The 72,089-nt window shown below is 40.1% G+C and overlaps 1 protein-coding gene and 1 pseudogene across 1 annotated transcript; one reads left to right on the forward strand and one right to left on the reverse strand.

Moving 5' to 3' along the window:
• Positions 1 to 360: 360 nt before the first annotated feature.
• Nlrp2 (NLR family pyrin domain containing 2) lies at positions 361 to 39,565 on the reverse strand. The gene is made up of 11 exons (NM_001426910.1): positions 39,245 to 39,565; positions 37,306 to 37,350; positions 35,123 to 35,182; positions 26,539 to 28,141; positions 23,853 to 24,023; positions 21,841 to 22,005; positions 18,797 to 18,967; positions 13,621 to 13,791; positions 12,233 to 12,403; positions 2,351 to 2,521; positions 361 to 713 (listed from the first exon to the last, which is right to left on the reverse strand). Exons 1-11 carry the CDS (start codon positions 39,522 to 39,524, stop codon positions 575 to 577), a joined length of 3,147 nt encoding a protein of 1,048 aa, NP_001413839.1. The 5' UTR covers positions 39,525 to 39,565; the 3' UTR covers positions 361 to 574.
• Positions 39,566 to 66,692: 27,127 nt separating this feature from the next.
• The window catches only part of Fgd4-ps1 (FYVE, RhoGEF and PH domain containing 4, pseudogene 1), a 7,851-nt pseudogene continuing 2,454 nt past the window's right edge, over positions 66,693 to 72,089 (forward strand).

The raw sequence follows: 72,089 nt of genomic DNA on the forward strand, positions 1-72,089 counted from the left end.
ATGATAATAAGGATGCTGAGAGACACTCAGACCAGATTGGTCACAGCTGCCTGGCAGAGGCTCTCCAATCTGTACAACTGCCTGCAATTGTGCAGCTTGCCCCAGGTTGTCAGTTTTCTTAAGCCATTACCCTTGCTGGGATGGGCTTTGATGACAAGGCTGCATTTGAGTCATTGCTGCTTCTGAAGGAAAGCCTAACAAAAATCTCTGGTTTACCAAGTTGGATTTTCATGGTATCCATACTTTGGTCTGTAATTGGTGCCCAATCTGGGAATGTGTAGTTAGTATCCGCTCAGGAATAGTGTTGCATGTTACCCTAAGATTTTCTTTCAGTTTTGTGGGAATCCATTAGTAAAACAGTTCATGAATGCTTTCACTTTTATTTCTCAACATACCAGTGATACAAATGTTTCCCACTTACCATTGCTTAGTGATACATGTGAGTTTTATACATAGACTTGAGTGGAATGAAGGATAACAGCATTTAGCCGAGATACCAATAGATCAGAGAGGGTGCCCAGTGAGCCTTCACCCACATCTTCAAGGCCCCTTACTCTTTTGGAGGGTAATGGCCTCAAAAAATGAAATGAGGGAAAGAATGACTCTTTTTCTTAGGATCCACTTGGTCACTGGTAATGCTCAATTGTGGATGGCTCTCCTTCATTTCTTGGATCAGCTTCTGGATACTGGGGTTAGCTTCATCAAATTTCAACCTAGGTTGCAACCAGAGGAGAAAAATGGTTTCTTGATGTTTTGAGCAAACTTAAAGTTCCCACATGCCTTGAAAGTTATCACTTTAATATTACACTGCAAGGTAGAATTGGAGAGTGATATTTTAAATCTTACTTTGTTATATGCATGTGTGTCCATGCATATATTGGTGAAATACACTCCTGCACCTGAATATATAGAAGCTAGAGATTGTCACGGGGGCATCTCTCAACTGATTCTTTACCAAAATGCCCCTCCCCACCTTTTTTTATATTAGTGTTTTGCATGTATGTATGTATGTACACCACATTCATGCCTCATGCCTGGTTCCTGTGGGAGTTCAGAGGAGGGCACTGAATCCCTGGAGCTGGAGTTACAGATGGATGTGAGCCACTTTACAGGTGCTGAAGACAAACCTGGGCCCTCTGCAAAAGCAACAAGTGCTTTTAACCTCCGAGCCATCTGCTTATTCCCAACCATCTTAGTTTTTGAAAAAGGCAGGGTCTCTCACTGACACCCAGGAACTTATCATTTTGATTAAACTGACTAGCCAGTAAGCTGTCAGAATCTTTCCGACTCCTTCTCTAAGTAGTGGAGTTATAGACCTGTATGGCCATGCCTATGTGGGTACTAATGATTCAAACTAAGGTCATGTTAGCACGGCAAGAATTTTACTAACTTCCCAGCCCCAGTATATTGGGTCTCATCTTCGAACTCATTATATAGCTATTGATGGTCTTGGATTTCTGATCTTCCCCACCTCCACCTTTTTTTAAAAATTATTTATTCACTTAATATCCCAATATCAGCCCCACCTCTCCTGGTCCCTGCTCAAAAAACTCCTCCCCGTAACCCCTCTCCTCCTCTGAGAATAGGGAGGCCTGGATATCCTCGTCTCCTGGCACATCAAGTCGCTCAGGACTAGGCTATCCTCTCTCATTGAGCCCAGACAATGTGGATTACAAACTCATACCTTCATTCATTTATGTGTGCTCTAAGGTTCTCATGTACTAGTAGTAGGTACTTCATTAAGTCGTCTATCTTCCCCAGCCACATTTTTATTTGTGATATTTTGAGATAGTATCTCATGCTATAATCAAGGAATGCCTGAGGCTCACCATGTAAGCCCATGTATGGCATTCTTATCTTAACTTCCCAAGGTCCAGAGAACAGGCCTGAGCTATCACACCAGGCTCCCAAATTTCTGAGGCACCATGTTAGACTTGAAGTTTGTTTTCCCTAATAGACAAGTGTCTAACAATTGTGGCTTCTTGGTCTGCCATGCATTTACTCTATGACTCTGTTTACCCACAAGTGCAGCAGAAGGGGTAAGAAGAAGGTTAATATTGTTTGGCAACCACTAGATGTGTTAATACATATCTTTAATCCCAGCATTCAATAGGAAGAGGCAGGCAGATTTCTGAGGTTAGTTTGGTCTACAAAGTGAGTTCCAGGGCTATATAGAGAAGCCCTCTTGAAAAATTAAAATATTATTTGCTGACTGAATGCCCATGGATGAAGCTGATTGCCAGTGAGTGATGTCAATAGTGAACCATTCTGGAGCATTGCATGTCGTCACTACCATCACCAAAACCTTCATGTACGAAACACTATGAAATAGGAAATAGTAGGATCGTACCTGAGTGTTTGGAGGGGACAAATTTGGAGTTTCAAGGATTCACAGAATATCTTTACTGCATCAGTTCCCATGACGTTCTGAGACAGGTCTAGAGTGTTCAGGCTCTTGTTGCTTCTGAGAATCTCAGAGAAGTCTTTGCAGTTCGTTGGAATGATGGAGCATCCACACAGCCTTGCAGACCAAACACAAAACTTAACTCAGTAAGTCTTATCCAGTACTAGATCCTGTATACTCTAATACTCCCCTTCTAGGTAAGTTGTGGTTGCTTGTAAAATAGGGGCATGAGAGTTATGGGGGTTACCAACAAGTTTCTGCTTGGATTTGAATTGTTACAAAGGAGGCAATGTGGTACTGTAAACAGGGTTGAAAGTTTTCTAACAGGGAACTGGATGTCATTTCACTAGATGGTTATACTGTCAAACTGAGAAATATTTGTTTATAACTACAATCTGTGTTGTTTTCAAGTTTAGTCAGAGAAACGTCTTTTTACAGTTAAGTATTGTTAATGAAGACTCTTATAACTGGTTACAATGCTAAGAATAAATGATAAAGTGCACAACCATAGAAGGTCATCTTCATCAACCTCTCTCCTTTCAAGGCTCAGGAAAACATCTTATAAGAGGGGATAGATAGACTAAGAGCTGATGTGAAACACTATTATATGGGTATGGCATGACTGATGTACACATGAACTCACAGCAAATGTAGTTACTTGCATGAGTCCTGTACAAATCAAGCCAGGCAAAATTTCAGCATAGATGAGAGAGGGGCTCTAGAGGCACTACTCCTTACCGACGAGCTATTGTCAGTTGACCGAGGGAGAGTCACTTTGGAGATGAAGACATGGTAGGTTGTCAATGTTTCCACACCTATGTGTATATGATCAGTATTCACTGGACTAAGTGGACTGATTGATACTAATAATAACAATAATAAAAGAACATGAAATTGGGAGGAAGATGTACTAGGCAGTCCCAGGAAAGACTTGGGGGTAGTGAAGGGATGGATTAAAACACATGGTGTACATTTATGAGAATCTTATAGCTTAAGAAGTAGATAATTAATTCAACCAATGCCATGGGTATCATCCTGTATGAAAGGCATATCATTACTCAACTAAGGGCTCAACAATGAGCAAGAGAAGTTTCTTCCCTCAGGGAAAACAAAAAACAGTGTACTGTGTAGTATATGGCATGTACAAGTAAAGAATATAAAAGGAAAGGAGTATCTGGGGGTGCCAGATATAGGGCTGAGAGAATGAAGAGAAGAATGGTAGATCTCTCCAGATAAGGAAAGAGCTCACACAAAGGCCTGATATTGGCTTACAGGTATTGTGTGTAATAATATCAAGCTGAGCAGGCTACACATATGTGATGCATACAATCACAGCATCCATATAAGACTGGGCATGGTGGCGTATGCCAGTGGTCTCTGCATTTGGGAGGACCAGGAGTCAAAAGTCACCTTCTGCTACATAGAGAATTTGAAACTAGCTTGGGATACAAGGAAAAAAGTTGATAACATTATGGGTAGTTGTGGTGAGATGAATTGGTCAATAAAGGTTAAGCCTGATGACCTCAACTTTATCCTTGGGACTCATGTGGTTGAAGGAGAGAACACACTCATGTTTTGGAATGCTCTAACTCTCCTTTCTCCACTAAATAACTAAATATAGTAAAAATTTAAATAAATTTGAGAAGAAAACCCACAGGCAAAACAAAGAGGTCAGAATACAGGCCTGTGTGAGGTCAACACATGCACCTAGATGTTGCTATGTTTGAATAGTTACAGGTGCAAATTCTATATAACTGGAAGATTACAAGATTTCAGAATAGACTGGGCTTTGAAAGAAGAATGGATAGAAGATAACAAAATGAGGAAATAATCTGCTTAGAAGGACAGCTTATATTGAATTTTTTGGTAGGGGAGAAAGATCCATTCCATTTTGAACAAAGATGTCAATTAACTCTAGGGAAACAGGAAAATTAATATGTTCAAAACAGGATAAAGTCTTTCATCTGGGATTGCCAAGTGTGCAGGAGGCAGAGAGGAGAGGCTGCTGAAGTGATCAAGGAAGGTGCACATACAAGGACATGTATACAGGGTCACATATGTGGAATACCAAGCTCATCTCCTGACGTGGCTAAGTTTAGTCCATGCTGTTGAGTGAAATCCATGTGGCAAGCATTGAACTCATGGCTTGGCAGGTGTTTGAGTAATAATATACAGTTTTTATCATGACAGTTATGTTTGCAGCAGATATACCTCATCCTGTTTCCTAGAAGGTACAAATGAGATGCTACACAGAGATATTAGGGCTGACTGATGTTGTGTAGCAATTTCTTTCAAGATAAAACATCCTGTCTTGAAGAAAAGCTCATTAAGACACAGGATGTTAAACATAAGTGAAACAATGGGATACTTGAGGCAGTGGTTCTCAATTTCTGGGTTGAGTCCCATTGGAGGGAGTCAAATGATGCTTTTTCAGGTTTTGCCTAAAACCACTGGAAAATACAGATAATTACATCATGATTTATAGCAATAGGAAAATTACTACTATGCAGTAGCAATGAAAATAATTTTATGGTTGGGGGTCACCACATGAGTTACTAAAGGTCCAGAACATCAGGAAGATTGAGAACAACCTCTCTAAGCGGGGGAGGGGGGCTGAATAATTTTATTCCAAATGGAAGTTCCTTTTCTTTCTTTTTTGGTATTGTCTAGCTTTCTTATTTATTCATAGGTAATACAAACTTTTCTTGCAAACTGTGACATGGTACGATGTCATCCTTAAATGGAATGAAGAACACATCTTTTTCTGGATTTTGGACATTTGAAATATCCAGAAGGCATGTAGTAAAGATATTTTTTCCATAGGATGCTATGGGTTTTTTTTCATTAGATATATTTCTTTACTTACATTTCAAATGTTATTCCCTTTCCTGGTTTCCTGTCCATAAGCTCCCATCATCTCCCCCTCCCCCATACGAGTATTCCTCCCATCCATTCCCCTTACTGATCCCCTCATATTCACCTGCACTGGGGGTCCAACCTTGGCAGGACCAAGGGCTTCCCCGAAGGGAAGTTTCTTAAACTCAGAAGTAAAGCCCCAATAGCTTTAGTAACTTCCCAAAACTGATAGATACATTACCCTCACTATGTATATATAAGCAGTAAGGACTTCTAGAGAAACCTTTAGACTAGCTGAGCTGCCTGAAAGAGACATTCTCCAATATGTTGTTTCACCTACAAGTTCGCAGTGTGCTTTAGGTTTTCAGTTTTCTTGAGCCATTTCCCATTCTGGGGTGGGCTTTTGGTGGCGTGACTATCTTTGAGTCATTTCTTCTTCTGTAAACAACACCCCCCCCAAAAAGAACAACCCCACGCCCATCTTACTATGTAGCCAAGTCTGGCAGTGAACCCTCAATCCTCCTACCTCATCCTCCTGAGTGATGGGGTTTCACCATTACTCCCAGTTTAAAATTTCTTGTCACCCTATTCCCTAAAGATACTGGTATCTGGATTGTACTCCAGGGATTTTGTTTTGATTATCCAGTGGCATTTCCTGTGTGCTGAAATTTTAAAAGCTACAAGCATTTCTATTACAAAATAGAAAAATAGATACCAAACACTGCAAATATACCATACTAATATATGTTACAAACACAAGATAACACATTTTATTTTAAAATATTTAATTGACAAGCTAGATTACATAGTAATACCTACCTGTAAACCTAGCTTGCAGTAAACTGGACTAGAAGGTTGAAAATTTTAGGGTACCCAGAACTATGTAGTAAAACCTGCTTCAAAATATTTGATGAAGTTTATATGCAGGGTATACAACATGATAATTTGATGCCTCTTGTGCATCAATGACCACAAAGAAATAATTTGGTTATCACTATACTTTGTTAGAGCTCCCAAATTTATTGTTTTATACTATTATATAGAATTGTATATATTATAATATAATATTAAAATTTCTCAATATTTACTTTTCCACCCTCAGTCCTTGGAAGTCTTACTCTCTGCTTCTGTAATCTGGTTTTTTAAGTTATTCTGGCATTCATTGAAGATCTATTGATACTAGTTCAAGTAACAACCAAAGTACCACCAACAGATTTGGTAGGTTAAGGAAAGTGTGATAAATATTTACAATTGAGTATTACTCAGCCATAAGAAGATGAGGAACCCTGGCATTTATGACAATGTGAGTGAACAAGGAGGACATTTGTTGAATGACAATCATATGACTGCACTTCTTCTTTTGTTTAAACTGCAAAGCTCTATTTCCCTTTAATCATAGGAATTAAAACAATATTTATCACCATATAATTTGATATTACTTCCGATAAGTACAATATTTATTAAACATGTCTTCAGTTTTGTTAAATAGTGTGCAACAAATTACAATATTCTGCAGCCACAAATTATATGCAGAGTAAGAAGAAACTATTAATCCGATAGTGTAATCTTTCATTTATATCTCTACCAAGAAGAACTAGCAAATCAGATCTTACATATAATGTCTCACTAAACTTTATGCATGGAAACTGACAGACACTGGTTGTGCTGTTTGATACAAAATGGCTGAACTTCACCTTCAGAAGACTAAACCCAACATCTATTTTTTTTTTCGGAGGTGGGGACCGAACCCAGGGCCTTGCGCTTGCTAGGCAAGCGCTCTACCACTGAGCTAAATCCCCAACTAAACCCAACATCTAAACATGCCAATATAAACATCAAAACAAAATATATTCTAACAAACCACGGGAAACGATCTGGAATCAGCAAGGATTACACACATTATTTTATAAACCAGCACACAAAGTTTTAAAACAGTTCTGAAAATGAAGTTAGCTGTCTTGAGTCAAGGGAATAAAAATAAAAGTCAGTATTGACCATTTACAATCTCTGACCTTGTGAAAACGGTAAGAATCTGTTGTAGCGCAGCTACATACAGTACAATTCAGGCAGATTTTTTTTTTATTAACTTGAGTATTTCTTATATATATTTCCAGTGTTATTCCCTTTCCCGGTTTCCAGGAAAACATCCCCCTCCCCCTCCCCTTCTTTATGGGTATTCCCCTCCCCATCCTCCCCCTCTTGCCGCCCTCCCCCCAACAATCTAGTTCACTGAGGGTTCAGTCTTAGCAGGACCCAGGGCTTCCCCTTCCACTGGTGCTCTTACTAGGATATTCATTGCTACCTATGAGGTCAGAGTCCAGGGTCAGTCCATGTATAGTCTTTAGGTAGTGGCTTAGTCCCTGGAAGCTCTGGTTTCTTGGCATTGTTGTACATATGGGGTCTCGAGCACATTCAAGCTCTTCCAGTTCTTTCTCTGATTCCTTCAACGGGGGTCCTATTCTTAATTCAGTGGTTTGCTGCTGGCATACGCCTCTGTGTTTGCTGTATTCTGGCTGTGTCTCTCGGGAGAGATCTGCATCCGGCTCCTGTTGGCCTGCACTTCTTTGCTTCATCCATCTTGTCTAATTGGATGGCTGTATATGCATGGGCCACATGTGGGGCAGGCTCTGAATGGGTGTTCCTTCTGTGTCTGTTTTAATCTTTGCCTCTTTATTCCCTGCCAAGGGTATTCTTGTTCCCCTTTTAAAGACGGAGTGAAGCATTCACATTTTGCTCATCCGTCTTGAGTTTCATTTGTTCTAGGCATCTAGGGTAATTCAAGCATTGGGGCTAATAGCCACTTATCAATGAGTGCATACCATGTGTGTTTTTCTGTGATTGGGTAACCTCACTCAGGATGATATTTTCCAGTTCCGACCATTTGCCTACGAATTTCATAAAGTCATTGTTTTTGATAGCTGAGTAATATTCCATTGTGTAGATGTACCACATTTTCAGTATCCATTCCTCTGTTGAAGGGCATCTGGGTTCTTTCCAGCTTCTGGCTATTATAAATAAGGCTGCGATGAACATAGTGGAGCACGTGTCTTTTTTATATGTTGGGGCATCTTTTGGGTATATGCCCAAGAGAGGTATAGCTGGATCCTCAGGCAGTTCAATGTCCAATTTTCTAAGGAACCTCCAGACTGATTTCCAGAATGGTTGTACCAGTCTACAATCCCACCAACAATGGAGGAGTGTTCCTCTTTCTCCGCATCCTCGCCAGCATTTGCTGTCACCTGAGCTTTTGATCTTAGCCATTCTCACTGGTGTGAGGTGAAATCTCAGGGTTGTTTTGATTTGCATTTCCCTTATGACTAAAGATGTTGAACATTTCTTTAGGTGTTTCTGAGCCATTCGGCATTCCTCAGCTGTGAATTCTTTGTTTATCTCTGAACCCCATTTTTTAATAGGGTTATTTGTCTCCCTGTGGTCTAACTTCTTGAGTTCTTTGTATATTTTGGATATAAGGCCTCTATCTGTTGTAGGATTGGTAAAGATCTTTTCCCAATCTGTTGGTTGCCGTTTTGTCCTAACAACAGAGTCCTTTGCCTTACGAAGCTTTGCAGTTTTATGAGATCCCATTTGTCGATTCTTGATCTTAGAGCATAAGCCATTGGTGTTTTGTTCAGGAAATTTTTTCCAGTGCCCATGTGTTCCAGATGCTTCCGTAGTTTTTCTTCTATTAGTTTGAGTGTATCTGGTTTGATGTGGAGGTCCTTGATCCACTTGGACTTAAGCTTTGTACAGGGTGATAAGCATGGATCGATCTGCATTCTTCTACATGTTGACCTCCAGTTGAACCAGCACCATTTGCTGAAAATGCTATCTTTTTTTCATTTGATGGTTTTTGGCTCCTTTGTCAAAAATCAAGTGACCATAGGTGTGTGGGTCTTCAATCTGTTCCCTTGGTCTATCTGTCTGTCTCTGTACCAATACCATGCAGTTTTTATCACTATTGCTTTGTAATACTGCTTGAGTTCAGGGATAGTGATTCCCCCTGAAGTCCTTTTATTGTTGAGGATAGTTTTAGCTATCCTGGGTTTTTTGTTATTCCAGATGTTCTGTCTAACTCTTTGAAGAATTGGATTGGTATTTTGATGGGGATTGCATTGAATCTGTAGATCACTTTTGGTAAAATGGCCATTTTTACTATATTAATCCTGCCAATCCATGAGCATGGGAGATCTTTCCATCTTCTGAGGTCTTCTTCAATTTCTTTCTTCAGAGTCTTGAAGTTCTTGTTGTACAAATCTTTTACTTGCTTGGTTAAAGTCACACCGAGGTACTTTATATTATTTGGATCTATTATGAAGGGTGTCGTTTCCCTAATTTCTTTCTCGGCTTGTTTCTCTTTTGTATAGAGGAAGGCTACTGATTTATTTGAGTTAATTTTATACCCAGCCACTTTGCTGAAGTTGTTTATCAGCTTTAGTAGTTCTCTGGTGGAACTTTTGGGATCACTTAAATATACTATCATATCATCTGCAAACAGTGATATTTTGACTTCTTCTTTTCCGATCTGTATTCCCTTGACCTCCTTTTGTTGTCTGATTGCTCTGGCTAGAACTTCAAGAACTATATTGAATAAGTAGGGAGAGAGTGGGCAGCCTTGTCTAGTCCCTGATTTTAGTGGGATTGCTTCAAGTTTCTCTCCATTTAGTTTAATGTTAGCAACTGGTTTGCTGTATATGGCTTTTACTATGTTCAGGTATGGGCCTTGAATTCCTATTCTTTCCAGGACTTTTATCATGAAGGGGTGTTGAATTTTGTCAAATGCTTTCTCAGCATCTAATGTAATGATCATGTGGTTTTGTTCTTTCATTTGTTTACATAATGGATCACGTTGATGGTTTTCCGTATATTAAACCATCCCTGCATGCCTGGGATGAAGCCTACTTGGTCATGGTGGATGATTGTTTTGATGTGCTCTTCGATTCGGTTTGCCAGAATTTTATTGAGTATTTTTGCGTCGATATTCATAAGGGAAATTGGTGTGAAGTTCTCTTTCTTTGTTGGGTCTTTGTGTGGTTTAGGTATAAGAGTAATTGTGGCTTCATAGAAGGAATTCGGTAGTGCTCCATCTGTTTCAATTTTGTGGAACAGTTTGGATAATATTGGTACGAGGTCTTCTATGAAGGTCTGATAGAATTCTGCACTAAACCTGTCTGGACCTGGGCTCTTTTTGGTTGGGAGACCTTTAATGACTGCTTCTATTTCCTTAGGAGTTATGGGGTTGTTTATCTGGTTTATCTGTTCCTGATTTAACTTCGGTACCTGGTATCTGTCTAGGAAATTGTCCATTTCCTGCAGATTTTCAAGTTTTGTTGAATATAGGCTTTTATAGTAAGATCTGATGATTTTTTGAATTTCCTCTGAATCTGTAGTTATGTCTCCCTTTTCCTCTTGGGCCAGGGATGTGGGCAGGGGTCAGCAGTGTTGGTGGTCTCTTCCGCTCTGCAGCCTCAGGAGTGCCCACCTGACCAGGCGGTGAGGTCTCTCTCTCACGGGGTTTAGGAGCAGAGAGCTGCTGTGGGCCGGGATCCGCTGGTGTGGGACTTCCGGTAAACACAGGAAGTGCCCGGTCCTAGAGGAATTTTGCCTCTGTGTGTCATGAGTTCACCAGGCAGTTTTCTTGCAGCAGAAAAGTTGGTCTTACCTGTGGTCCCGAGCCTCAAGTTTGCTCATGGGGTGCTGCCTAAGACCTCTCCGCGGCGGCAGCAACTGGGAAGATCTGCGCCGCTCTTTCCGGGATGACTGCACTTCTATTCAGAGTATTATCCATCATGAGTCTTGCACAATTGAGGGCTGTCATTAAGAGTATTTGATTGATGCTCCTAACTTGTCTGGGATTTGTAGGACAGAATCAAGTAGACTCCATTGACCTTACTGAAGCTATAGGTACAATATCCAACTCTCATCTCTATAATTCTTGGAAGTTGGGCAGCAGTGGGTGCTTCTGCTTGGCCTGATGAATCTCATATTGAAATTTTTTTCAGAGGAGGTATTTGTATATCCTGTTTCTGTAACTGTATTATGTGTTCATATGTGAATGTACATATGTGCCACTGTGTTGGTACTGTTTTCAACATTTTTCATCTCATATTTTAAAATGTTTCTCTATGAAGCTGGGATTTGTAATTTGACTTGAAATTACTCTTTGAGTCCCAGAGATGCCCCAGTCCCTGCTTTCCCAGTGCTGACATTGTAGGCATATACTATCACACTTGATTTTTTATACTTTATGTTGATGCTGGAATATGACCCTCAGTCTAACTGACTGCACAGCAAGCAATCATATCCACTAGCTAACCTTTTTTAAAAGAACAACTTTAGGGGTTGGGGATTTAGCTCAGTGGTAGAGCGCTTGACTAGAAAGTGCAAGGCCCTGGGTTTGGTCCTCAGCTCCGAAAGAAAGAAAGAAAGAAAGAAAGAAAGAAAGAAAGAAAGGGAGAAAGAAAGAAAGGAAGAAGCAAAGAAACAAAGAAAGAACGAACAATTTTATATACATGGTTGTGTAGCCAATGAGGTAAAAGAAGGGAGTGGATTCTCTGGAGCTGGTGGTTACAGCCAATTTGGAGCCACTTGATGCGAACTTGGGAACAAAATTAATATTCTTTGTGAGCAACAAAGAGACCTTAACTTTTGAGCATTATCTCTATAGCCCCCTGCCTGGTGATTTAAAAGAAGATTCAACTTGGTACTAGAGAGGTAGATCAATGGGTAAGCCCTTGCAGTCAAGCCTGCCAGCCTGGGTTTGAACTTTAGATCTCATGTGTTGGGAAGAGAGAATCAATTCCTTCATGTTGTCCTACTGACCTCTATGTACCAGCTGAAGATGCAAATACTAGAAAAATATGATACAATACTCAACTGACTTGACTCAAGATCTCCCTACTGCTCCTGAAGGCATTTGCTACACTTGAAAGCTTCTTTGAGGTACAGATTGCAGTTCAAAAAGGTACAACTCACCACAAACTTTTCAAGTTACTCCTGGGGCTCTTCAAAGCCTCACACAAAAACTTTGCACCTGTGGTTCCAATGCGATTTAGCCCCAGATCCAAGTGCTTCAGGCTTGGTGCTTGTCCGAGCATCTTTGAGAGATAGTGGCAACCATTGCTGGTGATGTTACAGGACCACAGACTGGAAAATCACATGCAGAGGGATGAAAACCAGAAACAAATAAACACCTTAGTCCATTTTGGGATGATGCACCCAAACGACAACCTTCAACCTCAACCCATTGGTATTAGTCAAACCTTAAACACATCTACAAATAATATTACATGGCATCAACAGTATATATATATATATTGCATATATATATATATATATATATATATATATATGCAATAACGATTTGTGGGAAGAGGCCATAAATTTGAATGCAAATGGGGAAGGATATATGGTAAAGTTTGGAGGGAAGAAATGGAAGGGAAAATATTGTAATTACATTTTAATCTCAAAAAATTATGCTAAAATTAAAATGGATCCTACAGATTCCACATAAAAACCGGGGTCATATCGAGCTTACTGATCCCACCTCTATCCAACCATGTATACTTTTTGTTGCATAGTGCTAAAAACAAACTTGAAGAAGATGTTAGGCTGGCATAGCACTTGGGAGTCTGAAATAGGAGAATTGATTTGAATATAAAGCCAGCCTGGGCAAGGAGATTCTGTCTTACAGAAAAGACAGGAAGAATGTAAGATGGAGAGGAGTGCTGTGAAATAGTGTCTTCTGGACAGGACATGAATGCAGCACACATGAAGTCACAGTAACCTTGGTTATCTCCAGAAGACCAAGTCAGACAAAAATACTATAATATGGGGGAGGGTTTCCGAGGACCTTCTCCTCTCACTACTAAAAACTATTAATAGTCAATGGCTGCTGGAGGAGGTAGGGTCGCTATTCTTTGGGAGGTGCCTACTGGTAGGTTGTGCTTCCCTCAAATGGATGATCCCACACCTGAATTTGTGTTAGCAGTACTAGTTGGACTCAATGGTTCATACTTTACGAAAATTTAAAAGAAGTAAAAGAAGTCCAGGAATGGTGGCACATCCTTATAATCCACATACTTGGTAGGAGAAGGAGAATTCAAAGTCTTGTATACAGTGAATTCTAGGCCAGCCTGGGATACATAAGACACCACCCTTGACCAAAACCAAAACCAAAACCAAAAAGGAAGTCAGATCTGAAAACCAGATCTTCCTCCCAATTCCCTATAGAATATTAACACCACAAATTCTATAATGGTGGAAATAACTGAAGCTAGGGCTTTACTTAAGCTACATGGAACCATTACCACCCAGCGCCCCACCCCCCACAGCTCCAATGTCTGCAGGCAGAGAAGACTTACACCAGGGTCTGTAGTTTGCATTTGGGGAAGCTTAAGCTTTCACATAGTTTTTTCACTCCATTATCTCCAAGTTCATTCTTGGCCAGGCTAAGGTGTGTTAGAGTCTGGCTGACCATCAGAACAGAAGAGAGGTCCTTGCAACAGACTTCAGTGAGATGACAGTTCTCCAACCTGTGGATGCGTCACACAACTGAACTAAGAAGGACTGGCTTACCAATAATAAGTCTAGGAAGGGGAGAGGCTTACAGGGACCCACTCAATTCAACTGTTGTCTATGAATAGACTTTAGGAGAAGGGAAATTACTATCCTTAATTGTGTCTCTGCTGAGCCCATCAGGCTTTGACACATAGCTATAAACCCACAGTCTTTTTTTTTTTTTTTATTAACTTGAGTATTTCTTATATACATTTCGAGTGTTATTCCCTTTCCCGGTTTCCGGGCAAACATCCCCCTCCCCCCTCCCCTTCCTTATGGGTGTTCCCCTCCCAACCCTCCCCCCATTGCCGCCCTCCCCCCATAGACTAGTTCACTGTGGGTTCAGTCTTAGCAGGACCCAGGGCTTCCCCTTCCACTGGTGCTCTTACTAGGATATTCATTGCTACCTATGGGGTCAGAGTCCAGGGTCAGTCCATGTATAGTCTTTAGGTAGTGGCTTAGTCCCTGGAAGCTCTGGTTGCTTGGCATTGTTGTACTTTTGGGGTCTCGAGCCCCTTCAAGCTCTTCCAGTTCTTTCTCTGATTCCTTCAATAGGGGACCTATTCTCAGTTCAGTGGTTTGCTGCTGGCATTCGCCTCTATATTTGCTGTATTCTGGCTGTGTCTCTCAGGAGCGATCTACATCCGGCTCCTGTCGGTCTGCACTTCTTTGCTTCATCCATCTTGTCTAATTGGGTGGCTGTATATGTATGGGCCACATGTGGGGCAGGCTCTGAATGGGTGTTCCTTCAGTCTCTGTTTTAATCTTTGCCTCTCCCTTCCCTGCCAAGGGTATTCTTTTTCCTCATTTAAAGAAGGAGTGAAGCATTCACATTTTGATCATCCGTCTTGAGTTTCCTTTGTTCTAGGGATCTAGGGTAATTCAAGCATTTGGGCTAATAGCCACTTATCAATGAGTGCATACCATGTATGTCTTTCTGTGATTGGGTTAGCTCACTCAGGATGATATTTTCCAGTTCCAACCATTTGCCTACGAATTTCATAAACTCGTTGTTTTTGATAGCTGAGTAATATTCCATTGTGTAGATGTACCACATTTTCTGTATCCATTCCTCTGTTGAAGGGCATCTGGGTTCTTTCCAGCTTCTGGCTATTATAAATAAGGCTGCGATGAACATAGTGGAGCACGTGTCTCTTTTATATGTTGAGGCATCTTTTGGGTATATGCCCAAGAGAGGTATAGCTGGATCATCAGGCAGTTCAATGTCCAATTTTCTGAGGAACCTCCAGACTGATTTCCAGAATGGTTTTACCAGTCTGCAATCCCACCAACAATGGAGGAGTGTTCCTCTTTCTCCACATCCTCGCCAGCATCTGCTGTCACCTGAGTTTTTGATCTTAGCCAATCGCACTGGTGTGAGGTGAAATCTCAGGGTTGTTTTGATTTGCATTTCCCTTATGACTAAAGATGTTGAACATTTCTTTAGGTGTTTCTCAGCCATTCGGCATTCCTCAGCTGTGAATTCTTTGTTTAGCTCTGAACCCCATTTTTTAATAGGGTTATTTGTTTCCCTGCGGTCTAACTTCTTGAGTTCTTTGTATATTTTGGAAATAAGGCCTCTATCTGTTGTAGGATTGGTAAAGATCTTTTCCCAATCTGTTGGTTGCCGTTTTGTCCTAACCACAGTGTCCTTTGCCTTACAGAAGCTTTGCAGTTTTATGAGATCCCATTTGTCGATTCTTGATCTTAGAGCATAAGCCATTGGTGTTTTGTTCAGGAAATTTTTTCCAGTGCCCATGTGTTCCAGATGCTTCCCTAGTTTTTCTTCTATTAGTTTGAGTGTGTCTGGTTTGATGTGGAGGTCCTTGATCCACTTGGACTTAAGCTTTGTACAGGGTGATAAGCATGGATCGATCTGCATTCTTCTACATGTTGCCCTCCAGTTGAACCAGCACCATTTGCTGAAAATACTATCTTTTTTCCATTGGATGGTTTTGGCTCCTTTGTCAAAAATCAAGTGACCATAGGTGTGTGGGTTCATTTCTGGGTCTTCAATTCTATTCCATTGGTCTATCTGTCTGTCTCTGTACCAATACCATGCAGTTTTTATCACTATTGCTCTGTAATACTGCTTGAGTTCAGGGATAGTGATTCCCCCTGAAGTCCTTTTATTGTTGAGGATAGCTTTAGCTATCCTGGGTTTTTTGTTATTCCAGATGAATTTGCAAATTGTTCTGTCTAACTCTTTGAAGAATTGGATTGGTATTTTGATGGGGATTGCATTGAATCTGTAGATTGCTTTTGGTAAAATGGCCATTTTTACCATATTAATCCTGCCAATCCATGAGCATGGGAGATCTTTCCATCTTCTGAGGTCTTCTTCAATTTCTTTCCTCAGTGTCTTGAAGTTCTTATTGTACAGATCTTTTACTTGCTTGGTTAAAGTCACACCGAGGTACTTTATATTATTTGGGTCTATTATGAAGGGTGTCGTTTCCCTAATTTCTTTCTCGGCTTGTTTCTCTTTTGTATAGAGGAAGGCAACTGATTTATTTGAGTTAATTTTATACCCAGCCACTTTGCTGAAGTTGTTTATCAGCTTTAGTAGTTCTCTGGTGGAACTTTTGGGATCACTTAAATATACTATCATGTCATCTGCAAATAGTGATATTTTGACCTCTTCTTTTCCGATCTGTATCCCTTTGATCTCCTTTTGTTGTCTGATTGCTCTGGCTAGAACTTCAAGAACTATATTGAATAAGTAGGGAGAGAGTGGGCAGCCTTGTCTAGTCCCTGATTTTAGTGGGATTGCTTCAAGTTTCTCTCCATTTAGTTTAATGTTAGCAACTGGTTTGCTGTATATGGCTTTTACTATGTTTAGGTATGGGCCTTGAATTCCTATTCTTTCCAGGACTTTTATCATGAAGGGGTGTTGAATTTTGTCAAATGCTTTCTCAGCATCTAATGAAATGATCATGTGGTTCTGTTCTTTCAGTTTGTTTATATAATGGATCACGTTGATGGTTTTCCGTATATTAAACCATCCCTGCATGCCTGGGATGAAGCCTACTTGATCATGGTGGATGATTGTTTTGATGTGCTCTTGAATTCGGTTTGCCAGAATTTTATTGAGTATTTTTGCGTCGATATTCATAAGGGAAATTGGTCTGAAGTTCTCTTTCTTTGTTGTGTCTTTGTGTGGTTTAGGTATAAGAGTAATTGTGGCTTCGTAGAAGGAATTCGGTAGGGCTCCATCTGTTTCAATTTTGTGGAATAGTTTGGATAATATTGGTATGAGGTCTTCTATGAAGGTTTGATAGAATTCTGCACTAAACCCGTCTGGACCTGGGCTCTTTTTGGTTGGGAGACCTTTAATGACTGCTTCTATTTCCTTAGGAGTTATGGGTAAACCCACAGTCTTACACATGGCCCTGGTTATCTTGGTGCATCATAAAATAAGATGAATAGGAAAAAATGAGAGAGATTTGTAGAGGGGAGACTGGAAGGTGGGGGCGAGAATGCCAGTATGCATGGTAAACATGTATAAAACTTAAAAATTCCCACCTAAAACAAAGACCTCAAACCAAGCCAAACCAACTAAATAAACAAATCATATATCAAGACAGGAGAGGGCATTTCCAGCTGTCTCCAGAAGATAAACTCAAGTTCTTGTGATTTCCATTACATAGTCATGATCACATGAGGGATTTAGACTTAGGAAAGCAACCTAAGACGACTTCCTAAGGCTAAGCCAGCTAAAATCCAGCATGGATGAGGGAGGGCCTTGTGCTGAGGAGCTTTTGGCAGGTGATGGTTTCTGGGGTATGAAGAGTCAAGTTTTCTTCAGGGATATGTCTCCTGAGAGGTGACCCATGCTCCAATAGACTGCCTTTTATTTGTTTTAGATAAAGTATCATATATTTCATTGACTTACTGCCCTTTGGTATTAAGTACAATTTGATCATTGCATTTAATAAGATATTCAATAAATGTTACACATTATATTTAATTTAAACAAAAATTATGGTATGTTAACAACTACCTTCAATTTAACAAGGCTATATTTCTAGAGTATCCTGAGATGAAAATGGAAAACATGACTATACCTATGCCAAAAGATGTTCATAATTGAATTTTAACATTAAAGTGAGGCATTAGTACATTTGCAGTAGATTGTCTTACCCCACATACGGAAAGTAGACTCAGTGGGTTTAAGCAAAGAGCATGTGAAGTTGGGATGGACTGGTGAAGATATGATGGAGGGAATTCACAGGAGAGAAAAATGGGTGATGAGATTTACCAAGTGACACACACATATGCATGCATGAAGTTCTCAACAAAAAGAGGGAGAAGAACAAAATGAGTGATGTACAGTCAAAAACTCAGAAGCTGGTGTCTACAGGCATGGGTGGGCTAATAGTGTTGGGAACAAAGAAAATTATTCCAAGTACTACTATTTCATTTTCAGTATCTGTTTTTCTAGTTTAGTTTAGTAAACTAAATTCAAGTTCCTAGGGGAACTGGGGACTTCCCAATAACTGAATGGCTTCTATTATAAGGAAACAGTTGTCTGAATCCAGACAGCTCAAGGACAACTTCTCCATTTTGCTGGCAGGGTCAAACTAAGTTCATGTTCCCAAGCCCAGGAACTTATTCCTAACTTGATCAGTAAAAACTCCCTTGCTCAACCCATATCTCAAAATATGATTGGAAAATGCTACAGTCCACTCCACTTCCCCTTCACTTTGTGCTCTTATCCTTTAAATATACTGTGCATTTTCTCCTCAGGGTCACAGTCTAGTTTCTGATTTTGTTCCATGACCCTGATGGATTAGTAGTGTCTTGATTACAATAAATTTTTGTCATCTGTATTGACTAGTGGAGTTTTGCTGGATTTATTTTGGATTTAAGTGGATCCCACAATATGGGTTGCCTGGTATGTGTGGAGTCAATCATGTTTCTCCTGTCTATAGCTTAGTGTCTGAAGTGATGTCTTATAGGAAGAGAAGAGATACTTACGATACCCTCTGCAGTATGCACTTTGATTGCTTCCAAGTATTACATAGAAGCCTCACACCCTTGTCCAAGAGATTATTGTCTGTGAGATCCAGACTTATCAGGGATTGATTGGCTTTCAGGGCTGGGAAGAAGTCATCCCATTTCTGAGCAGTGGTAGAACAAGATCCCAGGCTGTGGAAGAAATGAGAACAAGTATGTTATGAACGGTTCAGAGAATGATGTAGGTAGAATAGCTGTTCTTGCTATTGTGAATGAGTTTAGTTAAGTATATAGCAGGCCAAAGTAAGAGAACTAATTGAAAGAGATAGTAGAACATCAAATCAGGCTTACAAAAAGCTAGTAGAAACTAACTGTCATCAATTGAAGGTATCAGATTGTTTCAGATCAAGCTTGTTCTCCTTGGATGAACTTCCTACAAACTTTTGAGTTTTCTTTCCTATTATAGGAATGAATGGCTTACTTCCTAGCTGTTTAAAGGCACAATGTTTATACTCTTTGGCCATTCTGTATTCTCCTTCCCGTGGTGAGTACAAAAACATGGTCTAAATTGCCTAACTTCAGCAAGTTTCATTCTCTTTCATGTAATTTTTTTGATCATGCATGCTTTTAATACTAGTACTTGGGAGGTGGAGGCAGGCAGATCTTTGGAGGGGACAGGCTAGTATGGTCTACACAGTATGTTCCAGGCCAGTCAGAACTACACAGTGATATCCTATCTCAAATTAATTTTCACTCTTTTAATATTTTATACAGATACATAATATATCTTTTCCCACCCACCCAATAATATATCTTATTCACATCTTCTACAACTAATTCATACTGTCAACTCAACAGATTTCCATCCCAAATTCATGTTCCCTTTTAGCCCCATCTGTAGCTGAAGAGATATCAGCCATCAAGGCCAGATTGGTGAGGGGAGAATCACTTTTTCTTTGGTGTTGTGACCACTGGTAGGTTGCCCATGCCTCAAGGATAGTCCCATACCCATGTGCATATATGTATTGCAAATTGTACTGCCATGAATGTATGAATATATATATATTCATATATATATATATATATAGTTTAAAGACAGGGTTTATCTATGTATCCATGACTGACTTCAAGTATTATGTATACAAGGCTAGCCCTTGAACTCAAGAGATCTACCTGCTTCTGCCTCCCAAGTTCTTGGATCAAAGGTATGCACCACCAAACCCAGCTTCATATATTATCTGTGAGACTGGGTCTCACTATGTGGATCTCAAAGTTTCAGTCCTCTTGTTTCAGTCTCCCCAGTCCCATGATTGTAGGCAAGTGAGGGGTTTTTATTATCTCCAATTTTATGTTGGAAGTAATTATATCTTAACATTGAATGTTTTAAGTTGAAAACACACACTGAATGATATGTAGACATTCCCACAGCTAAAATGTACTACAGACAATGAAGAGCCTTTCTCTTAGAGTCACACTGTAGCCATGTAACCAAGTTGAATCAAGGTGTCAGCATATTATGTGGACTGCCAATTGTTTCCAAAAATAATAAACATTGAACTTACATGACTTTCCTTTCATTTTGGACATTATCTTATTTATTTAAAGTGAAAATTGAGTCTCAAATATTCAACTCATACACTTTCACTCCAAGATAATTCTCTCAGAAAAAGGAAAAAAGGCCATTTTCCATGGATAGTATTCACAATAGTTACAACTTATCTCATGACTTGTTTTACCTCATGTCCTAGTCCTTATGGATTGTATGATAATCCCCTCTCTTTATTGACAAGAGGACCTAGACAAATTGGTGAATATTACATATTGGGGAATACAGAGCATGGTTTGTGGCCTAACACTGTGTCCCTCCTACTGCTGCTGGTTCAAATGTGGTCATATTTGGATCCATGGACCACAGGATGGGGTTGGTGATATAAGCAGTAGAGAACATACTAACAGCTAATATCCCAGTCAAAAGTGATGCCAGTGGAGGGTTTAACTGATACTCTGGAGCACCTTTGCTGGGAAGTAGGGGTCTTCAAGCTTATGTTGAATGACAACTCAAGAAGAATATAACTACAACAACCACAAGAAAATGCCCAATAGGGCTATTACTTAAACTCTAGGAGCTTCTTGGTCACAGGGTTGTCATATATAGTTGTTTATGTTGTTCAGAACTCAGAGAAGGTGAAGACTGAATTATTTTTCTATCTTTTAGTCTATATGCTCTGAAGGTTGGTGTTCTCTCTCTCTCTCTCTCTCTCTCTCTCTCTCTCTCTCTCTCTCTCTCTCTCTCTGCATAAGCAATCTTATTAGGGAGACAGAAATGAAGCCCAGAGGCTGCTGGAGGAGGGGAGTGGAGATATCTAGAAAGTCCCAGAGACCTGGTATGTGAGAGGCTCCCTGGATTCAGTGGTGGTGATCTTAGATGAAATGCCCAACAGTAGGGAGAGGGAACCTGAAGAGATCACCTCCAGTAGTTAGATGGGGTCCCCTGGTGGAGAGATGGAAACGTCAAACCACCTTCAAAATTTTTGACCCAGAATTGTTCCTGTCTAAAAGATATTCTGGGACAAAAATGGAGCAGAGAAAAGGAATGGCCAACTGGTGACTGGCCCAACTTGAGACCCATCCCGCAGGTAGGAACCAAACTCTGATACTCTTACTAATGCTATATTGTGCTTGCAAACAGGAGCCTAGCATGGTTGTCCTCTGAGAGGCTCTACCAGGAATGAATGAGGTTGGAGACTCATAAGGAAGAGTTAGGGGAAGGATTGAAGTCCTCTGCTTTGTCTGGCCTCAGTGAGGGAGGACGTGCCAAATCCTGTAGAGACTTGATGCCCAGGGAAGGAGCAGGCATCTGGCGGGGGGGCGGGTAGCACCCTCTCAGAGGTGAAGGGGACAAGGGATGGAGTAAAGAACTCTGGGAGGGGGGATAACATTTGGGATGTAAATAAAGAAAATAATCAATTAAAATAAGAAATCTTTACCTCTAATTTAGATTTGCTATATAGAAAGACCTGAGATAGTTTTATATGACCAGACTTTTAGGGAATGAAGAGACAGACCTGAGAAACTTCAGGTTGCATGCTGGATTTTTCACAACCTTACACAGTGAGTGAAGCATGCTATCCAGTTTACCACCTTGCAAAGTCAGATGTGAGATGGTTTCATAACCACAAAAAATGAGGCATAATTTCTCATACGCATCATCTGGGGAAATATTTTTGAGGCTGAGGGAAAGAACACAAAAGAGGAGATATTGAGTGCTGTTGAGATGGCTCAGTAAATAGACATACTTGGCACCAAACCTGTAAACTTCAGTTTGATCTCAGGGACCCACGAAGTCAAACAAAAGAACCAGTTCTGGCCAACTGTCCTCTGGCTTCCACTCACACAAATATATACCTCACATTCTTCTCCACAAAATTATAAATAAATATAATAAAAATTTCTAAAAAGATGATTTTGACTTTTATACCTCTACTGCACAATAAACAGAAGCAAAGGAATGTACTTGCTTACATTTTGGCTCCCCCAAATTAAACTACCCCATTCTTCAAGGCATTGTTGACAGACTTGTATTTAGGCTATACAACATGGTTTTGTTATAGGTACACCTCGTCAGATAATTGACAAAACCAAGATAATTAACACATCTATCATCTCACACAGCTACCATTTTCCACTTCATAGTTACAACCCTACACTCCTGAAATGTTCAAGAAACATGTTGATTTGGGCTGAGATACTCCTTTTTTGGTGCAACCATATGATAATCTCTATATAAAACAGATTCTAAAAAGATTTATTTTTAACTATGTTGCAGTGTATTTATCTATGTGTGGGTATGAGTAGGTGTGTGGGTATATGCTTGTGTGAGTACAGCTGCCTTCAGATTCCAAAAGAATGTATCAGGTTCTCTGGACATAGAGTTACAAGAAAATGGATAAAGATTGTATTGTGTCAAATAAGCCATTTTTGTGTGTGTGAGAGATTACAGATGATCTATGCTCTCACGTTGTGTATGGTGGCATAGGTCTGTAATCTGACCATATGGGAGACAGGTAGAGTGTCAGAAGTCTGGAACCATCTTGCTCTACAAATGAGCTATTGGAAAACCAGGCCTACATAGACCACCATCTCAAAAGACCACCTAAACCAACTCTGCCAAACCACCCTCAACTCTTCTCAGCCAATATGGAGCATATTTTGATATTATAATAACATTACAGCACATGCTATTTTCAGATCTTATCTCAACTCAAGCTTTGTTTCTATTGTCTAACATCTCTCGTTAGAAACTATTTGACATCCTTGTGATTTATATCTTCCTAGATTTCAATCTTCTAGGCACACAATCTACAGATTAACTTCAAGTAAGAGTGAAATGTTCCCCATACTCTGCCCTCATGCATTTCAGTTACAGACTTAACCTTTCTCTTGCACACAATTCATTTTATTCCAATTTCATTAACTTACATACATGTTTTTGGTAATGGGCATATAACTTTGCCCAGTTGACTTTCTATGCTCATGCCTCAAGCACAAGCTCTCTATCTTTCTACATCAGTGGCTTTCAGCCTGTCATGATTCTGTGTCCCCTGAGGACACTAGATGATACTTGGCTACCTGTAGACACTGAGGTTTCTTAAGACTGAAGGCAGAAAGTGCTGTTGATATCTGGCATGTGGAGGTGAGGGAGGGACCGTACTCACCATTCTATAATATATAGACCAACTTTCTTCCCTCCCACAAATACATCACTCAAGTTCCCACATAGGTTGGGGACTCTGTTCTATTTAGAGCCAAATGGTTGCCATAGCAGGATTCAAACTGCCTGGGGATCTTGATTTTTCTTATGGTATTTGTGGACATCAAAACTGTATTCTGCATTATACCGTTACTACATGATTCTTCTCTAGATAAACTTAAATGGCAGGGCTACCTAATTTCCCTGTGTCTTGGATATCTGGTTTGAGTCTTGGATATGAGTTTGAGGATTTTTCCAGTACTCTATAATTGTGAACACTTTGGTTGTATGATAGGGGTTCTCCTCCAGAGATCAACTCCAACTTACACCACTTTCTGGAGATGGCAGGGAGCAGAGGACAGCTTTTCACAAAGAATCTCCAGTGAGGAGCTGTTGAGGAAGCTTTCGTGGATTTCTAGAAAGGCCAGTTTCTCATTTGAATGAAATGTGTCACAAAAGTCTGTCCAGAGAGTTAGCATGCATTTTTTGTCCTGGAACCTACAAAAACAAAGAGACTAATTTTATTTCTACATGTATTCATGTGTGCTTGCATGCTCCTATGAATCTTCCAGCACCTTCCACCTTTTGCTTGAGGCAGAATGTCTCATTGGTTTGCAACTGTATCAAGGAGGCAAGGCCAGCAGGCACTTAAGCTTCCACCTTTTATCTTTTTATCACTGAGGTTACAGGCATTCACAACCTTGTATTTTTGTGTGGGTTCTGAGGATCTAAACTCGGGTCTTTGCACTTGCCTCACTATAAATGATTTAAGGACTGAACTTTAAGGATTGGCCCATCTTCAAAGTTTCTACAAAAACCTTTGAAATTTGTCTTTTATATTTGCATCCAAATGGATGGTTGCTATGACTTTTTCCTGTGTACTTTGTCCTTCCTGGTCCATCTCCACTCACCTGTTTGCTTCTTTTTGATCCCCTTATGTTTTCATGTACCATATATTCTATTACCTGCAGTTCTTTTCTCTTAAGGGATCTCCTTGGTCTAATTTGTTTCTGTATTGCTGCAATTAAATACCATGACCAAAAGCAACATGTGGAGTTAAGGTTTTATTTTGCCTTTTTCTTCCTGATCACAGTTCATGACTGATGAACTGAAGTACAGGCCATGGAGGAATACTGATTATGGCTTGCTCAATCTGTTTTCTAATATGCCCCCTCCAGAAATACTAGCCTAACAATGGAACCACCAACAGTGGTTCATCAATATCAACCAAAAATGTCCCACAGACTTGCTTACAAGCCAATCTCTCAATTGATGTTTTCTTCTCTCAGATGACTCTAGTTTTATGTTCGCTTCACAAAAAATTAATCACTACAGTTTTGTGTAGTTTCAGAACTTTATCTTCCTCATGTATATATACACATACATAAAAACATTAAAATCTAGAATCAGTTTGAAAGAGAACATGGTATTTATCTGGATCTGCCTTCTTTGATTAATAATTTCTAAATTTATTCATGTTCCTGGAACTGTTATGATTTCATTTTCTTTACAGAACAATAACATTTAGTCATTTGCAGCAACACAGAGGATATTTTATAAAGTGAAGTAAGTTAAACCAGAAGGGCAATTACTTAACATTCTCTCATATACAGCAATTTAAAAAAGACAAATTGAATACTGAAATAGTGCTTCAGGTTAAGAAAGGTACAAGGTTAAGGCATGTTAGGGCAGAATGTATGAATTTGAAAATTTATGATTTATGTGTGTGAGGTTTTGCCTGCATGAATGTCTGTGTACATGCATATACCCTGAAACTGGACATATAGACAGTTGTAAATTACTATGAAGGCTCTGGGCATTGAACCCAGTTCCTCTGGCTGAGCATCAGGTGCTCTTATTTCTGAGCTGTCTCTTCAGGCCCTCAAAATACCTTTAATTTCCACTTCTATAATGGCAATGATGCTATCCACTTAGGAAAAATAGAAAAGCATCTCTAAGTGGGTAAAACAAAAAGTGCTTTAAGGATTATTTAGAAAATAGTGTTCAGAGAAGTGAAGCTTTAGCTCAATGATAGTATGCATGTGGAGTGTTCATTAAGAGCTGTGTTTGATCTCAATGGTGAACATAGAAAATAGTTTTTATACTTGAAAGCAATACAGAGTAAGGCCTTCAAGTGGGACATATTTAGTAAAATTTCATTTTACAAAGCAAAAATGGCTTTAAGGAGAAGATAACAGAGCATATATAATGTGAGGACAGGCAAGATGATTCACTGGGAAAAGGTTCTTGCTGCCAAGCCTGATGAATTCAATGTTTAGGATATGTGAGATTCAAGGAGACAACTGGTTTTTGTAAGCTAGTCTCTGACTTTTGTACACACATATTTAATAAATGAGTTTAATAAAAACATATGTCGTGTAAAAGTGGAAGTGGGGTTATCCACGAGTAAAAGGGTTTAAGCATAAATGGTGAGCAGGGAGATGAGGGGTACAGGCAGGAGGATCCACTAAGAATATGTATGAAAATGCTGTAAGGAAAGTAATTAAGCAATTGCTCACTGAAAGAGAGACCATAGAACCTAAGATATTTAACTCTCAGGCTGGCATCCTTAATTATATCATAACTTTACCTTTTATTATTAATTAGGAAGGAAGTTGAACAGATAAAAAATGTCCTACCCTGACATACTGAGAATGAGAGACATCAGCCTCTTACTAAATGCACATGGGATGAGTTGGAGGTAGAAATACCATTCAGTAGCCTAGTAAGAGCACCAGTGGAAGGGGAAGCCCTTGGTCCTGCCAAGACTGAACCCCCAGTGAACGGGATTGTTGGGGGGAGGGCGGTAATGGGGGGAGGATGGGGAGAGGAACACACATAGAGAAGGGGAGGGGGAGCAGCTAGGGGGATGTTGGCCTGGAAACCTGGAAAGGGAATTAACAATCGAAATGTAAATAAGAAATACCCAAGTTAATAAAGATGAAAAAAAAAAAAAAGAAAAAAGAAAAAAGAAAAACCATTCAGAAGCATGTGAGGAAAATAGGGTTCTTACCTTTGGTCCTCAGCTGTGGACTCCAGTGTAGCAAAATTCTCTGGGAAGACTGCCTTTTCTACTTTAAGGAACATTGTCTGCAAGTTCTGAGAGTTCTTGAGGCAGAATGAAGCATGGACGAGGTCCATGTTGGTTTTCAAATGCAAGGAGACTTCCCCAAAGAGGGCCATGGCTTCTTTCACAAACTCCTCCTCCTGAGATTCATAGAGACAGGAAAAGATCTCTTGCAGATCCATCAGTAATAGGAAGGGTTTATTTTCCCCCAACTCACACTCCAGGAATTTTCTCTTGACCCCCATTGATATTTGGCAGCCAAAAATGGTCTCCAGCTCTTGAATATGAGTTTTGTTCAGGAGGCTAAATACAAATGGCAGCACTCCAGACAGGTTGGGGTTTTTCAACCTTGCTTCCCTAGAAAGCATCTTCTGTATACTATATTTAGAGACATCCTTGCTTTCTTGCCCGAGTTCCTGAACAAATATTATGGCAGCCAGGAGCTGCTGGATACTGAGGCAGATGAAAGAAAGACAGTTTGTACAGGAACTGTCCTCAAGAAAGATGCACCTGTACACCACGGGATGCAATTTATTCAGGTTCAATTTTAATTTCAAGAAGTCTTCTTCACAGAGTATGGGCACCTGTTCTAAGAGACTATCGGCAGCCAGGATACATATTTTCTTGAATAAGATTTGGAGTTGCTTGTTGAGATGGCCATCACAGGCTTCTTGTAGGAAGACTCTGCAGAGGAAGTTCAGGAACATAGAGGTGTAGGTCTGACATGTCAGAGCCAGGTCTTCCCCCTTCTTCATTCCTAGCTCCAGACAGAGGCAGAATATTCCACATGCAGCAGGAAGTGAGGCCATTTGGAAGAGAGCTTCATTGCATTTAACTTCCTTAAGAGCTCTCAGTGCCTTTCCCTCACCTTCACCCTCTTCCTCACCCTCCTCATCTTCAAAGTATTGCTGAAAGTACTCCTGTTTTTCTGGCTCTAAGAAACCCTGAGTTTCTACTAGGACAGGCTGATCTACCATGAGGTAGATTTGGTGCAAAGACTGTGTTTGTGTGGTTACCAGCAGTGTGCTATGAGGTTCCATCTTCCTCATTAGCAAACTGCTCAGTAAGACCTCTACAGGCTTCACTGTGTTCCAGTCACCACAGATATCACGGAGCAGAGCTCCTGCTGGGAATGTCAGCTCATCAAAACCATCTACCACAAATAAGAATTGTTCTGACAGGACTAGACGCCGAATCATATAGTATCTCCAGGAGGGATTGTTCATGGAGAGGAGGTGGGCAAAAGTGCAAGGTTTACTATTATTAAGTTTCCTGCAGCTGATGTAGAAGGCACATGAAAAACTCTGGGCCTGCTTACTCTCTGACCATTCTAGCATTAGCCTCCTTGCCATTGTGGTTTTTCCAGAGCCTGGAGGGCCATGCAGCACAATTGTATAAGCAAATGGCATTTCTATCTTCGGGTTACACAATGTCAGGAGTGTCCTGTAGCTCTCAGTATCCACATAGATTTCTTTATTGCATTTGGGCCAGAAGTTCTTCTTCCATTTTTCAGTGTACATATTCCTCCATTCCTTTTTATGTTTGTGCTCTTTACCATCAATTATTGGGGGGGATAAACAGAACATAGTTTGTTATTGTGAAAAATTATCTTGTATAAAGTAGAAAAGGAAATTAAAGAACACACCTCTTAAAAAGCAACTTAAATCCAAGTTTATTTCAGCAAGATGTGATGTGGACATCTTATTTTGTATGCAAATGTTCTATTAAAAAGAGTCCAATTAGAAAGAATTTAAAAAGCTTTAATTATGGTTATATGAGTGTATGTGGGTATGGACATGTGAGTACAGTCAGATGCCTCTGCTTGATGCCTACATAGATGCCCACAGGTTAGCAATGACAGTTTAGTCAGAGATGCTTTTCTTTAACATGAGTAGTTGTTATCAAACTTGTAACTGGCCCTGAAAGAGTAAGAATATGTTGAATAATCTGCACCTTTATATCATTCAAGGCACAGGGAACACTGAAGAAGAAGGGGTAAAAATATAAGAATCAAAGGAAAGGTAGCATTTTCTAAGGTGTGGCATTATTATTATATTCTTATACTCCAGAATCTGAGATCACCTGGCCAAGACTGAACTTGTGAACATTCATTATAGAGCAGGAAAGCATCACAGAACATCTCCTCTGAGGATTTATTGTCTGGGAGTGGCTCACAAGGCTGAAAACCTTTGTGAGAATGCATAAGCAGTAGTGGTTATAGGGGATGGTACACATTTTTCCCATCATTGTAGCCATGGTAAGGTGTCCATGCTTGTATAAGCAGTCCTAATGAAATACACACACACACACACACACACACACACACACACACACACACACACACGGTGGGGAGGGGGAAGGAGAGTGGGAGGGAGAGGGAGAGGGTGATGGAGATGAAGAGGGAGAGGGTGAGGGAGAGGGAAACAGGGGAGTATCAGTTGGGAAGAGAAAAGGTTGCAGGAGTAGAAGGGGAACAAGAGATGATGATGTGCATGAATATACAAATACATTATATATGTATGAAGATGTCATTAAAAACCATTATTATCTATAGTTAGTTTATACACCAACCAATACTTAAAAAGCTGCCAATGCGGTTTGTTAGAATAACTTGTCTATTTTTTCTACTGGACCAGAACAAGTCACAAGAGCTCAGAAAATGATTCCCTGTGATATCCATTGTTAGTTCATTATTACTGCTTGCAAATGTTAGTTGAGAAGAAGTGAAGTGCTATCTAGCTGTAACACTTCCCACTTCTTAGGCACCTATCAAAGTAGAGTGAAAATATGTTTATTTGAAGCCATGTGTACATATGTTCTGTAACAGACCAGGATATGATGCTGGAAACCATCTCTTCAGTATGAGAATTAATTTGTACTAACAATAGAGAAAGAAAGAGTGTAAAGGGGTAAGGAAAAACTCCCTTACTCCTTTGTTTACCTCTAATTAGGGTTTATATCACAAAGGTGCCTGTCTCTCTCTCTCTACAAAGGGGAGAAAACAGAGAATCCATATGGTTAATTCTCATTCCTTTACTATCCCTGTGGCATAGCTACATTTTTCTCGTCACTATCTGGAATTCACAATTCATTGCTGGAAGTGCTCTGTAAACTAGAATTTTAAGATTGCTTTGATAGTATTTTTCATCTGTTGGGCATCTCCCAGGTGAAAAAACACATATATAATATAACTTCAATTTTTGTCCTAATCTTTCTCATTATAAGAGATCCAGGCAATCAAAACCAAGATGCTTAGAAACAAACTTTTTTATCTCTACAGTTCACAATAGTATTATGCAAAAGGGGGAAAATCTGAAACATTTAAGGCCTTAATATGAGATCTGAAAGTCTAAGGAATGTCATGCCTGAAATGGAACATTTATAGGACATTCTACCCAAGGATCAGGGACCATTGCAGAAAAGGGAGTAGAAAGAGCTGGTGGATGACTGACAAGGAAAGCATTTTCAGAACCTGACAGAAAAGCTGCACATGTGAACTCACTGTAGTTTGGGCAGTATGTACAAATCTTGTGTAAGTTCAAGCCAGACAAAATCCCAACATAGTGATAGGGAGGATGGGTGACTTGGGGTGGGCACAAAGTCCCACCCTAGCTAAGGATCTATTGGCAATTGACAGTTACTGGGGAAGGAAAGAAGAGCCTATTTTTATTTGATATCATGTCTTTCTGTTGGAGGTGGGTTCAATAAGTTCCCTTTCCCCACTATAGGGCATTTCATGGGGTTGCTATTCCACAGTCAAAGCTCTTATCCATAATTATTCCTGTCTGAAAGAAATGTAGAGATGGCAATGGAGAGGAGCCTGAGGAAAAGAAGGTCCTGTGGCAGGCCCAAAGTGGGATCCAGCTCAAGGAGAGGCCCCAAGACCTGACACCATTACTGAGGCTATGGGACATTCACAAAAAGGGACCTATCATTAGTGCCCCACCCCCAAAGACCCAACAAGTAGCTGAAAGAGTCAGATGCAGTTATGTGCACCCAACCAATGAACAGAAGCTGCTGACCCCTCTGGTTGAATTAGGGAAAAGTTGGAGGAATCTGAGGAAGAGGGCAACCCTATAGGAGGATCAGCAGTCTCAACTAACCTGGACCTCTGATATCTCTCAGACACTGGATCACCAACCAGGCAGCACACACTAGCTGAGATGAGGCTTCCAGCACATATACAGCAGAGGACTCCTGGGTCTGGGTTCAGTCAGAGAAGATAAACTTAATCCTCAAGAGACTGGAGGCCTCAGGAAGTTTAGTGGTCTGGTGGGGTTGGGACATCCTTGTGGAGACTGAGGAGGGGGAGGAGGAATGGGATGTGGAATAATTGGAGGTTGGACCAGGAGGGGAATAAAATATGGATTGTAAATAAAAGAGCCTATTTTCTTAAAGTGTGTGACTTCTGGTAAACAGACTATGTTCTACGGCATGCTCCATACCCACAAAAAGTTGGACAGTACAAATTTAACTCCATGGATTAAAAACAGAGTATTTGGAAGTTGGGAAGATGGGTGAATCTTGGAGCAGTTTGGGTAAGGATGGTGAATATGATCAAAATGAAGTATATGAAATTCTCAAAGGATTAATGAACTTATTAAACAAAATAGTAAGACAATACAAAACTCTGAAATTGTTAGAGAAGAGTTCAAGGTATGGATTTAGATAAGTATTATGAGTTTGAGGCCAGCCTGGCCTATAGAGAGAGTTCCAGGCCAAATAATGCTACACAGAGGAATCCTGTCTCAAAAACCAAAACCAGAACAAAAACAAAAAACAAAAAAGAGAATACAAAGAAATGAGAAAAAAACAAGATAGACAATCTTTACCCAAACTAACTAGACAACACCAATACTATTCAAATTATTCTGCAAACTGAAACAGAAGAAACATTGACAAATTAATTTAAGAAGCCATATTTATGCTGATATCTAAATCACTGAAATAGTCAACAAGAGAAAGGGAACTATGGAGCAATTTTCCTTATGAACATAGATGCAAAAATATTCAAAATACATGTAAACTGAATTGAAACACACTATGCCTAAGTAGGCTTCATCCAAAAGATGCAGGGATAGTTTAACATACAAAAATCAGTCAATGGAATATATTACATAAACAAACTGAAAGAAAAAAAAACACATGATGACCTAACTAGATGCTGAAAAATTTTTGATGACATCCAATACTGCTTCATAATGAGTCTTGGAGAAAGCAGTAACACAATGTACATATCTAAACATAATAAACTCAATTTACAGCAAGTCAATAGCCAACATCAAATTAAATTGAGAGAAACTCAAAGCAATTATACTAAAATTGGGAACAAGACAAGGCTGTCCACCCTATTCACAGGTACTCAATATAGCATGTGATGTTCTAGCTAGAGCAATAAGACAACTGAAAAAGATCACAGGGCTATGAATTAGAAGGGAAGGTATTTGCACACGATATGGTAACATAAGTGGCCCACAATTCTACCAGGGAACTCTCAAACTCATTAAACACTTTCAGTGAAGTGGCTAGATACAAGATTAACTAAAAAAATCAGTATTTCTCCTTTATATAAATGACAAACATACTGAGAAAGAATGAAACAATATCCGTTATCACAGCCACAAACATTATTTCCACTTTGGGTTAACTCTGCCCAAGCAAACGAATGGCTTGTATGGCAAAAACTTCAAGTCTTTGAAGAAAGAAATTGATGAAGGCAGTAGAAGATGAAAAGATTTGCTATGCTCATGGATCACTAGAATTAACATAGTATAAATGACCATTCCACCAAAAGCAAGGTACAGATTCAACACAATGTCCATCAACATTCCAACACAATTCTTTATAGGTCTTGAAGGGACAATATTCGATTTTATATGGAAAATTAAAAATCTCAGGACAGCTAAAACAATACTGTACAATATAAGAATTTCTGTAGATATCATCATCCCTGATTTCAAGCTGTCCTACAGAGCTATAATAATAAAAACGGCATGGTATCAGCATAAAAGCAGACACTGTGATCTATGCAATTGAAAACACAGATATAAATCCACATATCTCTGAATACTAAAGTTTTGATGAAGAGGTCAGAATTCAATGGGAAAAACAAAGCGTCTTCCAGAAATTGTGCTGGTCTAATTGGATATCCGTAGGTAAAAGAATGCCAAATAAAGCCACATTTATCATCTTGCTTAAAACTCATATCCAAGGGGCTGGAGAGATGGCTCAGCAGTTAAGAGTACTGACTGCTCTTTCAGAGGTCCTGAGTTCAATTTTCAGCAACCACTTGGTTGTTCAAAACCATCTGTAATGGAATCTGATGCCCTCTTCCAGTGTGTTTGAAGAGAGTAACAGTGTACTCACATATATAAAAAACAATACAAAAACACCTGAAAAAATCCTCATGTCCAAATGGACATTAAACCAGACACTTTGAAATTGATAGAAGAGAAAGTAGAGAACACCTTTGAGGGCATCAGCATAGGAGATCATTAATATTTTTGATAGCATAGGCAAAGTTTTTCACCAATCCCACATATGACGGAGATCTAATATACTTTCTATCTATCTATCTATCTATCTATCTATCTATCTATCTATCTATCTATCTATCTATCTATCAACTAAACAGCAACAAATCAAATAACCCAATTTAACTATAGTACATATCTAAACAGAATCCTCAATAGAGGAATCTCCAATGGCCAAGAAATACTTGAACCAATGTTCAACATCATTACCACCAGAGAAATGCAAATCAAAACTGCTTTGAGATTTTATTGTATACCTGTCAGAATGGCTAAGATCAATAACACAAGCTCATGTTGGTGAGGATGTGGAGCAAGAGAAGCACTCTATTATGACTGGTGGGAGTGCAAACTTGTTCAACCAATATGGAGATCAATGTGTTGTTTCCTCATAAAATTGAGAGTACTTCTATTTCAAGACACAGCTATATAAACCCTGGGCTTATACCCAGAGGACACTCTATCCTACCATGAGACACTTATTCAACTATGTTCATTGTGGCTTTATTCATAACAGTCAGAAACTGGAAACAATCTGGAAATTCCTTAAACAAGAAACAGATAAAGGAAATGTGGTATATTTACACATGGTGTGTTACTCAGCTATAAAAAATGACATCCCTATCCCAGAAAGATAAACATGATATGTCATCACTTATAAGTAGATATTAGCTGTCAAGGAAGATCACAATATAATCTATAGACCCAGAGAGACTAAGTAGAAACAAGGAGCTCTAGGCAAGACACACAATTCTTTCTTAGAAGGGGAGGTAGATATTTTAGGTGTCCTGTTGGTGGGTGGGTGGGAGTGGGAAGGAATTAGATCAAGGAGGGAATGGCAGAGGAAAAGAGTACTAGTAGAGATGACTAGAATAAGCGGGCATTTAGGAGGCCATGTGGAAACCTGTTGCAGCAGAAACTATTCCTGTTGCAGAGGAATCTATGAGTGTTACTATAGTCAGGACTCTTAGTACTGGAGAATACAGAGCCTCAACTCTCTATCTTTGGTAATCTGGGAGGACTCCCCGTTGAGGAACTAGGACATCAACCTAGCTACAATATCTCCAACCCATGCCTGTCCTACCAGAAAGATGTGCCGAGGGAATGGTGGTTCAGAGATTGTGGGAATGGTCAAACACTTATTGGTCTAATATGAGGACCAATCCATGATACTGAGCCCATGCCTGACACTGCCTAAGAAGTTGACTGGTTCAGAGACCTAGGAAAGGACTAAACATGATTGATGAACTCCTCTCTTCCCCACAAAAATGTTAATAAAATTATTCCCAAATACATAGATTAGTGCCTAGCCTAATTGATATGAGAGAGGCTTCCTCTGGCAGTTGATATGAATGGATGCAGCAACTCACAACCAAAGGTAGAACTTGGGGAACCCCATGGAATAGGGGAAGAAGGATTGTAGGAGCTTGGGGTCAAGGACACCTGGAAAACATAGACCACAGAATCATCTAAGTAGCCCTCATAGGAACTCACAGAGACTGAAGCAACAGTCACAGAACCTGCAGGAGTCTGTACCAGGTCCTCTGCATACATGCTGTGGTTGCTCAGATTGGAGTGTTTGTTGGATTTGAGGGAAAGGTGAACTAGAGAGGAACTGGGCTGAGTATAGGGAGGGAATGCTGCAGTTGGGAATGTATTGCATGAGAGAAGAATAAAAATGTAAAATAAAAATGAATAGTTGTTTGATTTTGAACTGGGGCGATAATAAAAATAATTAAAAAGGTTATGAACTAGAGAGAGAGAGAGAGAGAGAGAGAGAGAGAGAGAGAGAGAGAGAGAGAGAGAGAGAAGTTCAAAGTGGAGAGGATGAAGAGGAGGGATGGGCTGGTGTGATATAGGAACAATGCTCATTATGATATTATCAAAATAAAATGATAGAAGAAACAGGAGAAAGATTGTAGTTTTCAGAAGAAGTGTGGGAGCCTCGAGGAGGTGGGCTTTCTTTAGCTTACAGTAACACTGAACGTTGTAAAACTTACCTGGTCTTTCATCTCCTTGAACGAAATCCTGTGGGAAAAGTGATGTCTTCAAGGGTTCTCCTGGAAGAAAGACATCTTTCATTTGCCACTGTATGAGTCCATGATCTGAAGAGGGTAGGGCTTAGAGAGAGCACAAGTTCAATCAATGAGCTCAGCATTTTATACCTAGATTATGGAAAGAGAATGTTAAGGAGACACTGCACATATAAATGAACCTCTATAAGCTTCTGACCTTATTCTGACCTGAATTATGTTCCTTTTCTAATAAGGGAGTTCCAACAGAGCTTAGGTTGCATTCAAATGTTGCTCAGCAAGGGGAATTATGCAAGAAATGCATAATTAGGTTGTTTTGGGGTATCAGTGATGCCACAGAATGCCATTGAGTCTTGGAGGTGCAAGATGTAAGGGGAGGCTCTGATACTAATAGGTTCCCTAATTGGTTTTTGATTTGTCAATGGAGAAGTCTGGGAGCCAATTGTTAGGCAGGAGTATAGTTGGGATTTCCAGGACTCAAGAGGAAAAGGAGCGTCAGGAAAAGAGTGCTTTTCAGTTTTGCCTTGGAGAAAAAGGGACATATCAATCATGGAAGGACTCGGGGAGAGCTGGAGGCTGTAGCTTCCACTATGGAGGGTGGTTAAGGATGTGGAAGAGAGATGGAGATAACAAATTGGTAATGGACTGAACTGAACTGGTCCCACAGCTCCCTCTACCCAAATCCTATGTGGGAGAGAGCTGAACTACCAGAAGTGCAGACAATCCTGAGATCTCAGGGGAGACTGCAGTAATACAGTAATACAGAGCAATAGTCACAAAAACTGCTGGTATTGGTACAGAGACAGGCAGATAGATCAGTGGAACAGAATTGAAGACCCAGAAATGAACCCACACACCTATGGTCACTTGACTTTTGACAAAGGAGCTAAAACCATGCAATGGAATAAAGATAGCATTTTCAATAAATGGTGCTGTTTCAAGTGGAGGTCAGCATGTAGAAGAATACAAATTGATCCATTCTTTTTTTTTTTTTTTTGGTTCTTTTTTTCGGAGCTGGGGACCGAACCCAGGGCCTTGCGCTTCCTAGGCAAGCGCTCTACCACTGAGCTAAATCCCCAACCCCAAATTGATCCATTCTTATTGCCTTGTACAAAGCTTAAGTCCAAGTGGATCAAGAACTGCCACATCAAACCAGATACACTCAAACTAACAGAAGAAAAAGTGGGGAAGAGTCTCAATCACATGGGCAGTGGGGAAAATTTACCGAAGAAAACACCAATGGCTTATGCTCTAAGATCAAGAATCAACAAATGGTACCTCATAAAACTGCAAAGCTTCTGTAAGGCAAAGGACACTCTCATCAGGACACAATGGGAAAAGATCTTTATCCAATCCTACATCTGATAGAGAGCTAATATCCAAATATAAAAGAATTCAAAAGCTAGACTCCAGAGAGCAAAATATCCCTATTAAAATGTGGGGTACAGAGCTAAACAAAGAATTCTCAGCTGAGGAATATTGAATGGCTGAGAAGTACCTAAAGAAATGCTCAACATCCTTAGTCATCAGGGAAATGCAAATCAAAACAACCCAGAGATTCCACCTCACACCAGTCAGAATGGCTAAGATCAAAAACTCTGGTGACAACAGATGCTGGTGAGGATGTGGAAAAAGAGGAACACTCTTCCATTGTTGGTGGGATTGCAAACTGGTACAATCACTCTGGAAATCAGTCTGGAGGTTCCTCAGAAAATTGGCCATTACACCATCTGAGGACGTCTCTTGGGCATATACCCAAAAGATACTCGTCATCATACAACAGAGAGTGTATAAACTGCAGGGCACAGAATAAGAGTGGCTACAATAAAAATGCATTATATACATAAAGTTTCTAAATTAAAAGAACAAAGAACAAGAAAGAGGAAAGCCAAACCCCCGCCCCAGCCCACCTCCCTGGATAAGGAACAGCTTATTTCTCCCTGCCCTCTTTTGTACCTCTTGACTTTTGTTAGTTAGTACCTTGCTAGAGTTTATCTTATCGCTACCCAGTGCTCACTGTGAGACAAGCCAGAATTTAGGTACCATCTTTTCATATCCTTTGGTATTTTAACACAGAATCTGATATTTTTAAAGGAACTTTAAATGTATTCAAATCTCCCATGGATAAAAATTATCCACAAGGAACTTACTTGGTTTAGAAGAAACCTTTTCTTCCGATGCTTTTGATGCTGCTTCTGAAAAGGTAAAAGGTAGAAGAAATTTGCATGTTTCCCCAGATGCATTCCAACGGTCTTACTCTGGCTTGACTCTTATGTGGGTAAAAAGTTGCTTTCTGAATATATATAAGGTTTGCCCCACAGGAGGGAGCTCTTGTCTGGTTCTGTGATCATAGAGTCTAGAAAGGGGATGTATATGGTGGTTTGAATGTGAATGGCCCCTATATACTCAATATATTGAATGTTTGGTTCCTAGTTGGTGGACTATTTAGGAAGGATTAGGAGGTGTGGTCTATTTGGAGGAGGCATGTCATGAGGTAAGGGGTGGGTTTTGAGCTTTCAAAAAATCAGGCATCAGGAACAGTCTTGTTTTTTCTCCACTTCCATCTTATAGATGAGCTATAAGTTCTCAGTTTCCATGCCTAGGTGAAGCCTACACTAATATTTTGTTATTTATCCCCAACTATACATTCTAGAGGTCAGTGTAGCTAATATTTTTAGGACATCTCTTAAGAATAACATAGGGTCTCAATACCAGGAGACTTTGTTCTATTATAGATATCTGACTATGTCTATAGCCACTTGAAAGTTACAAGTTGAGGAAGCTACTGTGCATTTGATGGGTATGGGAATTTGGAAGTGGAATGCAGGGACCAGAGATACTAAAGATGCTAGAACAATTTTACAGGATGCTCCCACTAGTGTTATTGATGGCACAGACCTAAAGCATGGTAGAGGTATTCACTTGTGTGACAGTATGGATATGTATGTATGCAGATATTTACATGCCAGTTGGTAAAGGAAATCTATGTTAGGATTGAAAACAAAACAGAAAGTACACTTTAACTTATCATCATTCATAATATTTAAAGATTTGAGGTCATGGTCTGGCTAGATGACTCAGCAGTAAATTTGATTCCCAGAATGTTAGGCACTTTGTTACTGCATATACCTTGAGCTTCAAGGGATCTGAAACCCTCTTCTTGCCTTTGCATATACCTTCATACACATAATATTCATTCACACACACATGTCCACATGCATACATGTGTATGCACACACACAAATCATAAAACTGAGTCTTAGAAAAAAAACAGTATCATGAACAAATCATACATAATCAGCATCAGTTTAAGGAGACTGTGAGAAGAGTCTCTTGGTAGTTACCTTACACCCTTGGAACAGACCTTGGAAGGGGGGAAAATCCCAGACAGATATTCCTAAGACTTAGTGAAGTTGTAGCATTTATGCTCTGAATAGCTCTGCAAAGCTCAATGCTATTACTGCATTTTCTTTAAAAACTGTTTTCTATTTGTGTGTGTGGGGAGGGGTGAAGGAGGAAAAACATGTACATAAGGAGCAACTGGGCAGGTGTTTGTGTGGGTACATGTATGTGTGTATATGCATGTGTGTGTGTGTGTGTGTGTGTGTGTGTGTGTGTGTGTGCATGTGTGTTTGTGTGTTTGTATGCAGGCAAAAGGACAGCCTTGAGGGGTCATTATTCAGGCACCATACACCTTAGTTTCTGAGGCAGAATCTTCCATTGGCCAGGAGCTCAGCTGCAAGTAAGCTAGACTGGCTGGTCAGACAACTCCAGGGGTCCTCCTCTCTCTACCACATCTCTAATGTTGGGGTTACATGTGTGCTATTTAAAAGCCATAATGCTTGGCTTTTAAAAAAAGATATGAGTTTGAGGATCAGACTCTGGTACTCATGCTTTCACTTAGCTCTTCAGCCCTCAACTTACTATGTAGCCTAGGCTGGTCTAAAATTCAAAATAATCCTCTTGCTTCAGCTTCCCTAGCACCAGAATTATAGGTGTCAACCATCTTTGTCTGACATTTCTACATATCCAAAACCCTTAAGACAATTCTTCTTTTCTAGGACATAGTATGAAATGGTTTCTGCTCACCTTCGACTTGCTTCATTACTAACTCAGCTAGATCTGCACGGTTTATTTCCTCTAAGATCTTGAAGGTAACTCTCTTTACCCAATCATTGGGGCAGTAGTCTGTGAGAATTTCTGCTAGTTGAGCTCCATTGGCCAGGTCCATTGTCAGCTTGGAGATCTGCTTCATTGTCTGTGGTAGAGAACAGCTCTTCAATGTACTCTTGAAATTGTTCAACTCGGTCTTGTCTAGCTTTTTCAGGACATCTTTTAGGTTGAAACCCAGTTGATCAGAATGTTCCATGTTGAACCACTGGTGAGATCTGAGCTTCCAGCTCCAGAGAACTGTGGGGAAAATGGAGTCAATGAGACAGCTTTCTTAACTCAAATACTGGTGACCATTGTGCCAATAGCAGGGGCTATCAACACAGTCTCCTGCTCCTTTAAGAGCAAATTTCTCTCCCTCAAGGGGAAAGGGGATAGAATTAAGAACTCTGGTGGGAGCAACATTTGGAATGTAAATAAAATAACTGCTTACAGTCTCCATATGTTCTCAGAGCTACAGCTGTCCTACAGCCCTCTGTACCCAAATCCTGCCCTTAGAGAACTGGCCTCCCAAGAGTGCTCTCATTCCTAAGCCCACAGGAGAGAACACCACTTTTGCTCCAATAACTGTCCAAAGAGGAACCCTCCAGGAGCACACAGGGCACAGGAACCTTGGAACAGCCTGGGACAGGATCCTGCCAGTCTCCATCTGTGCCCAGAGCTAAGGCTGTTCCACAGCCCTCTGGACCCAAATCATGCCCAGAGAGAGCTGATCTCCCAGGATTACAGATCACAGGATTACAGACCCACAGGAGGGACAAGCTAAAGTCAGAAACAGCAAGACCAACTAATACCAGAGATATCTAGATGGCAAGCACCAGAAACTAAGCAAGAGAAATCAAGGCTATGTGGAATCATCAGAACCCAGGTCTCCCATCACAGCAAGTCCTGGATGCCCCAACACACTGGAAAAGGAAGATTTGTATTTAAAATCACATCTCATGAAGATGATAAAGAACTTTAAGAGGACATAAATAGTGCCCTTAAAGAAATATAGAACAACACAGGTAAACAAGGGGAAGACTTTAAAGAGAAAACACAAAAATCCCTTAAAGAATTATAGGAAAACACAACCAAACAGGTGAAGGAATTGAACATAACCATCCAGGATCTAAAATTGCAAATAAAAACAATAAAGAAAGCATAAAAGGAGACACCCTGGAGATAGAAAACCTAGGAAAGAAATCAGGAGTCATAGATGTAAGCATCACCAACAGAACACAAGAGACAGAAGAGAGAATCTCAGGGGCAGGAGATACCATAGAAAAAAATGACACAAACATAAAAGAAAATGCAAAACTCGAAAAGCTCCTAACCCAAAACATCCAGGAAATCCAGGACACAATAACACAATAGGAAGATCAAACATAAGGATAATAGATATAGAAGAGAGCAAATATTCCCAACTTAAAGGGCCAGTAAATATCTTGAACAAAATTATAGAAGAAAACTTCCCTAAACTAAAGAAAGAGATGCCCATAAAAATACAAGAAGCATACAAAACTCAAAATAGATTGGAATAGAAAAGAAATTCCTCCTGTCACATAACAGTCAAAACACTGAATGCACAAAACAAAGAATATTAAAAGCAATAAGGGGAAAAGATTAAGTAACATATAAAGGCAGACCTATCAGAATTACACCAGACTTCTTACCAGAAACTATGAAAGCCAGATCCTGGGCAGATGTCATACAGACCCCAAGAGAAGACAAATGCCATCCCAGGCTACTATGTCCAGCAAAACTCTCAATTAACATAGATGGAGAATCCAAGATATTCCACAACAAAACCAAATTTACACCATCTTTCCAAAAATCCAGCCTGACAAAGGATAACAGATGGAAAATTCCAGCACAAGGAGGGAAATTACACCCTAGAAAAAGCAAGAAAGTCATCTAATTTCAACTAACCAAAAAGAAAATAGATACACAAACATAATTCCACCTCTACCAACAAAAATAACAGGAAACAACATTGGTCCCTAATATCTCTCAACATGAATGGACTCAATTCACCAATAAAAAGACAGATTAACAGATTGGATATGTAAACAGGACCCAGCATATTGATGCATACAGGAAACACACCTCAATGAAAAAGACAGACACTACCTGAGAGTAAAAGGCTGGAGAACAACTTTCCAAGCAAATGGTCCAAAGAAACATGTTGGAGTAGCCATTCTAATAGCAAATAAAATTGACTTTCAATCAAAAGTTATGAAAAAAGCTAAGGAAGGACACTTCATACTCATCAAATTATAAATCCACCAAGGTGAACTCTTAATTCTAAATATCTATGCTCCAACTCCAACGGCACCCACATTCATAAAAGAAATCTTAGTTAAGTTCAAAGCACACATTGCACCTCACACACTTATAGTGGGAGACCTCAATACCCCACTCTTATCAATGAACAGAACATGGAAACAGAAACGAACAGTAGTTATGTACCAAATGGATTTAACAGGTATCTATAGAACATTTCATCCTAAAGCAAACGAATATACCTTCTTCTCAGAACCTTATGATACCTTTCTCAAAATTGACCATAAAGCAGGTCACAAAAACAGGCCTCAAACAATACAAGATTGAAACAATCCCCTGTATCTTATCAGATCACTACAAACTAAAGTTAGTCTTCAATAACAACAAAAGCAATAGAAAATCCAAATACACATGGACACTGATGATAACTTGGTCAGGGATAAAAATAAAGAATTTAAAGACTTTTTAGAATATAATGATAATGAAGACACAACATACCCAAACATATGGGATACAATGAAAGCACTGCTAAGAGGAAAACTCATAGCTCTGAGTGCCTTCAAAAAGAAACTGGAGACCGTGTACACTAGCAGCTTGACAGCACACCTGAAAGCTCTAGAACAAAATAAGCAAATAGACCCAAGAAGAGTAGATGGCAGAAAATAATGAAACTTAGGGCTGAAACCAACCAAGTAGAAACAAGGAATCAACAAAACCAGGAGCTGGTTCTTGAGAAAATCCACAAGATGCATAACAAGATAGATAAAACCTTAGCCTAACTAATCAGGGGGCACAGACACAGTATTCAAATTAACAAAATCAGAAATAAAAATGAAGACATAACAACAGAATTACAGGAAATAAAAAAATCAAATCCTCCTACAAATGCCTATACTCAACAAAACAAAAATCTTGATTGAATGGACAGTTTTCTTGACAGATACTAGGTTAAGTCAGGATCATATAAATCATCTCAAGAGTCACAAAACCCCTAAAGAAATAGAAGTAGACATTAAAAGTCTCCCAACCAAAAAAGGGGCCTGAACCAGATGGTTTTAGTACACAATTCTATCAGACCTTCAAAGAAGACCTAATACCAATACTCTTCAAACTATTCAACAAAATGGAAACAGAAGAAACTGTACTCAATTCTTCCTATGAAGCCACAATTATGCTTATACTTAAACCACACAAAGACCACACAAAAAAGAGATCTTCAGACCAATTTCCTTCATGAATATTGATGCAAAATTACTCAATGAAATTTTAGCATACTGAATCCAAGAGCACATCATAATGCTCATTCATGGTGATGAAGTATGCTTTACCTGGGGATGTAGGGATGGTTCAATATACAGAAATCCATCAACCCAATAAAACAAACAAAGTAAAAAAAACCACATGACCATCTCATTAGATGGTGAGGAAGCATTTGACAAAATCCAACATCCCTTCATGTTAAACCTCTAGGAAAGATCAGGAACTCAAGGCCCATACCTAAACATAGTAAAAGCAATATATAGTAAACTAGTAGCCACCATCAAACTAAATGGAGAGAAACTTGAAGCAACCCCTCTAAAATCAGGGACTAGACAAGGCTGCCCAATCTCTCCCTATCTATTCAATATAGTACTCAAAGTTCTAGCCAGAGCAATCAGACAGCAAAAGGCTGTCAAAGGGATACAGTTTGGGAAAGAAGAAGTCAAATATCACTATTTGCAGATGATATGATAGTATACTTAAGTGACCCCAAAAGTTCCACCAGAGAAATAAGCTTGATAAACAACTTCAGCAAATTGGCTGGACATAAAATTTACTCAATCAAATCAGTAGCCTTCCTCTACTCAAAGGACAAAGAGACTGAGAAAGAAATTAGGGAAATGACACCCTTCATATTAGTCACAAATGTGACTCTAACCAACCAAGTGAAAGATCTGTATGATAAGAACTTCAGGTCTCTGAAGAAAGAAATTTAAAAAGATCTCAGAAGATGGAAAGGCCTCCTATGCTCATGGAATCATAGGATTAATATAGGAAAAATGGCCATCTTGCCAAAAGCAATTTACAGATTCAATGCAATCCCCATCAAAATTCCAACTCAATTCTTCATAGAGTTAGAAAGAACAATTTACAAATTTATTTGGAATAACCAAAAACTTAGGATAGTGAAAGCTATTCTCAACAATAAAAGAACTTCTGGGGGAATCAGAATCCATGACCTCTAGTTGTTTTACATAGTACCCATGATAAAAAACTGCATGGTATTGGTACAGAGCCAGGCATGTAGATCATTGGAACAGAACTGAATTCCTAGAAATGAACCTTCACACTCATGCTCATTTGATCTCTGACGAAGGATCTAAAACCAGTGGAAAAGAGATTGCATTTTCAACAAATGGTGCTTTTTCTACTTGTTGTCAGACTATAGAAATATGCAAACAATCTATTCTTATCTCCTTATACAAAATCTCAGGTCCAAGCAGATCAAGGACCTCCACCAGATACACTGAAAGTTTTAGAAGAAAAAGTTGGGAAGAGCAAGGAACACATGGGCACAGGGGAAGATTTTTCTGAACAGAACACAAATGGCTTATGCTCTAAGATCCAGAAATTAGGAATGGGACCTCATAAAATTGCAAAGCTTCTGTAATGCAAAGGACACTGTCAGTAGAACAAAATGACAACCAACAGATTGGTAAAGATCTTTACCAATTCTACATCTGACAGAGGGATAATATCCAATATATACAAAGAACTCAAGATGTTAAGACTCCAGAGAGTCAAATAACCCTAGTAAAATGGGGTACAGAGTTAAACAAAGAAGTCTCAACTGAGGAATATCAAACAGTCAAGAAGCACATAGGGATGGAATAATGACTCCAGTCACATATGTAGTAGAGGATGGCCTTGTCAGGCATCAATGAGAGGAGAGGCCCTTTGTCCTGGCAAGACTGGATGCCACAGTATAGAGGAATTTAAGGGCAGGGAGGTGAGAGGTTGGTGGGTCAGTAGGGGTCATAGAAGCGGAGGGGTGGATAGTGGGTTTCTGCAGTAGAAACCTGGAAAGGGGGTAACATTTAAAATGTAAATAAAAAATATTCAGCTTCTGGTCGCTGCCCTCTTGGAGAGATGAAACCCAGCCTGAGGAGCGACTTCAGGCCTGAGAAGAGAGGTAAGACCAACTTTTCTGCTCCAAGTGACTTGCCTGGTGGACTCAGGACACACAAAGGCAGAATTCCTCTGGGACCAGACACTTCTGGTTTCTAGCTGATCCCAGCCCACAGCTCCCTGCTCCCAAACCCCATGGGAGAGAGAACTGATCTCCCAGACATGTGGGCACTTCTGAGACTGCAGGGCAGGAGAGACCGCTGGGACTGCCCACCTTTGCCCACATCCCTGGCCCAAGAGGAGACTGTATAGGGCCTCTGGAAAGAGGAAGATAGGGGCACTCAAGCTGCAGAAGCCCTATGGTCAAGACTGCTCCCGGATCTGAAGGGACCTAGTCAAAGAACTCCCTGAAACCAAATCCCGTGGGAGGGATAGCTAGACCGTCAGAGGGGCAGACATGCCTGGGAAGCCAGAGGAGACTACTCTCTGCCCACATTTCTGACTGTAGAGTAAAACGCCTAGGGCTATCAAGGCCATAGTAAGAGCAATATACAGCAAACCAGTAGCCAATGTCAAACTAAATGGAGAGAAACTTGAAGCAATCCCACTAAAATCAGGGACTAGACAAAGCTGACCACTCTCTCCCTACTTATTCAATATAGTTCTCGAAGACCTAGCCAGAGCAATAAGACAACCAAAAGAGACCAAAGGGATACAGATTGGAAAGGAAGAAGTCAAAATATCACTTTGCAGATGATATGACTGTATACTTAAGTGATCACGAAAGTTCCACCAGAAAACTACTAAACCCAATAAACACCTTCAGCAAAGTGGCTGGATATAAAATTAACACAAATAAATCAGTAGCCTTCCTTTACACAAAAGAGAAACAAGCTGAGAAAGAAATTAGGGAAACGACACACTTCACAATAGTCCCAAATAATATAAAATACCTCGGTGTGACTTTAACCAGCAAGTGAAAGATCTGTATGATTAGAACTCCAAGCCTCTGAAGAAAGAAATTTAAGAAGATCCCAGAAGATGGAAAGATCTCCCATGCTCATGGATTGGCAGGATTAATATAGTAAAAATGGCCATTTTACCAAAAGCAATCTACAGATTCAATACAGTTCCCATCAAAATTCCAATCCAATTCTTCCAAGAGTAAGACAGAACAATTTGCAAATTCATCTGGAATAACAAAGAACCCAGGATAGCTAAAACTATTCTAAACAATAAAAGGACTTCAGGGGGAATCACTATCCCTGAACTCAAGCAATATTACAGAGCAATAGTGATAAAAACTGCATGGTATTGGTACAGGGACAGGCAGATAGACCAGCAGAATAAAATTCAAGACCCAGAAATGAACCCACACACCTATGGTCACTTGATTTTTGACAAAGGAACCAAAACCATCCAATGGAAAAAGACAGCATTTTCAGCAAATGGTGCTGGTTCAACTGGAGGTCAGCATGTAGAAGAATGTAGATAGATCCATTCTTATCACTCTATGTAAAGCTTAAGTCCAAGTGGTTCAAGGACTTCCACATCAAACCAGTTACACTCAAACTAATAGAAGAAAAAGCGAGGAAGAATCTTGAACACAGGGACACTGGATAAAATTTCCTGAACAAAACACCAATGGCTTATGCTCTAAGATCAAGAATCAACAAATGGGATCTCATAAAACTACAAAGCTTCTGTAAGGCAAATGGAACTGTTGTTAGTACAAAACGGCAACCAACAAATTGCAAAAAGATCTTTACTAATCCTACAACTGATAGAAGGCTTATATTCAAAATATACAAAGAACTTATGAAGTTAGACTGCAGGGAGACAAAGAACCCTATTAAACATGGGGTTCAGAGCTAGGAAAAGAATTCACAGCTGAGGAATGCTGAATGGCTGAGAAGCACCTAAAGAAATGTTCAACATTTTTAGTCATATGGGAAATGCAAATCAAAACAACCCTGAGATTCTATCTCATACCAGTCAGAACGGCTAAGATCAAAAACTCAGGTCACAGCAGATGCTGGCAAGTGTTTGGAGAAAAAGGAACACTCCTCCATTGTTGGTGGGATTGCAGACTGGTAAACTATTCTGGAAATCAGTCTGGAGGTTCCTCAGAAAATTGGACATTGGACTACCTGAGGACTCAGCTATACCTCTCTTGGGCATATACCCAAAAGATTCCCCAACATATAACAAAGACACATGCTCCATTACGTTCATTGCAGCCTTATTTATAATAGCCAGAAGCTGGAAAGAACCCAGATGCCCTTCAACAGAGGAATGGATACAGAAAATGTGGTACATCTTCACAATGGAATATTACTCAGCTATCAAAAACAATGACTTTATGAAATTCGTAGGCAAATGGTTGGAACTGGAAAATATCATTGTGAGTGAGGTAACCCAATCACAGAAAAACACACATGGTATGCACTCATTGATAAGTGGCTATTAGCCCAAATGCTTGAATTACCCTAGATGCCTAGAACACATGAAACTCAAGACGGATGATCAAAATGTGAATGCTTCACTCCTTTAAAAGAGGAACAAGAATACCCTTGGCAGGGAAGAGAGAGGCAAAGATTAAAACAGACACAGAAGGAACACCCATTCAGAGCCTGCCCCACATGTGGCCCATACATATACAGCCACCCAATTAGACAAGATGGATGAAGCAAAGAAGTGCAGGCCGACAGGAGCCGGATGTAGATCTCTCCTGAGAGACACAGCCAGAATACAGCAAATACAGACAGAGGCGAATGCCAGCAGCAAACCACTGAACTGAGAATGGGACCCCCGTTGAAGGAATCAGAGAAAGAACTGGAAAGCTTGAAGGGGCTTGAGACCCCATATGAACAACAATGCCAAGCAACCAGAGCTTCCAGGGACTAAGTCACTACCTAAAGACTATACATGGACTGACCCTGGACTCCAACTGCATACACAGCAATGAATATCCTAGTAAGAGCACCAGTGGAAGGGGAAGCCCTGGGTCCTGTTAAGACTGAACCCCCAGTGAACGTGATTGTTGGGGGGAGGGCAGCAATGGGGGGAGGATGGGGAGGGGAACACCCATAAAGAAGGGGAGGGGGAGGGGTTAGGGGGATATTGGCCCGTAAACTGGGAAAGGGAATAACACTCGAAATGTAAATAAGAAATATTCAAGTTAATAAAAAAAAAAGATGCTTGCAGTTAACCATCAGACTGAGTACTGGATTACCAATGGAGGAATTAGAGAAAGGACTGAAGGAGCTCAAGGGGTTTGCAACACCATAGGAAGAACAACCATATCAACCAACTAGACCCCCTAGAGTTTGTAGGGGCCAAACCACCAACCAAAGAGTACACGTGGGGGAACCCATGGCTCCAGCCACATATTTAGCAGAGGATGGCATTATCTGGAATCAATAGGAGGAGAAGCTCTTGGTCCTGTGAAGGCTCATTTCCCCAGTGTAGGGGAATGCCAGGGTGTTTTAATGCAAGTGGGTGGGTGGGAGGGGGAACATTCTCATGGAAGCAAGGGGAGGGGTGTAGGAGTGGAGGAACTGGGAATTTGGATAACATTTGAAATGTAAATACGTATACTGTACAATAAAAAATAAAATAATTAAAAAATAAAATTATGTAAATGGCCCAAAAGGGGGCACATTCTTGATAATAGTTAAGTTCACATAGAGTTCCATTCTTTTACTTAATTTAAGGGGTTAATTTGAGAGTCTTGGTCCCATTGAAATCATGCAAGATTCTCAAGTTACATGAAAAATCTTCAATGCCATGTTTCCTCTGCCTAGGCGATCACTTTTAAACTTAATATGTAAATAATCTGATAAAATTTATGGTGTAAGTCTCCATAACAACATGATACATAGTTACCTTATGCTGTTTATGCAGTAAGGCATAGTTTTTAATTTTAATGAGGTGATTGTGTTTATGAATTTTTACAGACAAAACCACATAGAGAAGGAATCTAAATGAGAGCAGAAGCAAAACAGATCATATAGTTTTATAGGATTGCATATTCTTAAAAAGCTCAAGATGCCCGGAAACTGGGAAAGGGAATAACACTCGAAATGTAAATAAGAAATACTCAAGTCAATAAAAAAAAGATTATAATATAACCGAAAAAAAAAAAACCTCAAGATGCTCAAGACTAACCCCCTATAGCAGGCATTACGTAGTAATAATATTAAGTAAGAATTTGGGCTAAAAAATCTCTTGACAGTTGTATTGCAAGGTATTTGCATTCACCACTGACCCAGGATAGAGGTAAAATTTTACAGGCAACTTTCATTGATTTTCAATCCTGTTCATGTAAAAGAGAGGATGGTTGTATTCATGTTATAGCCTCTGCTGATGGCCTCAACATGCATATACTTACTTCCAAGTTTATCAAATTGGTCACATTAAATATGCCCATATGTACCTGTATTACTTCATTTTTTTCCCTCCACTCTACTGAGAAGTAATTATCAAACAGTATCTATGTTGGATAATGTGACCAAATATACATATAAACTGAAATATTATAATAAAATGCTGAAAATGCCAATGATCTTAAGTAGTTTTTTGGTAAGAACATTTCAAACATTTACTATTCTTTTAACATTTGAAAATATATTTTTCATAAAATATATCCTGAGTGTTTCTCCTCTCCTTCCTCCCGTATTCTTCTTATATGTCATTTCTGCCCACCCAAAGGCCTATCCTCCATTTTTCTTTCATTAGAATACAAGCATCTAAAAATAAAATAAATAGGGCTGGAGAGATGTCTCAGCCATTAAGAGCACTGACTGCTATTGCAGAGGTCCTGAGTTCCATTCTCACCAACCACATGGTGGCTCACAACCATCTGGAATGGGGTCTGATACCCTTTTCTGATGTGTCTGAAGAGAGTGACAGTGTACTCATATAAATGAATAAATCTTTAACAAGTAGATAAAAATATCAAGATTAAGATAAAATAAAACAAAAACCAGAATAAAGCACACAAATAAAGCCAAAGTATATATATGTAAACACACACACACACACACATATGTAAACAAATGACCTGTAAATAAAAAACAAGACTAAATATCCAGACAACACACTACTAAATTAAAAAAAAACAAAAGCAAACTTCCTAAAACTCCACAAGCACATTGAGTTTGTTTTGTGTTTGTCAGCTGTTATTGGGCACAGAGCCTACCCTTAAGTGTGGTTTGCACATCTAGTAAGACTGTTGAGTAGTTACAGTTTTAGGGTAAGAATCTTTGAAATTTATTTTAAAAATTCTATTTAAAAAATTCCATATAGTAAGTATAGTCACCATACTATCCATAGGGTACTAGAACTTTCTTTCCCTACATAGCTGGAATTTTTGTACTCCCAGACCACCATCTCAGTGATCTGTGACAAAAGTGAGGAGTTCCCTCTTTGCCTCTGGGTTAGGTCTTGATGTTGGCCTCTGTTCTTAGCTCCAGGACAATAGTGTAGGGTATAATTGTAAGCACAACAAGTTTCTGATGCTAGTGGAGTGAAATAAAGAATATAGTTCAGGGGCAGGAGAGATGATTCAGCAGTTATGAATACTTGCTGCTCTTCCAGAGGGACTAGCCCTCTAGAAGCTTCCTATAACTCTCGTTGCAGTAGATCTGACACCATCTTCTGGCTTCTGTAGACAACTGCACATGTGTACACACACATGTCCACATAAAAACAAATCCTAAAATATAGACTAGACCCTCATCAGCTGATGAATGGGTAAGGAAAATGGTGTGTGAAACAGGACTCTATTCACCTGTGGAGAATATATTTTTAAAGATTTATTGTAATCTTTTTATTAATGCATGTTTTTGTGTGTATATTCTCATGAGTGCAGTCCCATGGAGGCCAGCAGAGGGCACTGCTGTTATGAGGTCATTGCTGTACAACAGCAGCAGTCTGTTGTGAGCTGCCTGATGTGAACTCTGGTTTGCTGGAAGAACACTGAATGCTCTTGACCACTGAACAATCTCTCCAGCCAGGAATAAATTTATTATTTTTATTAGTATTTTTTGAGATGGGCTCTCAGTGTGTTAGCTTTGGCTGGCTTGGAGCTTTCTATGTAGATCAGGCTGGGCTTGAAATCAGAGAACTGTCTGCCCCTTCCCCCAAAGTGCTGTGATTAAAGGTATGTATCACCACAAATGGCTTTGAAATAATTTAGTTGACAATATTAACATTTTTCTTTTGAGACAGGATCTCATGTACCTCAGGCTGGTTTCAAACTCACTATGCAAGGATGATTTTGAACTTCAGAATGTGCCTTGCCTTTGCCTCCTGAGTGCGGGGATTACAGTTGTTTACTACCATCTCCAGAATATGCAGAGTTGGGCTCTAAGCTAGGGCTTCATGAATGATGGACAAACACTCTTTAACAACCGAGCTTCATGCCAAGTTTTTGCATTATTTTTAAAACTTAGCATACAAAGAAATTGAATTTATTATACTTTTACAGTTAGCCATTATACTGTTTCAGTCCATCTCTCTTCTTCACCTCTATGTCCTGAATTTACTTCTCACTTTAGATGAATTTCTTCCTTCCTTTGAAGTAATTCCTGATTCTGTTTTCATGCCATATGAATCTACTCTATTACTCTCTAGAAGAATACATTCCTAATATCTGCAGGAAGACAGAATGTTATGCAAAATCAGCCAGCCTCAGAATGACAGATATCACATTTTCTCTCAGACCTCAGGTTTTAAGATGCAATATATATGTTATATAAACACACATGAACATGCATCTAGAAAAGTGTCTATGTCAGGGAAGGAAGGGACCCAAAAGTAGGAGGAGGCAAAGAGTATAATGGTGTATGTATGAAATGAAGGCAGAAAGTAGGTCTATTTGGGGTAGGAGGGAGGGAGGGTCTATTCGATGGGGTGAGAAGGGCAGTTCAGGTATGAAACAAAACATGCCCCAAATCCCATGGAGGAAGAGAGCTGAACAACCAGAAGTGTGAACCATCCTGAGACCTCAGGAGAGACTGCCACTTCTGCTCACATACCTGGTCCAAGAGGAAATTGCATAGTGTCTCTGACACAGGAATATAGGAACAGCAGGTACCTATGGTTCTGGTCTGTGCCCTGAACTGGTCTGTGAACCGAACCAGTCAAACAGTTCACTGCACACAAATCCCGTGGGAGAAAGAGCTGGATGCTCAGAAGTGAGGACACTCCTGAGAAATCAGAGGAGACTAGTCTCTGCCCACATTCCTGATGCAAGAGGGAATTACCCAGTGCCATCTGTGTCCCCTGGGCACATGGACCTAAGAGCAGTCAGGGGCAGGACACTTATGATTCCTGCCTGTACTGAGAGCTGAAAGACAGTCACCAGGAGCACCTACAGACCTGAGAGCAGAGCACCTGTTCCCAGAAACAGTTGAAAGAAAACAGGAAAACAGTTATACAGGAGTGCTGACACAGAGGCCTACAGGATGGTCAAGCCACTGTCAGAAACAGCAAAACAAGTTAACACCAGATACAACTTGATGGCCAAAGGCAAGTGCAGGAACCTAAGCAACAGAAACCAAGACTACTTGGCATCATCAGAGTCCAGTTCTCCCACCAAAGCAAATACTGTATATCCAAATACACTGGAAAAGCAGGATTTAGATTTAAAATCACATTTTATGATAATGATGGAGGACTTTAAGAAGGACATAAATAACTCCCTTAAAGAAATGCAGGAGACACCACCGGGACCTAAAGGGACTGGATCAACAGTTCTCTGCACACAAATCCCGTGGGAGAGAGAGCTAAACCTTCAGAGGGACAGACACACCTGGGAAGCCAGAAGAGACCACACACTGCCCATATTTCTGACTCCAGAGAAAAACACCTAACACCATCTGGGACCCCATGCATGGGGGCTCCCGGAAAAGGCGGCCCAGGCCCTCCTGGTTGCCACCCTCACGGAGAGCTCAAAAGCAGCGCCCCATGAGCAAATTTGAGCCACAGGACCTCAGGTAAGACCAACTTTTCTGCTCCAAGCAACCTGCCTGGTGGTCTCAGGACACACAGAGGCAAAATTCCTCTGAGACAGGACACTTCCGGTTTTTAGCTGGAGTTCCAACCTTGCTGATCCTGACCCGCAGCTCACTGCTCCCAAACCCCCTAGGAGAGAGAGCTCACCGCTCGGACAGGTAGGCACTCCTGAGACTGCAGAGCGGGAGAGACCACCAATACTGCCCACCCCTGCCCACATCCCTGGCCCAAGAGGAAACTGTATATGGCCTCTAGGAACTGGAAGATAGAGGCACTTAAGTGGCAGGTCACCTGCACTCCAGACACCACCAGGAGCTAAAGGGACTGGATCAACAGTTCTCTGCACCCAAATCCCGTGGGAGGGAGAGCTAAACCTTCAGAGGGTCAGACATGCCTGGGAAGCCAGAAGAGACTACACTCTGCCCACATTTCTGAGTCCAAAGGAAAACTTCAAATTCTATCTGCGACCCCGGTGCACTGGGGTTCTCTGAAAAGGTACCACAGGCCCTCCTGGTTGCTACCCTCACAGAGAGCTCAACAGCAGCCCCCACGAGCAACTTGAGCCAAGGGACCACAGGTAAGACCAACTTTTCTGCTCCAAGTGACCTGCCTGGTGGACTCAGGACACAGGCCCACAGGAACAGCTGAAGAACAGTAGACAGGAAAGACTACACGCCCAAAAGCAGAACACTCTGTTCCCATAACTAGTTGAAAGAAAACAGGAAAACAGGTCTATAGCACTCTTGACACACAGGCCTATAGGATGGTCTAGCCACTGTCAGATAGTAGAACAAGGTAACACCAGAGACAACCTGATGACGAGAGGCAAGCGCAGGAACCCAAGCAACAGAAACCAAGACAACATGGCATCATCGGAGCCCAATTCTCCCACCAAAGAAAACACTGAATATCCAAACACACGATAAAAAAGATAGAAAAGCAAGATCTAGATTTAAAATCAAATTTGATCATGATGCTGGAGGACTTCAAGAAAGACAGGAAGAACTCGCTTAGAGAAACTTAGGAAAACATAAATAAACAAGTAGAAGCCCATAGAGGGGAGTCACAAAAATCCCTGAAAGAATTCCAGGAAAACACAATCAAACAGTTGAAGGAATTAAAAATGGAAATAGAAGCAATAAAGAAAGGACACAGGGAAACAACCCTGTATATTGAAACCAAGGGAAGAGACAAGGAGCTGTAGATACAAGCATCACCAACAGAATACAAGAGATAGAAGAGAGAATCTCAGGAGCAGAAGATTCCATAGAAATCATCAACACAACTGTCAAAGACAATGTAAAAGAGAAAAAGCTACTGGTCGAAAACATACAGGAAATCCAGGACTCAATGAGAAGATCAAACCTAAGGATATAGGTATAGAAGAGAGTGAAGACTCCCAGCTCAAAGGACCAGTAAATATCTTCAACAAAATCATAGAAGAAAACTTCCCTAACCTAAAGAAAGAGATGCCCATAAACATACAAGAAGCCTACAGAACTCTGAAAAGATTGGATCAGAAAAGAAACTCCTCCCATCACATAATATCTAAACATCAAATGCACAAAACAAAGAAAGAATAGTAAAAGCAGTAAGGGAAAAAGGTCAAGTAACATACAAAGGCAGAACTATCAGAATCACACCAGACTTCCCGCCAGAGACTATGAAAGCCAGAAGATCCTGGACAGATGTCATACGGACCCTAAGAGAACACAAATGCCAGCCCAGGTTACTGTATCCTGCAAAACTCTCAATTAACATAGATGGAGAAACCAAGATATTCCATGACAAAACCAAATTTACACAATATCTTTCTACAAATCCAGTCCTACAAAAGATAATAAATGGTAAAGCCCAACATAAGGAGGCAAGCTACACCCTAGGAAGAGCAAGAAACTAATCATCTTGGCAACATAACAAAGAGGAGAAAAGCACACAAACATAACCTCAAATCCAAATATGAATATAACAGGAAGCAATAATCACTATTCCTTAATATCTCCCAAAATCAAAGGTCTCAACTCCCCAATAAAAAGACATAGATTAACAAACTGGATATGCAATGAGGACCCGGCATCCTGCTGCCTACAGGAAACACAACTCAGAGAAAAGACAAGACACAACCTCAGAGTGAAAGGCTGGAAAACAACTTTCCAAGCAAATGGTCTGAAGAAGCAATCTCGAGTAGCCATTTGAATATCGAGTAAAATTGATTTTCAACTAAAAGTCATCAAAAAAGATAAGGAAGTACACTTCATATTCATCAAAGGAAAAATCCACCAAGATGAACTCTCCATTCTAAATATCTATGCTCCAAATACATACATAAAAGAAACCTTACTAAAGCTCAAAGCACACATTGCACCTCACACAATAATAGTAGCGGATTTCAACATCCCACTCTCATCAATGGACAGATCACGGAAACGGAAATTAAACAGAGACATAGACATACTAAGAGAAGTCATAAACCAAATGGACTTAACAGATATTTACACAACATTCTATCCTGAAGCAAAAGGATATACATTCTTCTCGCCACCTCATGGTACTTTCTCAAAAACTGACCATATAATTGGTCATAAAACAGCCCTCAACAGATATAGAAAGATAGAAAAAAATCCCATGTGTCCTATCAGACCACCACGGGCTAAAGCTGGTCTTCAATAACAATAAAGGAAGAACGCCCACATATACATGGAAGTAGAACAATGCTCTAGACTCAATGATAACCTGGTTAAGGAAGAAATAAAGAAAGAAATTAAAGACTTCTTAGAATTTAATGAAAATGAAGGTACAACATACCCAAACTTATGGGACACAATGAAAACTGTGCTAAGAGGAAAACTCATAGCTCTGAGTGCCTGCAGAAAGAAACAGGAGAGAGCATATGTCACCACCTTGACAGCACACCTAAAAGGTGAAAAATAAAAAGAAGAAAATATACCCAGGAGGAGTAGAAGGCAGGAAATAATCAAACTCAGAGCTGAAATCAACCAAGTAGAAACAAAAGAACCATACAAAGAATCAACAAACGAAAAGTTGGTTCTTCGGGAAAATCAATAAGACACATAAGCCCTTAGCCAGACTAATGAGAGGACACAGAGAGTGTGTTCAAATTAACAAAATCAGAAATGAAAAGGGAGACATACATCAAAAAAGAAAGGAAGGACACTTCATATTCATCAAAGGAAAAATCCACCAAGATGAACTCTCAATCCTAAATATCTATGCCCCAAATACAAGGGCACCTACATACGTAAAAGAAACCTTACTAAAGCTCAAAACACACATTGCACCTCACACAATAATAGTAGGAGATTTCAACACCCCACTCTCATCAATGGACAGATCATGGAAAAAGAAATTAAACAGAGACGTAGACAGACTAAGAGAAGTCATGAACCAAATGGACTTAACAGATATTTATAGAACATTCTATCCTAAAGCAAAAGGATATACCTTCTTCTCAGCTCCTCATGGTACTTTCTCCAAAATTGAACATATAATTGGTCAAAAAACGGGCCTCAACAGGTACAGAAAGATAGAAATAATCCCATGCGTGCTATCAGACCACCACGGCCTAAAACTGGTCTTCAATAACAATAAGGGAAGAATGCCCACATATACGTGGAAATTGAACAATGCTCTACTCAATGATAACCTGGTCAAGGAAGAAATAAAGAAAGAAATTAAAGACTTTTTAGAATTTAATGAAAATGAAGGTACAACATACCCAAACTTGTGGGACACAATGAAAGCTGTGCTAAGAGGAAAACTCATAGCGCTGAGTGCTTGCAGAAAGAAACAGGAAAGAGCATATGACAGCAGCTTGACAGCACACCTAAAAGCTCTAGAACAAAAAGAAGCAAATACACCCAGGAGGAGTAGAAGGCAGGAAATAATCAAACTCAGAGCTGAAATCAACCAAGTAGAAACAAAATGGACCATAGAAAGAATCAACAGAACCAAAAGTTGGTTGTTTGAGAAAATCAACAAGATAGATAAACCCTTAGCCAGACTAATGAGAGGACACAGAGAGTGTGTCCAAATTAACAAAATCAGAAATGAAAAGGGAGACATAACTAGAGATTCAGAGGAAATTCAAAAAATCATCAGATCTTACTATAAAAGCCTATATTCAACAAAACTTGAAAATCTACAGGAAATGGACAATTTCCTAGACAGATACCAGGTACCAAAGTTAAATCAGGAACAGATAAACCAGTTAAACAACCCCATAACTCCTAAGGAAATAGAAGCAGTCATTAAAGGTCTCCCAACAAAAAAGAGCCCAGGTCCAGACGGGTTTAGTGCAGAATTCTATCAGACCTTCATAGAAGACCTCATACCAATATTATCCAAACGATTCCACAAAATTGAAACAGGTGGAGCAGTACAGAATTCCTTCTATGAAGCCACCATTACTCTTATATCTAAACCACATAAAGACCCAACAAAGAAAGAGAACTTCAGACCAATTTCCCTTATGAATACTGACGCAAAAATACTCAATAAAATACTGGCAAACCGAATCCAAGAGCACATGAACACAATCATCCACCATGATCAAGTAGGCTTCATTGCAGGCATGCAGGGATAGTTTAATATATGGAAAACCATGAACGTAATCCATTATATAAACAAACTGAAAGAACATACCACATGATCATTTCATTAGATGCTGAGAAAGCATTTGACAAAATTCAACACCCCTTCATGATGAAAGTCCTGGAAACAATTTGAATTCAAGGCCCATACCTAAACATAGTAAAAGATATACACAGCAAACCAGGCGCTAACATTAAACTAAATGGAGAGAAACTTGAAGCAATCCCACTAAAATCAGGGACTAGACAAGGCTCCTCACTCTCTCCCTACTTATTCAATATAGTTCGTGAGATTCTAGCCAGAGTAATCAGACAACAAAAGGAGATGAAGGGGATAGAGATTGGAAAAGTAGAAGTCAAAATATCACTATTTGCAGATGATATGATAGTATATTTAAGTGATACCAAAAGTTCCACCAGAGAACTACTAAAGTTGATAAAGAACTTCAGCAAAGTGGCTGCGTATAAAATTAACTCAAATAAATCAGTAGCCTTCCTCTACACAAAAGAGAAACAAGCCGAGAAAGAAATTATGGAAATGACACCCTTCATAATAGTCCCAAATAGGGGTTGGGGATTTAGCTCAGTGGTAGAGCGCTTGCCTAGGAAGCGCAAGGCTGTGGGTTCAGTCCCCGGCTCCGAAAAAAGAAAAAAAAAGAACCATAATAGTCCCAAATAATGGGGTTGAGGATTTACCTCAGTGGTAGAGCGCTTGCCTAGCAAGTGCAAGGCTCTGGGTTTGGTCCTCAGCTCTGAAAAAAAATAGTCCCAAATAATATAAAATACCTTGGTGTGACTTTAACTAAGCAAGTAAAAGATCTGTACAATAAGAACGTCAAGCTTCTGAAAAAAGAAATTGAAGAAGACCTCAGAAGATGGAAAGATCTCCCATGCTCATGGATTGGCAGGATTAAATAGTAAAATATACCAAAAACGATCTATGGATTCAATGCAATCCCCATCAAAATTCCAATCCAATGGTTCAGAGAGTTAGACAGAACAATTTCCAAATTCATCTGGAATAACAAAAATCCAGGATAGCTAAAACTATCCTCAACAATAAAAGGCCTTGTGGGGGAATCACTATCTCTGAACTCAAGCAATATTACAGAGCAATAGTGATACAATCTGCATGGTATTGGTACAGAGACAGACAGATAGACCAATGGAATAGAATTGAAGACTCAGAAATGAACCCACACACCTATGGTCACTTGATTTTTGACAAAGGAGCCAAAACCATCAAATGGAAAAAAGATAGCATTTTCAGCAAATGTTGCTGGTTCAACTGGAGGTCAGTGTGTAGAAGAATGCAGATTGATCCATGCTTATCACCCTGTACAAACCTTAAGTCCAAGTGGATAAAGGACCTCCACATCAAACCAGATACACTCAAACTATAGAAGAAAAGGTGGGGAAACTTCTCGAACACATGGGCACTGGATAAAATTTCCTGAACAAAACACCAATGGCTTATGCTCTAAGATCAAGAATTGACAAATGGGATCTCATAAAACTGTAAAGCTTTTGTAAGGCAAAGGACACTGGGGTTAGGACAAAATGACAACCAACAGATTGGGAAAAGATCTTTACCAATCCTACAACTGATAGAGGGTCTAAAATATATAAGATCCCAAGAAGTTGGGCTGCAGGGAGACAAACAAGCGTATTGAAAAATGGGGTTCAGAAGTAAACAAAGAATTCATAGCTGAGGAATGCCAAATGGCTGAGAAACAAGTAAAGAAATGTTTAACATCTTTTGTCATATGGGAAATGCAAATCAAAACAATCCTGAGATTTTACCTCACACCAGTGAGAATGGCTAAGATCAAAATTCAGGTGACAGTAGATGCTGGCGAGGATGTGGAGAAACAGGAACACTCCTCCATTGTTGGTGGGATTGCAGACTGGTAAAACCATTCTGGAATTCAGTCTGGAGGTTCCTCAGAAAATTGGCCATGGAACTACCTGAGGACCCAGCTATACCTCTCTTGGGCATATACCCAAAAATGCCCCAGCATATAACAAAGACAAATGCTCCACTATGTTCATAGCAGCCTTATTTATAGTAGCCAGAAAGTGGAAATAACCCAGATGCCCTTCAACAGAGGGATGGATACAGACAATGTGGTACATCTACACAACGGAATATTACCCAGCTATCAGAGAAAGAACTGGAAAAGATTGAAGGGGTTCGAGACCCCATATGTACAACAATGCCAAGCAACCAGAGCTTCCAGGGACTAAGCCACTACCTAAAGACTATACTTGGACTGACCCTGGGCTCTGACCTCATAGGTAGCAATGAATATCCTAGGAAGAGCACCAGTGGAACGGGAAGCCCTGGGTCCTGCTAAGACTGAACCCCCAGTGAACTAGATTGTTGGGGGGAAGGAGGCAATGTGGGGAGGATGGGGAGGGGAACACACATAACGATGGGGAGGGGGATGTTTGCCCGGAAACCGGGAAAGGGAATAACACTCGAAATGTATATAAGAAATACTCAGGTTAATAAAAAAAAACAAAACAAAAACAAAATAAAAAAAACCAAACCAAACGAAAAAAAAAAAACAAAACAAAACAATGACTTCATGAAATTCATAGGCAAATGGATGGAACTGGAAAATATCATCCTGAGTGAGGTAACCCAATCATAGAAATACATACACGGTATGCACTCATTGATAAGTGGCTATTAGCTCAAATGCTTGAATTACCCTAGATGCACAGAACACATGAATCTCAAAAAGCATGACAAAAATGCCAGTGCTTCCCTCCTTCTTTAAAAGGGGAACAAGAATGCCCTTGGGAGGGAATATGGAGGCAAAGTTTAGAACAAAGGCAGAAGAACACCCATTCAGAGCCTTACTCACATGTGGACCATTCATATATAGCCACCAAACTAGATAAGATGGATAAAGCAAATAAGTGCAGGCTGCCAGGAACTTGATGTATATCTCTCCTGAGAGAGACAGCCAGAATACAGCAAATACATAGGCGAATGCCAGCAGCAAACCACTGAACTGAGAACTGGACCCCTGTTGAAGGAATCAGAGAAAGGACTGGAAGAGCTTAAAGGGGCTTGAGACCTCATATGAACAACAATGCCAACTAACCAGAGCTTCCACTATCCAATGCCACTATCCAAAGACGATACATGGACTGACCCTGGACTCCAACTGCATACACAGCAATGAATATCCTAGTAAGAGCACCAGTGGAAGGGGAAGCCCTTGGTCCTGCCAAGACTGAACCCCCAGTGTATGTGATTCTTGGGGGGGGGAGAGTGGTAATGGTGGAATGATGGGGAGGGGGAGGGGTTAGGGGGATGTTGTTCCGGAAACCAGGAAGGGGAATAACAATCGAAATGTAAATAAGGAATACTCAAGTTAGTAAAGATGGGAAAAAAAGTAGAAATTCCCAAGTTAATAAAGATGGAGAAAAAACCCATAAAAATGGGAATAGAAAGAATAAACAAAGCACAAAGGGAGAAAAGCCTGGGGATAGAAAACCCAGGGAAGATATCAAGAGTCATAGATGCAAGGATCAATAATAGAATACAAGAGATAGGAGAGGGAAGAGATCCAGAGTCATAGATGCAAGGATCAATAACAGAATACAAAAAAGAGAGAGAATCTCAGGTGCAGAATATACCACAGAAAACATAACATAAAACACAAAGAACTCCTAGCCCTAAACATCCAGGAAATCCAGGACACAATGAGAAGATCCAACCTAGGAATAATAGGTATAGAAGAGAGTGAAGACTCCCAACTTAAATGGCCAGTAAATATATTCAACAAAATTATATAAGAAAACTTCCCTAACCTAAAGAAAGAGATGCTGATAAACATACAGAAGCCCACAGAACTCCAAACAGACTGAACTAGAAGAGAAATTCCTCCCGTCTCATAATAGTCAAAACACCAAATGCACAAAACAAAGAAAGAATATTAAAAGCAGTAAGGGAAAAAGGTTATTGCCATATAAAGGCAGACCTATCAGAATTACACCAGACTTCTCAACAGAGACTGTGAAAGCCAGAAGATCTTGGACAGATGTCACACAGAGATGTCTCTGAGGAGAGAACACAAATACCAGCCCAGTCTACTATATCCAGCAAAACTCTCAATTAACACAGATGGAGAGACCAAGATATTTAATGACAAAACCAAATTTACACAACATCTTTCTCAAATCCAGCCCTACAAAGAATAATAGATGGAAAATTCCAATAAAAGGAAAGAAAGTAGGCCATACATAAAGCAAGAAAGTAATCTCCTTGAAACAAAACCAAAAGAAGAGAGACACACAAACATAATTCCACCTCTAACAATGAAAAGAACAGAAAGCAACAATCACTATTCCTTAATATTTCTTATCATCAATGAACTCAGTTCCCCAATAAAAAGATATAGACTAACATACTGGATACATAATGAGGACCCAGCATTTTGCTGCATACAGGAAACACACCACAGAGACAAAGACAGACAGTACATCAGAGTCATAGGTTGGAAATCAATTTTCCAAGCAAATGTCCTGAAGAAACAAGCTGGACTAGCCATTCTAATATTGAATAAAACTGACTTTCAATCAAAAGTCATCAAAAAAGATAAGGAAGGACACTTCATATTCATCAAATGAAAAATCCACCAAGATGAGTTCTCAATCCTAAATATCTATGCTCCAAATGCAAAGGCACCTGCCTTCATAAAAGAAACCTTACTAAAGCTCAAAGCACACATTGTACCACACACAATAATAGTGGGAGATTTTAACACCCCACTCTCATCAAATGAGCAGATCATGGAAACAGAAATTAACAGAGACATAGAGAGACTAACAGAAGTTATGAACCAGATGGATTCAACAGATATTTTAGAACATTCCATCCTAAAACAAAAGGATATACCTTCTTCTCACCACCTCATGGTACTTTCTCCAAAATTGACCATATAATCAACCACAAAACAGGCCTCAACAGATACAGGAAGATAGAAATAATCCCATGCATCTTATCAGATCACTACAAACTAAGGCTGGTCTTCTATAAAAACAATAACAGAACGCCCACATATAAATGGAAGTTGAACAATGCTCTACTCAATGACAACTTGGCAAGGGAAGAAATAAACAAAGAAATGAAAGACTTCTTAGAATTTAATGAACATGAAGATACAACATAACCGAACTTATGGGACATAATGAAAGCAGTGCTAAGAGGAAAACTCATAGCTCTGAGTGCCTGCAAAAAGAAACAGGAGAGAGCATATGTCAGCAGCTTGTAGGGATGGTTCAGCATACAGAAATCCATCAATGAATTCCACTATATGAACAAACTCAATTTAAAAAATCCACATGTTCATCTCAATAGATGCTGAGAAAACATTTGACAAAATTCAACACCCCTTCATGTTAAAAGGCTAGGAAAGATCAGGAATTCAAGGCCCATACATGAACATAGCAAAAGCAATATATAGCAAACCAGCAGCTAATATCAAACTATATGGAGAGAAACTTGAAGTAATCCCACTAAAATCAGGGACTAGACAATGCTGCCCACTGTCTCTGTACTTATTCAGTATAATACTCGAAGTCCTAGCCAGAGCAATCAGACAAGAAAAGGACAAAGAGATACAAATTGGAAAGAAAGAAGTCAAATGCCACTCTTTGCAGATGATATGATAGTATCCTTAAATGACCTCCAAAGTTCCACAAGAGAACTCCCAAGCCTGATAAACAACTTCAGCGAAGTGGCTGGATATAAAAGTAATTCAAATAAATCAGTAGCTTTCCTCCACTCCAAGGATGAACAGGCAGAGAAAGAAATTAGAGAAATGATACCCTTCAAATTAGTCACAAATAATATAAAATACCTTGCTGTGACTTTAACCAAGTAAGCGAAAAATCTCTATGGCAGGAAGTTCAAGTCTCTGAAGAAAGAAATTGAAGATCTCAGAAGATTGAAAGGTCTCCCATGCTCATGGATTGGTGGGATTAATATTGTAAAAGTGACCATCTTGCCAAAAGCAATCTACAGATTCAAAGCAATCCTCATCAAAATTCCACCTCAATTCTTCATACAGTGAGAAAGAGCAATTTGCGAATTCATTTGGAATAACAAAAAATCCGGGATATTGAAAACTATCCTCAACAATAGAAGAACTTCTGAGGGAATCACCCTCCCTGATCTCATGCTGTATTACAGAACAATGGTGATAAAAACTGTATGGTATTGGTACAGAGATAGGCAGGAAATCAGAGGGATAGAATTGAAGACCTAGAAATGAACCCACACACCTATGGTTACTTGATCTTTGACAAAGGAGCTAAAACCATCCAGTGGAAAAAATTAGCATTTTGAACAAATGGTGGTGGTTCAACTAGAGTTCAGCTTGTAGAAGAATGCAAATTGATCCATTCTTATTGTCCTGTACAAAGCTCAAGTCCAAGTGCATCAAGGACTTTCATAGAAAACTAGATACACTGAAACTAATAGAAGAGAAAGTGGGGAAAAGCCCAAAACACATGGGCACTGGGGAAAATCTCCTGATCAGAACACCAATGACTTATGCTCTAAGATTAAGAATTGACAAATGGGACTTTAAAAAATTTGCAAAGCTTCTGTAAGGCAAAGAAGAATGTCATTGGGACAAAATGATAACCAAGGGATTGGGAAAAGATTTTTACCAAGCCTACATACGACAGAGGGCTATTATTAAATATATTAAAAGAACAAAAAAGTTAGACTCCAGAGAATCAAATAATCCTATTAAAAATGGGACACATATCTAAACAAAGTATTCTCAGCTGAGGAATATTGAATCACTGAGAAGCACCTAAAGAAATGTTCAACATCCTTAGTCATCAGGGAAATGCAAATCAAAACAACCCTGAGATTCTACCTCATACCAGTCAGAATGGATAAGATCAAAAACTCAGGTGACAACAGATGCTGGTGAGCATGTAGAAAAAGAGAAATACCCTTCCATTTTTTTGTGGGATTGTAAACTGGTCCAATCACTTGGAAATTCATCTGGATTCTGCCCTGAAAATTGTACAGAGTAATACCTGAGGACCCAACTATACCACTCCTAAGCATATACCCAAAAGATGCTCCAACATATAACAAGGACACATGCCCCACTAGGTTCATAGCAGCCTTATTTATAGTAGCCAGAAGCTGAAAATAACCCAGATGTCCCTCAACAGAGGAATGGATGGAGAAAATGTGGTACATCAACACAATGGGGCACTACTCAGCTATTAAAAACAATGACTTCATGAAATTCTTGGGCAAGTAAATGAAACTAGAAAATATCATCCTGAGTGAGGTAACCTAATCACAGAAAACCACACATGTTATGCACTCACTAATAAGTGGATATTAGCCCAAAGGCTCATATCACCTAAGGTACAATCCAAAGACCACATGAAGCTCAAGAATAAGGATCACTAAAGATTGGATGTTTCAGTTTTTCTTAGAACGGGGAACAAAAATATTCATAGGAGGAAATATAGAGACAAAGTTTTGAGCAAAGACTGAAGAAATGGCCATCCAGAGAATGCCCCACCTGGGGATCCAGCCCATATACATACAACCACCCCACCCAGACAATATTGCTGATGCCTGGAAGTTCAATATGACAGGAGCCTAATATAGCTGTCTCTTGAGAGGCTCTGCCATAGCATGACAAATACAGAGGTGGGTGCTTGAAGCCAAACATTAAACTGAGAATGGGGTCCCCATTGGAGGAGTTAGAGTATGTATTGAAGGAGCTGAAGGGGTTTTCATCCCCATAAGTACAACAATACCAACCAACCAGAGCTCCCAGGGACCAATCTACCATCCAAAGGGTACACATTGACAGACCCATGGCTCCTGCTGCATATGTAGCAGAGGATGGCCTTTTTGGGCACCAATGTGAGGAGAAGCCCTTGTTCCTTCAGGACTCAGTCCCCCAGTGCAGGCAAATGTCTGGGCAGGGAGGCAGGAAAGGGTGGTGGATGTGTAGAGGAACACCTGCATAGAATTTGGGGGATGGGGGGTTGGATAGTGTGTTTATTGAAGGAAAATAGGGAAAGGGGATAACATTTGAAATGTAAATAAAAGAAATCCAATAATTAAAACAAAGAAAGCAGGAAATGCTAAGCAGAAAGCTCATAGCACTAAGTCTTTCATAAGGGTATTAGACAGATCTCACACTAGCAACTTAAGAGCTCACCTGAAAGCTCTAGAACAAGAAATGAGCACAGCTAAGAGGAGTAGGTGGCAATAAACAAACTCAGGGGTGAAATCAATTAATTAGAAACAAAGAACAATACAAAGAATCAATCAAATTAAGACCTGGTTCTTTGAGAAACAGGCAAACAAATGAAAAGGACAAGCAAAAAACAAAAGAAAATAAAAACAAAATATATAAAACCTTAGCAAAACTAAATAAAAGGCAGAGAGACAGTATCTTAATTAACAAAATCAGAAATGTAGACTGGGACATAACACAGAGGAAATCATAAGAATCATTAGGTCTTATGGCAAAATCCTGTACTCCACAAATTTGGAAAATCTAAATTAAATGGACTATTTTCTTTTCAAATACCATTTACCAAGGTTAAACCAAGACTGGATAAATAATTTAATCAGTCCCATAACCCCTACAGAAAGAGAAGTAGTCATTAAAAGTCTCTCAACCCAAACCAAGACAAGACAAAAAAAAAGTCCAGGGCCAGACAGTTTTAGAATTCTACCAGACATTCATCAAAGAGCTAATACTAATACTTCTCAAACTATTCCACAAACTAGAAACAGAAGGAGCACTGCCTAATTCATTTTATGAGACCAAGGTCACCCTGATACCTAAACCACACAAAGACTCAACAAAGAGAATTTCAGACCAATTTCTCTATGATCATTGATGGAAAATACTCAGTAATATACTCAAACAAATCAAATCCAAGAACACATCAAAAACATCATCCACCGTGACCAAGTAGGGCTCAACCCCAGGAATGCAGGATCATTCAACATATGTAAATCCATCAATGTAATCCACCAAATAAACAAACTGAAAGAAAAATCTCCAAATGATCATCTCCTTAGATGCTGAAAATTCTTTTGGAGAGATCAGGAATACAAGGAACACAATACAGGCAATATACAGTAAGCCAATAATCAACATTAAGTGGGGGAAGAACTGAAATGATCAAAGTAAAATCAGTGACAAGACAAGCTACCCACTCTCTCCATGTCTATTCAATACAGTACTTGAAATTTAGCTAGAGCAATAAGACAACAAAAGGAGATCAAGGTGATATAAACCGGAAAGGAAGAAGTAAAAAATTTGCTATTTTCAGATGATATGCCGGTATACGTAAGTGACCCTCAAAATTCTACTAGGGAATTACTACAGCAGATAAACACCTTTTGCAAAGTGGCTGGATACTAAATTAATAATAATAAAAAACCCTGTAGTCCTTCTTTATACAATTGATAAGTGGGTTGAGAAGGAACTCAGGGAAACACTACCCTTCAACACCCTTCACAATAGCCACAAACAGTATAAAATGTTTTGTTTTAACTCTAATCAAGCAAGTGTAAGAGGCAGGATGAACGAGTCAGAGAGCCTGAGGGGTCCTGGACACCACAAGAAGACCTACAGAATCAACTAACCTTGGTCCATCAGGGCTCAGAATCTGAACCAACAATCAAAGAGCATATAGGAGACAGACGTACATATGTAACAGATTTTCACCTTGGTCTTCATGTGGGACCCCTAATAACTTGAATTATAACTTGTCTATAACTATGTTGCCTGCCGTTGGATCCCTTGCCCATAATTGAACTGCCTTGATTAGCCTCAATAGAAGATGTGCCTAGTTCTTCCACTTGATATGCCCAACAGATTGACAGGATGTGAGGAAGTGGGGCAGCCCAGCGTGCTTGCCTGAGGAGTAGTTCTGGGGTGGATGGATATGACACCTGCTGCTTAGACCATGATTGCCACTGTATGCAGGTGAATCAGATATATGCAGGTTAAGTTTAATGTTAAGGTTTCATAAAGGAATCTGAGTGTTTAAGGAGGTACTAAAAATGGCTGGTCTGGAAACATTGAATGTGGCAGAGGATTAACAAATGCATCTAGGAGACAAATGCAAATCACATGCCAGCAATAACTGCGACAGATCTCCACTGAAGATTTTATTCTGAAGCTGAATTAAAATTACCTTAAAACTCTATATTATGCCTGTGAACAAAATGAGATGGACTCTGTTAAAGGGAGATGTTTAGCCAAGCTTGATTCTCAAGAGGCTAAGGCAGGAGGATTGTCACCAGTTTGAAGCTAGCCTGGACTAAAGCACAAGACCCTGTCTCCCAAAAAGAAAGGGGTAGGGAAAGGGGAAAAGAGAGGGGGTCCTGAGAACAAAAACCACAGCATTTTCTAGACTCTGCCCACAGGTAGGCACAGCACCTGGTAGACTCAGGTGTTCTACCACCCCACAGAGAACAGAGAGGCACCCTGACACCAAACTCTTGGCTGTACTCCCAACCAAACTACACTCGCCTCTGAGTCTCTAAACCATTGACTTTTTTATGGACCTGGGTTCAAGCAGAAGAAAAGGTGTTGTAAGTCTTCAAAGGAGTTATTGGGGAGGGCTTCTCTAAGTCAGAACTACAGCCTGTGCACAGAGAAATCTGGGGTGTGGTTCATTCACTTGAGTGCTTGCCTAGCACGCACAAAACACTGCATAAATTCAGTACAGGCACAAGTTTGTAACCCCAGCACTCCGGAGGCAGAGGCAAAGAGATCAGTTCAAAGGCATCTTTAGCTATAGGGCAAACTGAAGACCAGCCAGCCTGGGCTACATTTGACTGTTTCAAAGAATTAAATTTGAGTGTAAATCCCACACCCAACAATTTTTCCTGGCAAGACGAGCAAATATTTAAAGAATGGGAACCTTATCAGAGAGACAATTAAAAGAAGAATAAACCGAGGGATTATTGCTCACCTTTCCACAGCCAGACTCTATTCAGGCTCAGTGCTGCAGGTGTGGGAAGGCACTCTTAAAGGTGATTACCTTCCCACCCAAGCTCTGTGATTGGCCCTTGGGATTCAAGCCCACCACTGAGAAATTTCTCTCTAGGAATGGGATAGGTGGAGACTGATCCCTACCTCAGCCTATGCTGTTCCTACTCACACCAGTGGTTTGCAATCTTGATTCCCAATTAGACTTATCCACTCCAGGGAAGGGGGTGTGTGCCATTTCATAGTGCTAATGTCCTAAGAGTCTGTTTTTGGGTCTTTTTAGGGTTTGGCTATCAAACATTAAAGAGGGATCCAGAGCGCAGTGGCCGGGGAAGCAAGGCCTGCGCGGGGCGGGTGCAAGGAGCTGCGTAGCCTGGATGCGCGTGGGTGAGGTTTACGGAAGTGATCACAGGCCACCATGAACAGTCCAGCGGAAGTCAGGCTCCTACCTGCTGCCAGGGGTCTCTGGACCCTGGAGCAGGCCCTCACCGCACTTGTGGCGCCCTGATTCTGTCGTGGTTCCAGGCCAGGCCGCAGGCAGCAATACCTGTGCAAAGGTCACTCCACCTCATAAGACAAGCAACACAACCACAGAGGTTCAGGGAATAAATGGGAGGACAAAACGCTCCGCTGCACATCCAAAGCCACAAGTGCCTCTACAACCATTACATCTGCAGAATTCACCTTCATCCCCTAGACCCCAAGTCCCCAGGCATAAGGCTTTACCTAGTGTAAAGCCAAGAATGGAGGTCTAATCTGGCCCCTACCTCTTGTGCCTCAAAAGGGAAACATAGTACGGTATCAGATTTCATCAGTCACTTTGAAGGAGGCAGTGTTTTGACAAGTTATATTGATTTGCAAAAGGATTCTACTATGAACCTAAATATTCCTCAAACTACAGGATAGCATGGGTTAACCTCCACAGCTCCAGGAAAGCTTCTATCCCAGAACTCTCCACAGAAGCAGGAAAATGATCCAGATCAGACTCAGGGCCAACATGGTTGCTTGGCCAATTGTGTGGTGGCTGCATCAAACCGGATGAAATGTGAAGATAAGAAGGAGACTGCTCTTAGTCCAGAGACAGCTATTTAGACTGCTGCTGCCTCTCCTGATACACATGTGCTGAATGGAGGAAGAAATGAAACCACCATAGATTCTGCATCATCCATAACCAATAGCCATGATGAAAATGCTTCTGACAGCAACTGCAGGACTCCAGGGACTGACTTATGGCTTCCCTCAAAAGGAAGAGAGCCAGGGATGGAAGCTGAACTCCAAGAGAGGGAAAGTTGGTGAGCACTGTGGGATTGGATATACTGGACCAGCATCATGAAGTGAAGGATACTAATGAGCAGAAACTTCACAAAATAGCCACTGAACTTTTGCTTACAGAAAGAGCTTATGTCAGCCAGCTCAACCTCTTAGATCAGGTATTTTATTGCAAACTATTAGAAGGAGCAAACCAAGGCTCATTTCCTGCAGAGATGGTGAATAAAATCCTTTCTAACATTTCATCAATAAATGCCTCTTGTAGTAAATTCCTATTACCTGAGCTGGAAAATCGAATGCAAGCATGGGAAACTACACCCAGAATTGGAGATATCCTGCAAATGTTGGCACCATTCCTTAAGATGTTTTGAGAATACTTAAAGGGATTTGATAATGCGGTGGAACTGGTTAAAAACATGACAGAGTGTGCTCCCCAGTTTAAATCAGTGACTGAAGAGATTCAGAAACAGAAGATCTGTGGAAGCTTAACCCTACAGCATCACATGCTGGAGCCTATTCAGCGGATCCCTTGCTATTAGACACTCCTTAAGGACTACCTGAAGAAGTTGTCTTCTGACTCCCCAGACTGGAATGATGCAAAAAAGTCACTTGAAATTATATCTACAGCAGCAAGCCATTCTAATAGTACAATAACAAAAATGGAGAACCTGAAGGAACTTTTAGAAGTTTATGAGATGTTGGGAGAAGAAGAGGATATTGGAAATCCATCAAATGAATTAATAAAAGGACAAATCCTCAAACTAGCAGCTCAGAACACATCAGAACAAGAGCGCCACATCTTCTTCTTCTTCTTTTTTAACTTGAGTATTTCTTATTTACATTTCAATTGTTATTCCCCTTCCTGGTTTCTGGGCCAACATCTCCCTAACTCCTCCCCCTCCCCTTCTATATGGGCTTCCCCTTCCCATCCTCCCCCCATTACCACCCTCCCCGCAACAATCTCGGTCACTGGGGGTTCAGTCTTAGCAGGACCCAGGGCTTCCCCTTCCACTGGTGCTCTTACTAGGATATTCATTGCTACCTATGAGGTTGGAGCCTAGGGTCAGTCCATGTGTAGTCTTTAGGTAGTGGCTTAGTCCCTGGAAGCTCTGGTTGCTTGGCATTGTTGTTCAAAAGGGGTCTCGAGCCCCTTCAAGCTCTTCCAGTTCTTTCTCTGATTCCTTCAATGGGGGTCCCATTCTCAGTTATGTCGTTTGTTGCTGCTGCGCCACTTCTTATTCAACAACATGTTGCTATATTGTGTGCCCAGATTCAGCTTGGTGGGCTCCAAATTCACAGTTCAAACAGGGGTTGGCATTGATGAAATGAAAAAACATGGGGACTCACAATGAAGAATATTCACACACTTTCCAGGTGTCTAGGAAAGAGGAGCTGCAGGCCTGTTCTGAGCAAGACAAAGAATGGATCAAGGCCCTTGAAGAGAGTATTGATGTTTTTCATCAAAGGCATGAAACCTTCAGAAATGCAATTGCAAAGGAAAATGATATTCCCTTAGACGCTTCTACTACTGAACTAGGAAAACGAGTCCCAAGATGGATACGTGATAACGAAGTGACGTGCATGAAGTACAAAGAGTCTTTCAATACACTGGTCAGAAGGCGGAATCATTGCTGGGCATGTGGACATGTGGTTTGTTGGAAATATTTTGACTACAAAGGTCGACTTGAGTATGACGGTGGAAGATGGAGCAAGGTCTGTAAAGACTGCTACCAGATAATAAGTGGATTCACAGAGAGTGAAGAAAAGACATGAAGGGGCATTTTAAAGATTGAATTAGCAGAAGTATCAGGAAAGAGTGAGGTGTGTAGTTTTCTCCAGTACATGGAAAAGTCAAAACCTTGGCAGAAAATATGGTGTATGATCCCCAAGCAAAACCCCCTTGTGCTGTACATGTATGGTGCTCCTCAGGATGTCAGAAGCCAGGTGACCATACCCATCCTGGGCTTCATTGTGGATGACATGCCTAAGAGTGCAGATCTGCCACACAGTTTCAAGCTGACCCAGTCCAAGTCTGTGCATAGTTTTGCTGCAGACAGTGAGGAACTGAAACAGAAATGGCTGAAAATGATAAAAGTCCTTGAAAGAATAGGAATTCAAGGCCCATACCTAAACATAGTAAAAGCCATATACAGCAAACCAGTTGCTAACATTAAACTAAATGGAGAGAAACTTGAAGCAATCCCACTAAAATCAGGGACTAGACACGGTTGCCCACTCTCTCCCTACTTATTCAATATAGTTCTTGAAGTTCTAGCCAGAGCAATCAGACAACAAAAGGAGGTCAAGGGGATACAGATCGGAAAAGAAGAAGTCAAAATATCACTATTTGCAGATGATATGATAGTATATTTAAGTGATCCCAAAAGTTCCACCAGAGAACTACTAAAGCTGATAAACAACTTCAGCAAAGTGGCTGGGTATAAAATTAACTCAAATAAATCA

This window comes from Rattus norvegicus, chromosome 1 (assembly GCF_036323735.1).
Source record: "Rattus norvegicus strain BN/NHsdMcwi chromosome 1, GRCr8, whole genome shotgun sequence".
NCBI classification, from domain to species: domain Eukaryota; kingdom Metazoa; phylum Chordata; class Mammalia; order Rodentia; family Muridae; genus Rattus; species Rattus norvegicus.

Bases quoted from the DNA above. Each gene is read 5' to 3' on its own strand.
- Nlrp2 (NM_001426910.1), bottom strand. From the start codon at position 39,524: ATGGAACATTCTGATCAACTGGGTTTCAACCTAAAAGATGTCCTGAAA. The intron at 22,006-23,852 runs GTAAGTTGGAGT...TCTTTCCCTCAG, and splicing joins TGCCATCTCCAGAAAGTGGT to CCTCAAAAATATTTCCCCAG. The intron at 13,792-18,796 runs GTAAGTATCTCT...ACGCATCCACAG, and splicing joins TGCATACTGCAGAGGGTATC to GTTGGAGAACTGTCATCTCA.